This window comes from Zingiber officinale, chromosome 10B (assembly GCF_018446385.1).
Source record: "Zingiber officinale cultivar Zhangliang chromosome 10B, Zo_v1.1, whole genome shotgun sequence".
Taxonomy (NCBI): domain Eukaryota; kingdom Viridiplantae; phylum Streptophyta; class Magnoliopsida; order Zingiberales; family Zingiberaceae; genus Zingiber; species Zingiber officinale.
The window spans coordinates 45,580,388-45,652,476 of NC_056005.1; the positions used below are offsets into that span (position 1 = coordinate 45,580,388).

The 72,089-nt window shown below is 38.4% G+C and overlaps 4 long non-coding RNA genes across 5 annotated transcripts; all 4 read right to left on the bottom strand.

The window, feature by feature from the left end:
- Nucleotides 1–21,777: 21,777 nt before the first annotated feature.
- Nucleotides 21,778–23,389, bottom strand: LOC122030569. The gene is made up of 3 exons (XR_006125474.1): nt 23,041–23,389; nt 22,883–22,943; nt 21,778–21,800 (listed from the first exon to the last, which is right to left on the bottom strand). It is a non-coding gene; the product is annotated as an uncharacterized LOC122030569 (long non-coding RNA).
- A 2,283-nt stretch (nt 23,390–25,672) lies between these two features.
- Nucleotides 25,673–28,168, bottom strand: LOC122030567. Its single transcript, XR_006125471.1, has 3 exons — nt 27,695–28,168; nt 26,948–27,008; nt 25,673–25,873 (listed from the first exon to the last, which is right to left on the bottom strand). It is a non-coding gene; the product is annotated as an uncharacterized LOC122030567 (long non-coding RNA).
- Nucleotides 28,169–29,988: 1,820 nt separating this feature from the next.
- Nucleotides 29,989–32,219, bottom strand: LOC122030568. Of its 2 annotated transcripts, none has more exons than XR_006125473.1 (3): nt 31,769–32,219; nt 31,259–31,344; nt 29,989–31,083 (listed from the first exon to the last, which is right to left on the bottom strand). It is a non-coding gene; the product is annotated as an uncharacterized LOC122030568 (long non-coding RNA). The 2 variants fall into 2 exon arrangements; XR_006125472.1 differs by having other exon boundaries at nt 31,181–31,344.
- A 36,464-nt stretch (nt 32,220–68,683) lies between these two features.
- Nucleotides 68,684–70,346, bottom strand: LOC122030241. Its single transcript, XR_006125361.1, has 3 exons — nt 70,293–70,346; nt 70,039–70,151; nt 68,684–68,808 (listed from the first exon to the last, which is right to left on the bottom strand). It is a non-coding gene; the product is annotated as an uncharacterized LOC122030241 (long non-coding RNA).
- Between the last annotated feature and the right edge of the window lie 1,743 nt (nt 70,347–72,089).

The window sequence follows — 72,089 nt, forward strand, 5'->3', positions numbered from 1 at the left end:
CCTTATATTGTATGTGGATGACATACTACTCATTGGGAAAGACATCCCTTTGCTGCAGTCTGTCAAGACTTGGCTAGGGACTTGTTTCTCAATGAAGGACTTAGGTGAAGCATCCCGTATTCTAGGCATACAGATCTATAGAGATAGATCTAAGAGGTTGCTTGGCCTAAGTCAGAGTACATATATTGACAAGGTACTCTTTCAGTTTGCCATGCAGAACTCCAAGAAGGGATTTCTACCGATGTCACATGGTGTGAGTCTTTCGAAGACTCAAGGTCCCTCTTCTAGAGAGGAGAGAGACCGCATGGATCAGATCCCTTATGCCTCAGCCATAGGATCTATTATGTATGTCATGCTATATACTCGTCCTGATATCTCATATGCTTTGAGCATGATGAGAAGATACCAGTTAGATCCAGGTGAAAGTCACTAGATAGCGATCAAGAATATTCTTAAGTACTTAAGAAGGACTAAAGAATATTTCTTGATATATGGAGGCAATGACGAGCTAGCTGTAAAGGGTTACAGTGATGCCAGCTTCCAGACCGACCAGGACGATTTTCGATCACAGTCAGGGTTCGTGTTTTGCATAAATGGTGGTGCTGTGAGCTGGAAGAGTTTGAAGCAGGACACAATAGCTGATTCTACGACATACGCCGAGTATATCGCTGCATCAGAGGCAACAAAGGAGGCAGTTTGGATCCGCAAGTTCATCACTGAACTTGGGGTGGTTCCTAGCATTGCTGACCCTATTGAGATCTATTGTGACAATAATGGAGCTAAAGCACAGGCGAAGGAACCTCGCTCACACCAGCGGACCAAACACATACTACGGCGCTTTCATCTCATTCGAGAGATTATCAAGAGAGGAGATGTGAAGATTTGCAGAGTACCCACAGAGGCTAACATCGCAGATCCCTTGACCAAGGCTTTGGCACAGAGAAAGCATGATGGTCACACTAGGTCATTGGGGCTTAGAGCCCACACTGATTGACACTAGTGCTAGTGGGAGATTGTTAGTTAGAGCCCTAGAGCCAATCATTTGATGATTATTGTATGGACTCATTGTATTATATTCTTGTATATTAATAAAGACATTTGTTTTGGTTATTATACTTACTTGTATTTGTGCCAAATAAACTAAGTATAATAGCATCCTTGAGTAGAAGGTTCTTATCTATATCAATCGATTGGTTGAATCGATAGTGAGATGATATAGGGAACACTACTCTTAATCATTACTAGTCAAGTATTAACATTCAGGGACAATGTTAATGCAATGAGACTAGCATGTAGGTCAACTCGATGACTTGATCTCACAAATCATGGATATGGAGATATCAAGTTGACATATGAGTATGCATTGGAGAATGTATACTGAATGACCCGCCATGAGAAAGTATCATGGATCGTTATATGAGTGTCATATACTTTCTCATGTGGCTATTAGTATGACTACTAGTCCTTGGACCTGAAGTCACCATGGATCCCTACATAAGGAGTTATGTACTTTGGTTTCGTCAAACGTCACCCGTAACTGGGTGGACTATAAAGGCGATTACTGGGTATGTAACGAATTATGCAGAGGGATGTGAGTGATGTAGATGAGATCTATCCCTCCTATATAACGGGAGTGACATCGATATTTTTGATAGAGTGAGACCACTAAGTGCATGACCTTGCCCAAATGAGTCAATATGAGATATTGAGCTCATTTGATCGAGTGAGTCTACTTGGAGTTCAAGATTTAGATTGATTAGAGGATGACACGGTCTATGCCTCATATTGATCAATCTAGATGTCTAGGATAGAAGGACACTTGTCATATATTATGAGGAGTCACAATTAGTAGTCACAAGGTGATGTTGGATCTCAACATTCTTGTAACTTGGGTAGTAATGATGTGTTGCTAGATACCGCTCATTACTTATGCTTCTAAATGTGTTTAGGAGCATTGCCAACGTTACAAGAACCTATAGGGTCACACACAAAGGGTAATTAGATGAAGATTAGGTTCATTTGATGAACCTAAATGATTAGGTTCATATGATGAACCAAATTGGATTAAGAGTAATCCAAATTGGGCTAATTGAGTTAGACTCAAGTTGATTCATGTGTTTAATGAGTCTAATTTGGACTTAGACTCATTTAATTAATTTAATTCAATGAATAGAGATTCATTAAATTAAAATTGACTTGAACCAATGGTTAGATTAGATCAACCAAGGGAGAGAAGTGGTCAAGTTTGACTTGACTTAAGTAGGAAGATGAAGAGTCAAGTTTTGACTTGACTTTGACTTGACCAATGCCACATCATCAAGGCTTCTTCATTTGGTCAAGTTTGACTTGACCAAATGCCACCTCATGGAGGAGATCAAGAGACTTGACTCTTGATATTCCATGGGGGTTACAAACCATTATGTGGCCGGCCACCTTTAGTGTGGAAGAGATTGATTTTTTCATTCAAGGCATTCATTCCATCTTCTTCCTTTTGCTCTCAATTTTCTTCTCCCTCTCCTCTCTTGGATGAACACTTCATAGGTGCTAGCACACCTTTTGTTTGGCCTCTCCATCTCTTGCTTGTATGGATACACATAGAGAAGTGTCTACTTTGACACTTTCAAGATCCGGCGAACCGAGTACTAGCGGGATTGCGAAGGGCTTCACATCAAGGGTAAAATTCCTTCTCCTAGTGTAGATCTAGGCTTTAGTAAACTCGTACATGAAATTTTGTTTTATAAACTTCACACGGATCCGGTGGCATGAGAGATTCGGGGTTTCCGCAACGCGAAAAAACGGTTTTTGCTGCTCGAAAATCCTAACATTAGTGAGTAGAGCTAGGTGGTGAAAGTCTTGATGAGTGAAAACAGGTAGTGGAAAGTCCTAGTGATTAAAACTAGATAATGAAAAATCCTAGGGATGGTAACCGTAAGTAATGAGAAGTCATGGAGGAGTGAATTATAAGCATGTGTGACCGAATTGTTTTCGGTCAATCACCCGCGGTTGACCAAACCATTAGATCTTAGTAAACCTAAGTATAGTTTTACCAACACTATTTTGTACTAATTTAGTATTACAGGAAAAGTCTTAGTGGATCAAGTGATTAGAAACTGAGCAGAGAAAGTCAAAATAGGTCTTAAGGACCAGATGTTTGGTAGGTGAGTTGAGGTAAGCTCCTGAAGGAAATACAGTGAGATCATGTCTCGGTAGGGACAAACCTTAGGCTCTGATCCAACTAAAGAAACCAAGAGATTTTTAAGTTGAGATCAAGATAGTCCTAACTGTCATACTACTCATATATATTCATATCTCTCTAACTCTGTTTTGCAGGACTACTATTATTATTGTTATGCTAACTTTGTTTTATAGATAAATGAAATTCCATGTTGACTGAGGTTTCAGTTGACCTAACGTATGGTTTAGTCGACTGATCTGACCAGCATGACACATATCATAATGGAGTTCAACAAATATGGTTAACAGCTTATTCAGCCGATGGATAAGATTTATCGATCGACCGATCCATAAATGGAAATGATAGATGATTAGATCGGATATCATAGAAAAGGAAATCCAGAGGTTCATTCGAGGGATAAGGTTGGACAGTTAACCAAATAGTGTGATTTATGGGATTAGATAGATTAGATTAGAGAAAAGAAGGAAAGACTCAGGTTTCAATCGATGGATAGATGGATCAGTCTAGTGAAAGGATCAGTCGATGGAATGTGGATTAAGTCGATTGAATAGTACCTATAAAAAAAGACCTTGGGGTTCGAGTCAAATCATTTTTTCATTCATTGCTCCATCTTGTCTCTATTATTTCTACGCATGCAAGTTTTGCTACTACGACGTTGGGAGCCTTTCGATAACCTACTCTTTATTTCATACACATTGTTGTCAGTATCTTTATTATACTTGCATATTGTATTCATACTTGTATGAATCTACTTCTTCTCCAATAGTTTTTGAAGAAAATAAATATATTAGATTGTCCATCGAAAGCGATCAAGGATCACAGACCTTAGAGTAGTAGTCGTTAGACTATGAACCAAGTAAAATTAATCATGTCTTTGTCTTCTCTTTTATTCCATTTCTACTATTCTTTGATTTGACTTTATGAAGATGAAAATAAAAGATTTCAAACAAATGAGATTCATCCCCATCTCTTATCTCCTACAATCTTACAATTTGTATCAAAGCCAAAGTGCTTTGAAATAGGTTAACAGTTTTTCGAGCCCCTTTTAAAAATCTTTTCTCTATTCTTTAAAAAGTTCTTTATTCTTTTTTCTCTATATCCTCTACTTACCACAAGACCAAGTCTTGGAATATTTTTAGTCTATATTATTTTGCAAGAATGTCAATATCTCATCAAAAAGGGTGAAACATCTACGAGCCTCCACTTACTATCAAGGTGATTTCAATTACTATAGGTGAGCAATGGAATGGTTCGTAGGAAGTGAAAGTCTCAACAACTGGATAACATTGAAGAAATCTTCTCAAAACTCAGAGGCAAATACAAAAGTAATGAATATGTTAATTAATGTTTTGGCTAATGAAATCGTGTGTATATTAGGAAAGTATAAAAATGCCCACAAACTTTGGACTTAGCTGATCGAGCTTCACGAGGACCCATCAAAGGTAGAAGATCAAGTAGAATCCGTGCTAGATACGATAAATAAATAGTAATTAAATAATAGGTATTAATTAAGAAATTACCTTGTAGATTTTTAGGATTTTTTTTCAAAATTTAAACCAAATTCGTATGACATGTTTAAGGGATAAATTTATTAGGCTTGGAAGAAGTCTAATTGAAATATCACTTAAGTGGAACTTGAATATTTTCATTAACCTAGGTTATACTTAATTAAACTAAGTTATTTCACTCGATTCGCTCCCCTCTTCATCGTCGTCACCCTCATCTATCTCTCGATTGCCACAAACGATTGTTGCCCAATCATCGTGCCACCCCAATTGTAAGATTTCGACACCCTACACTGCCAACCGCCACCGTTCTCCACCATCGTAGCCCCTTTCTTCCCAATCCACTAGTGACATGAGCGACCATACATGGCCACCGCAACCAGCTGTGACCACCGTGTAGGATCGATGTGCTGGGGGGGGGAGGTGAATAACATTCGTGACTTTCACGTTCATTCTAAAATAACTTTGGAGAGACAAGCAGTAGTAGAATAAAGAAAAAAAAAATAAGACAATTGCAAACATGACCAAGATTTACTTGATTCAGAGCTTGTGGTGACTCCTACTCCAAGGCCTACACGTGAGAGTGATTTCGTTGGACAATCACTAATTAATCCAAAAAATTACAAATGTAATTACAAAGTGAATAAGTAACTTCAACAATAACAAAATGATACCGATGACTTGGAGAAATAGATATATAGTGTAGTCGTTGATGGAGCAGCTTTTGGGCTTTGTAGAGGTCTTTTTGAAGCAGCGCGCAGAAGCAGAAGTTATTTGTATTGATGAATTGAAGCTGTTCATTGAAGCCTCCTTTTATAGCCACGTCCGGGCACCTGGATCCCCTCCCAGGTACCTGGACTGTGTTGACATAGTGAACTCTTGTCAAAACTTCATCTCTGAAGTTTATCCACGTCTGGGCGTTTGGATCCTTTTCGAGTGCTTAGACCATTGACGTGGGTTGGACACTCATTGCGCTCCAGCTCAGCAAGAAGATGAAATTTTGACCATCCGAGACTTGGAGCACCTCTAGGCGCTCGGATGGCCCAGGTGCCTGGCTAGTCACCTGCTTGGGGCTTCCTCTGTGATATGCATGTCTGAGGGCTTGGAGTAACTCTGGGCGCTCAGAACAACTTTTTTGCCAGCCTCTTCTATCTGTAAAATAAAATTAGTCCAAGCAAATAATATGTAAAGCATAAGTTTTGACAACCTCTGGACTATCCGATCCTGACTTTGAGTTTCATTGAAACTCTAGGTTGGACCGATGCCTATAGTTTCCTTTTCGGGGAATGCGCCCTCATCTACTCCTTTCAGGAGAGATTACCTTTTGCTAGACCATTCCTCCAAACCTTCTGGACTTTTGCTAGCATACAATTCATCAAGACTTCATGCTGGATGTCCGATTCCCGACCCGTCTAGTCTTCCACCTGGTGTCCACGACCCCTAGGATTTTCACCTAGCGTCCTCAACTCTAGGATTTCACCCAACATCATTGACCTGACAATACTTTACCCAATCCCCTAAACTAGGACTTTGTTGCCTAACTGTAGTTAGGACTTTCCACCTGCTTAGTCTCAACTAGGACTTTCCTTTGCCTAAGATCATTTGGGACTTTTCTGCATACTCAGTTCAACTTGTTAGATAACAAGAAACCTTAACTTTGAACTCTTTGTCATAATCAAAACTAAGGTTCGATCATCTGGTACTTTCTACACCAACAATCTTCCTCTTTTCATTATGATAATAAAATTCAAAGTTTAGTAAGGTATAACAAAAAAAATGTTGCATAAGTATGGAAATTAAGCATAAATAAACCAATTTGGTGATTTAGTAAATTAAAGATGCTCCCCCTTAATTTAGTCCTCAATTATAAAAGATTATTAAGTTATGTTTGACTTAACTTTTAACCTTTCTCTCTCCCTTTGACATAAATAAAAAGAATACTATGTAGAGAGAAAATTAACTTGTAAAGATAGTAATTAAAAAAAACTAAGTTTTAATCTCTTTCAAAAAATTTAACTTTAAGCTCCCCCTAAACTCATCACTTTAACTTTCTTTTTAAAAAATTTAGCTTTAAAAAGAGTTTCAAACAAAAAACTTATCTTTAAAAGGAGTTTCTTTGCTAAATACTTAGCTTTGAAAATGATTTATTACTTAGCTTTGAAAAGAAATTCCTTATAAAAATACTTAGCTAAATTCATAGCTTTAAAAGATTTTTCTTAAAAACTTAACTTTAAAGAAGTACTTTATTTAAAAAGTTTAACTTACTTTTTGAAAAGTACTGACTATCCTTTTAAAAAATATGTAACTTTTTTTTTAAAAAAAAATTAACTTTGAAGAGTATTTTAAAAAAAAAAATTAACTTACTTCTGAAAAGTACTTACTCACTTTTTGAAAAATACTTTAACTTTACAAAACCTTAACTTTGAAGAAATACTTAAAAAAATAATTTACTTTATGAAAAGTACTTACTCTCTTTTTAAAAAATATTTAACTTTAAAAAAAGACTTAACTTTGAGGAAGTACTTTTAAAAAAATTTAAATTTAAAATTAAAAAAACTACTTTAACTTAAAAATATATTTAACTTTGAAAATTTAAAAAAATACTTTAAATTCAAAAATTTGAATTTGAGATTTTGAAAAAAATACTTTAACTTTGAGAAAATATTTAGCTTAAAAAATATTTAACTTAACTTAACTCCTTTCACTCCCTCTTAATTAATGCCTTAAAAATTATTTTAAGTAAATTATTTAAGTTTGAGGGTCCTAGAGTGCAAGCATGAGAAACATATTGGAACAATCCCAATGGTCAGTGTGATCATGTGTTTTGGTGTTTGGAAAAGGGTTTAAGTTAGGTTTACCCTTATATTTGATATATGTATTTGAATTGTATAGGTTTGCAGGATACACATATGACTCAGCTTGATGGCTTCGGGTCCGGTGAAGGATGGAGCATCTGAGGGATCGAGGACAAGACATCAAGGACAAGAGCCGAGGGAAGCACACTTTGAGGTATATGCCAAGGATGACATTGGGACGAGCCACGGGCTTGAATGCATCCGAGGGACGAGAGCTAAAGGAAGAAGACTTGAAGGCAAGAGCCGAGGGAATCGACTTTGAGGCATACTCGAAGGATGACATTAGGACGAGCCGTGGGCTTGGGTGCATCCGAGGGATGAGAGCCAAAGGAAGTAGGCTTGAAGGTAAGAGATCAAAGCTGCAAGGAAGAGTCAAGTGAGTCGTAAGGGTGAGGGTCCGAGTGCCGAGGGACTATACTTGGGGTACTAGTCGACTGATGGAAATGACAGTTGACTGGTACAGTCGATTAGGAGCGAACAGAATGCTTCTATTCACTCGGCCAGTGTGGAGCAGTCGATTAGTACTTTCACCAGTCAAATGATATCGAGCCATTGGGTTGTAACAGTCGAATCTCCACAGAGGGCAGTCGACTGGTGGTTTCATTAGTTGATTGGTAGGTAGGATTTTCCAACCCATGGCATATATAACCAAGGCTTGGAAGCTTAGTTAAGGTTGATGAAATAGAGGTGGTTAACCCTTATTAGTAGTCTACTAGCGCCCTACCTTCTCAAGAGTTCTTGTGAGAGTTGTGGTGAGGTTTCTCAACCCACAAGGAGCTACGTAAGCTAGCCGGAGGTCTTCCGGGGAGTAATCCACCGACAGATAAGGATCGTCCACCTTACGGGCAGCTGTGGAGTAGGAGCCTTATCTCCGAACCACATAAATCGACAAGTAGCGGTTTGCTTTTTTTTGTCTTTATTATCTTTAGCTTTTATATTCATATTTGTATTGTTTTTGTATTATTCCGCTGTGCAACTAACAAATATGTAGAAAGCGATCATTTGTGGGGCGTCGTCTATCCAACCCCCCTTCAAGCTGGCCATACAAGATCTCTAACAAGTGGTATCAAAGTGCAGGACACTCTCCATTGGACTAATTGCCAAGGAAGTAAAAGATGGTCGACTTGATAGCACCTCCAAAGTTTGAAGGAGGAAGCTTATGTGACATCATGTATTGGATAATGAAGATGGAAGTCTTCTTCAACACGGATTGAGACACTGTGATGGTGATCAAGGATCCATTCAAAGTCCCAAGAGACAAGAAAGGAAAAAGACTCCGACCAAGATATTTGACTGAGGAGCAACAATCATGATCAAAGGTAAATGATAAGGTAATATCTATTTTGATTGATATATTGCCTAGTGATATGATGAGCCGTGTAGGTGAATAAAAAAATGCCCATGAATTATGGAGCAAGATAAAGAAGGCTCCATGGGAAGAACCTCTGCCTACACAAGAAGAAGAAGAAGAAGAAAAATCTGAAGAAGAGCATGAAGTGGCTCAAATAGAGGAGGAGCAACCAGAAGATGTCGTATGTTCAACTTGTTGGTGCAATCATGCCCTAGAAGTTTCAATTTGTTGACAATTATTTAAGTTTAGGTTAATACGTTGGATCTAACATGTATTGTGAGTTTGCAAAAGAAGTTCTTGTAGGTCAGAAAACTGGATGTATAGCAAGAGAAGTCCAAGAAGGTCGAGGACCAGATTCTTGGCAAAAGAAGTTCTTGTAGGTCAGAAGACTGGATGTAAGGCAAGAGAAGTCCAAGAAGGGTGAGGACCAAATTCTTGGAAAGAGAAGCCCTTGCAGGTCAAAAGGCTAGATGCAAGGCAGGAAAGTCCAGGGGTATTTATTAAAAGAAATATATATTAATCCACTTGCTATTAATCGAGAAACCAACAATCGATTGGTAAATTGATTGAGACGCATGGATATGAAACAGAGTATTCCTGGATCGATCAGCCGATCGATTGGAGTAAGCCAATCGATTGGTCGATCGATTGGAGAAACTTTACGCGAAACACAGAATGCTCCTGGATCGATCAACCGATCGATTGGAGTAAACCAATCGATCGACCGATTGATTGGTGAAACTTCTGCGCGAGGCACAGAACGCTCCTGGATTAATCAGCCGATCGATTGGAGTAAACCAATCAATCGACCGATCGATTGGTGAAGCTTCTGCGTGAAGCACAGAACACTCCTGGATTGATCAGCCAATCGATTGGAGGTATCCAATTGATCGACCAATCAATTCATAAAGGTTCTGCATTTTTATGCTGGAGCATAGCGCATCTGAATCGATTCGTTGATCAATTGATAAATTCAATCGATTGAGAATAATGTCCCAATCGATTGAGGTTCGAACCAAATAATCTACACTGTTGATCTTGACGTGATAGTGCTCAACGGATACTTTTGAATCAATTGAAAGACAAACACAATCGATTCACGACGATGATCATGTGAGAAACACCTATATTTGAAGACATTTAAAAAGCTGGAAAAGATGAAACGAAAGCTCTCACCAAAAAATACACTGTTCTATTGCTCTCAAGTGCTCAAGATCTCTCAAGTGCTCAAGTTCAAGCTCTCTTCTCCATATTTTCAAGTTGTACTCTGCAAAGAAGAAGGTATTCTAAGTTTGTAATCATCCTCTTCTTCTTCCTTGTAGTGGTTGTGATCTTTTTCTTTTGGAGAGAGAGAGTTGTAAATCTTGTAAGGTTTCTCCACCTTCGGTGTAATTCTGAGTAGGAGAAGTTTTATAGTAGAAGAGTGATAGTGGTGTGGATCCTTAGACTAGTCACCTCCTTGAGGAGGTGGATACCAAGTAAATATAAGAGTTTGAATTGCTTTCAAGTTTCCGCTGTGCACAATCAAGTCAACAAAGAAAATGAAGTGACCCCAACCCCAGGGCCCCTTTAGCTCAACCGGTGCTAACAAGTGGTACAGAGCAACGGTTTGCTTTTGAGGATTCATCGCCAAGAAATCACAAGTTAAGAGCTACAAGATGTCATTGAAAGAGGGACATAGTACTTCATGGCCACCATTCTATGAAGGCAACAACTTTACTTACTGGAAGAGCCGTATGGAGCACTACTCATGACCGAAATTGATATATAGTTTTCAATCACAGAGGGATTCACAGAGCCAACCGAGAATGGAAAAATGCTTGAATCATCAAGGTGGACCGTTAAACACAAGATGAAGGCTCAAACAAATGCTAAGGCGATTGTGACTCTTCAATGTGGGTTGAGCTCGGAGCAACTCAACAAGGTTGGATCTTTCAAGAGTGCCAAGGATTTATGGGATAAGCTCATTGAGCTAAATGAAGGCACCCAACATTCAAGAATTGCAAAGAGAGATCTCTTAATAAATCAACTTCAGAATTTTACAATGAAGGATGGAGAAACGGTAAGTTCACTACATGAGAGATTCAAGGAACTCTTAAATGATCTCCATTCAGTTGGAGAGAGTGTGGAAAATCGAGATCTCATAAGGTATGCTCTAAAATCCTTCCCAAGAAATTCATTATTGTCATCCATGGTGGATGCCTATAAGGTTTCAAGGGATCTGTCAATAGTAGAATCAGATGAATTATTTTGTGAACTTGAATTGTATGAGCAAGCTAACACAATACACAAAGAGAAAGGTATAGCCTTGGTTGTAGATGAAAAGAGTAAAAAGAAGCACAAGGAAAAGAAGGAGTCATCTTCAGAATCTGAGCAAGACAATGATAGTGATAGTGATGAAGAGCTATCATCAAGTGAAATGACAAATTTTGTTCGAAGAATGATTAGACATTCAAAGAAGTTTGACAAGAAGGATGTTAAAAAAATCTTCAATGATGACAAGAGAAAGGTAAATCTCTTATGGATTCAAAGACTAAGACTGATATAATTTGCTATGAATGCAAGAAAAAGGGGTACTACAAAATGTGTCCAAAATTAAAGAAGCAAGAAGAAAAGAATAAGAAAAAGAAGAAGGCTTTAAAAGCCACATGAGATGATTCATCCTTAAGCTCATCGGAAGAAGATGAAAGGAAGAGCTCAAGGCACATGACACTCATGGCCTTAAGCCATGTAGAAGATAGTGAAGATGAAGATAGTCATGGGGAGGATGTGGAATCTTCAAGTGAGTCATCATCTAGTGATGATGAGGTAATTTCTCCCAAGCTTGATAAGATGTATACCACCATTGCATGCTTAACTAATGCACTATCTAAATCAAAAGGCAAGGTTAAAAAGTTGCAAAATGAATTGAAATTACTTAAGAATGAAATTGTGTCATGTGAAACTTGCATGCCTCATGAAAATGACATGCATGAATTTGATGATCTTAAAAAGGAAAATGCATCTTTGAAATTACAAGTTGATGATCTTAGAGGTGTTTTAGAAAAGTTTACTTCAAGCTCTAAATATTTGGGCATGATTCTAGGAGCTCAAAGGGGTGTGTACAATAAAGAGGGATTAGGGTTTAAATCACAACATAAGGAAATCAAATTCATGTCTCTAATTAGTAGAAATCATGCTTCAGGGGTTAAGGTTGTTCAAGCTTGGGTACCCAAGCAATTTGTTGTTAACGCTATCAGACCCAAAGTTTGGGTACTAAAACATTTGGTTTATCGTGTTTAAACAGGCATGCGCCGAGGGGGAGCATCCAACCACATGGTTCGTAGATAGTGGATTCTCTAGGCACATGACGGGAGACTTTTCAAAATTCTCATCATTAAGACACAGAAGTAAATGTACCGTTTCTTTTGGTAATAGTGGTGAATTAAAAGTTATGGTAATAGGAGATATTAGAATTTTTGAAAAATTTGTGATAAAAAATGTGTTATTAGTGAAAGGCATGGTCTTTAATCTTCTAAGTGTTAGTCAACTATGTCATTCAGGTTATGGAGTTGAGTTTAACTCATCTCAATGCTTAATCAAGCGTAGTGAACTAAACACCATTATCCTCATAGACCATAGAAAAGAAAATATTTATCAAGTTGAGTTATTTAGTGCTACTAATGTATTTGCTAAGTGCCTCATGTCTAAAGAAGAGGAGACTTGGCTTTGGCACCGGATACTTGCTCACACCAACATGAGGAATATCAAAAGACTCTCGAAGAAAGAGCTGGTGCAAGGATTTCCAAAGTTAAAGTTTCAAAAAGATAAAATGTGTGATGCATGTCAACTGGGTAAGCAAACCAAAGCTACCTATAAAGGTAAAAATGTTGTAAGTACCTCAAATGCTTTGGAGCTCATTCACATGGATTTGTTTGATAGTAGTAGATATATTTCTTTAAATGGTAGTAGGTATTGCTTTGTGATTATGGATGATTATACTAGATATACATGGGTGTTCTTCTTGAAACATAAGGATCAAACTCTAGATACCTTGATTGCTTTTTGTAAAAGGGTAGAAAATGAAAAGAATCATAAGATAAATAAAATAAGAAGTGATCATGGAGGTGAATTTGAAAATGATAGATTCACAAGTTTTTGTATGGAAAAAGGTTATAAACATGATTTTTCCACCCCTAGGACTCCTCAACAAAATGGAGTTGTTGAGAAAAAAAATAGGGTTTTGCAAGAGGCTGCTAGGAGCATGTTAAATGAATATTCACTTCATAGTTTCCTATGGGCCGAAGCAATTAATACGACTTGTTATGTACAAAATCGAACTTTATTACATAGGTTTCTAGGAAAAACACCTCATGAGTTGTGGTTTGGTAAACCACCTACAATTAAGCATCTTAGAGTATTTGGATGTAAGGTTTATATTCTAAACACCAAAGATTATTTGGGAAAATTCTCCACTAAGGCGGATGAGGGCATTCTTGTAGGTTACTCATAGCAAGGCGTATCGAATTTACAACAAAAGATCTAAAGTAGTAGAAGAATCATTAAATGTTGTATTTGAAGAAAATCCTTCTTTGAACCCTATAAGAACAAACGATGAAGAATTACAATTTGAGTTAGAGAAATTAACACTAAACGAAGGAAATAATCAAGGGGGAAAAATCCAAGAGAGTGATGGTGAGAAAATTGAAACTTTACCACTTGAACTCGAAATTGTAACAAATCAAGAATCAAGACCTACTAGGATTCATGTAAATCATCCCTTAGATCAAGTAGTAGGAGACATCACTCAAGGAGTGAGAACTCGATCTTACTTTAGAAATGAAAGAAGTCAAGTAGCCCTAATCTCTCAAACAGAGCCAAAAACCATTGATGATGCCTTGTTTGATCCGGATTGGATTTTAGCAATGCAAGATGAACTATCTCAATTTGAGAGAAGTCAAGTTTGGGATTTAGTTCTTAGGCCTACCAACAAATCAATTATTGATATAAAATGAGTCTTTAGAAACAAACTTGATGATAAGGGGATGGTTGTGAGAAATAAAGCTAGATTAGTTGCTAGGGGTTTCAATCAAATAGAAGGGTTAGATTATGATGAAACTTATGCACCCGTAGTAAGATTGGAGTCTATTAGAATGATGTTGGCCTTTGCCACTCACAAGAGGTTCAAGTTGTACCAGATGGATGTAAAATCAGCATTTTTAAATGGTGTTCTAAAAGAAGAGGTGTATGTTTAGTAACCATTGGGGTTTGAAAATTTAGAGTATCCAAATCATGTATATAAACTTAAAAATGCCTTATATGGGCTAAAACAAGCTCTCCGAGCTTGATATGAACGATTATCAACATTTCTAGTATCAAAAGAATTTCATAGAGGAAAAATTGATCCCACATTATTCTTGAAAAATAGTGGTAATAATATATTTGTGGCCCAAGTATATGTAGATGACATTATTTGTGGTTCCACAAATAAAGATTTTTTAAATGACTTCATTAATCACATGGAGAGTGAGTTTGAAATGAGTTTGTTTGGCGAGTTGGCATTTTTCCTAGGTTTACAAATTAAGCAAACCAAAGAAGGAATTTACATTCATCAATCTAAATATGCCAAATAGCTATTTAAGAAATTTGGAATGGAAAATGCAAAAGATGTTGGGTTTTTCGGGCCACAAAAACCGTTTTTCCGCGTCGCGGAAACCCCGAAAGCCCCATGCCACTGGATCCGTGCGAAGAGTATAGAACAAAAATTTACATGTACGAGTTTATTAACTAGATCTACACTTAGATCTACATGTTTAGAAAGTTACCCTTGTTGCGTGCCCTTTGCAAATCCCGCTCGTCCAAGGTATGCCGGATCTCGAGTGTGTTCAAATGTACACACCTCTAGTAGTATCCACACGAACAAGAAGTGTTCTCTAACACTCAAGGATGGAGAAGAGAACACCACAAGTGTGCTAGCACTTCTTGATGCTCTCGGATAGAATTGGAAGATGAAGAAAGGAAAAGAAGAGAACACACTCCTCTACAAACTCTATGTGACTTTCACTAACCTTTCTTCTTGGATTAGATTCACTCTCCTTTCTTCTCCCTTGATTGAAACTCATGACCAAGAGAAGATAAAGAGCAACAAGAGAGCTTGAGAAAGAAGATGATGTCAATGTGAGTGAATGAAAAATTCATTCTCATTCAAAACCAAAAAGGTAACCCCCATTCTCATTAAATGTGACCATTAAAGAGAATAGATTTGTAACCCCCATGAGGTGGCACACTTTGATGATGTGGCACATCATCATTAGTCCTCCTAATGCCAAATCACTAATGATGTGGCAAATAGTCAAGTTAAACTTGACTCTTCCTCTTCCTCTCAAGTCAAGTCAAACTTGACTTAATCTCTCTCATGGTTGATCTAATCCAATCATTTAATCCAAGCCAATTTAATATAATGAATCTAATTCATTTAATTAAATTGATTCAATGAGTCATAATCTAAATTAGACTCATTGAACACATGAATTAACTTGAGTCCAACTCAATTAGCCCAATTAGGATTACTCTTAATCCAATTTGATTCATCACATGAATCTAATCCTCTTGGTTCATCATATGAACCTAATCTCCATCCATTTGTTCTTTGTGTGTGACCCAATAGGTTCTTGTAACGTTGGCAATACTCCTAAACCCATTTAGGACCATAAGTAATGAGCGGTATCTAGCAATACATCATTACTACCCAAGTTACAAGAATGTTGAGATCCAACATCACCTTGTGACTACTAATTGTGACTTCTCACAATATATGACAAGTGTTCTTCTATCCAAGACATCTAGATTGATCAATGTGAGGCATAGACCGTGTCATCCTCTAATCAATCTAAATCTTGAACTCCAAGTAGACTCACTCAATCAAATGAGCTCAATATCTCATATTGACTCATTTGGGCATGGCCATGCACTTCGTGGTCTCACTCTATCAAGAATATCGATGTCACTCCCGTCATATAGGAGGGATAGATATCATCTACATCACTCACATCCCTTCGCATAATTTGTTACATACCCAGTAATCGCCTTTATAGTCCACCCAGTTACGGGTGACGTTTGACGAAACTAAAGTACATAACTCCTTATGTAGGGAATCATGGTGACTTCAGATCTAAGGACTAGTAGTCATACTAATAGCCACATGAGAAAGTATATGACACTCATATAACGATCCATGATACTTTCTCATGGCGGATCATTCAGTATACATTCTCTAATGCATACCCATGTGTCAACTTGATATCTCTATATCCATGACTTGTGAGATCAAGTCATCGAGTTAACCTACATGCTAGTCTTATTGCATTAACATTGTCCCTGAATGTTAATACTCGACTAGGAATGATTAAGAGTAGTGTTCCCTATATCATCTCACTATCGATTCAACCAATCGATTGATATAGGTAAGAACTTTTCTACTCAAGGACGTTATTATACTTAGTTTATTTGGCACCAATACAAGTAAGTATAATAACCAAAAATCAAATGTCTTTATTTATATATAGAATATGATACAACAAGTCCATAATACAATCATCAAATGATTGGCTCTAGGGCTCTAGCTAACAAAAGATATATCTACTCCCATGGCCACTAATACTAAATTAGATAAAGATCTTGAGGGGAAAGAGGTTAACTCTAAGGTGTATCGTAGTGCTATAGGAAGTCTTCTTTATCTCATGGCTAGTAGACCCGATATACTTTTTGCTGTGGGTATATGTGCAAGGTATCAATCTTGTACCAAGGAGTCCCATTTGAGTGTCGTTAAGCGAATTCTCTGATATCTCAAGGGAACTCAAAATGTTGGCCTTTGGTATCCTCGAACTGAAACTTTTGACCTAGTGGGATATATCGATTCTGATTATGCCAGATACAAATTGAATCACAAAAGCACTAGTGGTGGTTGTCAATTTCTAGGATCCTCTCTAGTAATTTGGTCAAGTAGAAAATAACATTGTATAAGTCTCTCCACAAACCGAAGCGGAATATATTACCATGGGAGAGTGTGCATCATAATTATTGTGGATGACCCATACTCTAGAGGACTATAAACTTACCTACAATAATGTTCAAGTTCTTTGTGATAATATGAGTACAATCAACTTGACCAAAAATCCTGTCCATCATTCAAGAACAAAACACATAGAGGTTAAACATCATTTTATCCGTGATCATGTTACTCAAGGTGACATTGTTCTAAATTATATTGAGTCAAAATCAAACTTAGCTGATATCTTCACTAAACTTCTTCCCGAAGTTGAATTTAGTTCTCTTAGAAGGAAATTGGGAATGTGTTGTATTGATTAAATCACATCCTCCATGATCACTTCATAGGTAAAGTTCTTGAAGTTCTCTTAACCTTAATTTTGCCTCTCACTAAAACATAGGATTGTTGTCTTGATAATGTTTAGATGGGGGTGAGAGGTTAGGGGCATTTCTCTTGGTCATAATACTTGTTATGATGCATTATTTTGGTCAAGAAAGGTGGATTTCATATGAAACTTTCATTTGTCCAATCATAGGGAAAGTAAATGTACAAATCATGTGCATTTAGCCCAAATATTATGATTGGAAATTTCTATTTTGAAATACATATCAAACTCATTTTTGAAAAATCCTGTTGAAGGTTGTGTTTGGATAAGAGTTACTATTGCATCATTAGATACGAACTTACAAAAAAAAACTGAAGTTTTAGATGATTTCCAATTATGTGTCAATCTTCGGACACAAGGATCATTTTCGTCAACACTTATTTTTCCCTGATCATAGAAGACATATGTAGTGTCTACCCAATATTTCATGATTTTTTGATTAGTATATAATTATTGGTGCATTTATGACACTCGACTATGAAAATAATCAGAACTACAACATTATCAGAAATCTCAATCGATTGGTCAATTGATTGGGAAGCTCGCGCCTCACCCACAAAGCGTCGCTGAATTGATCACTGGATCGATTCAGCAAGTATCAATAGATCGGGCGATCGATTGAGCTGCATGTCTGAATCGCACAGAAGCTTTGTGAATTGATCGGTCAATTGATTCACTTGCTCTCAATCGATCGGGTGATTGATTGGGGAATTTGAAATTCAACCTAAAGCGCTGTTGACCTAAGTCTCTTCTCACTTCAAACCTTTCTCTCTCTCGACTCGTCCTGTTCCCTAATTTGGGTGATTTCTCCGGTGATTCTCCCAACCTTGTCGGCTGTCTTCTCCAACACCGAGTGCTCTTTTTTCTTTCCTCTCCCACTTCCGCTCTCCTCCTCTCGGTGAACAGGGCTTGAAGTCACTGTCTTCATCGTCTCCTCGTCGCAGAACTCACGTTGCAGAATCCAAACCCTAAGTAACTTGTACACTTTTTCCTTTACTTTCTCTCTAAACTTTGCTTCTATAATCTGAATGTTGCTAATCTTATTGTGTTTTTTGCTGCATTTCATTCATGCATCATATGCATTGATGTGCATAGATTATAAACACCTTTTATGCATATTTGGACACACGTTCACATACTTTGCACATGCTTTGTCTACGTATTTTCGTACTTCTAGCTTTCCTTTTAGCATATTTACTCTTTTTGTTCGGATATCTGCTTTTGTGCATTTTCTGTACACAGGAGTTGAATTTAGTGAAGGATTCATGTTCGAGGTCAAATCTGCAAGCGAAGCTAGAGAGGAAGGCGTCATCCCTTAACCTCACATGACCCTGCCATGGGGGGTTGCCCAGGCCGTGTGGTGATCCTTGGACGTGTGGCTGCAGCAGAGGAGGAAATTGCCACGGCCGTGTGAACCTCACACGGCCGTGCCAATATTTGAAGCCAAATGGAGCCAGGCCGTGTACACCACACGACGATGTAAGATTTCCAGAGAACAGGGAAGCCCTGGCCGTGTACACCACACGGGCTGTGCAAGGTTTCCAGTGAGCAAGAGGGCTCTGGCCGTGTACACCGCACGGCCGTGCCAGGTTACCAGAACTGGAGGCAATGTAGGCCGTGTAGATCTACATGGTTGTGCAAGGATAGCAGAGGCAGAGCATGTCATGGCCATGTGCACCACACGGTCGTGTGAGACAGGCAGAGAAGGGAGTGAACCAGGCCGTGTCTCACACACGACCAAGTCCTGGGGTCGTGTGGCGCCCGAATTTCCCCCTCTATATAAGGTTTTCTACCTTATTTGAAAGGGGATCTTCTCCCTTTTGGGGGGAAAGAAGATTTGGGGCGTTCCTTACCATTCTTGGAGGGATTTCCGACGATCTAAGGGTGGATCTTCACCGAATCGACTCCGGGAAAGCAAGGATTAGATCCAAAGATGTTCTTCTTTGTAGATTAGTTTTCTTTCTCTCTTTTCTTGGATTTGAGGGGATCAAGAATTCTTGTAATCTTCTTTCTTCGGGTTCTTTTCTTGTTTTATGGAGTAGATTTCTTGTTCTAGGATGGAGGGAGTAATTGTAAGGATGTTTTGATGTAAAACTCTTGTGGATGTGTCAATTTCTTATTTCTATGATTTTGCCCTATTTGTATTCATTCTATCTTGTATGGATTGTTGTGATTAGGGCTTAATTACCATACTTGATTGGATTATTGGATATCTTGTGGATCTTGTAGAGATTATATCTCATTCGATTTTTTGAGGGACGTTCGTGACAGGAACATGCCCGTGTAAGGACATTTGAGGAACGATCTTGAGGGTGAAATAGGATAATTCAAGGAGGTAGGATAGATTGTGAGCATTAATCTTTATATCTTGATGCGGTTTATGAGTGATGAATTCATATGTTGATTATTCGAGGGACGCACGTGATAGGCAAGCCCGTGTAAGGACAACATAGGTTCATTCCTAATTGATCACATTTAGGTATATATTTCAATCCTAGGCCGGTTGTCTATTGTAAGAGAGAATTGACAACCTTCTACAAATGATGGACAAATGAGGAATAAGATTTGGTAGATCATTTACATGGAACAATCCTTACAAAGAAACCAAACTCCTAGAATATTCCCTTTATCGTCGCCCTTACTCTTGTTTCTTATTCTTTCATTTCTTGTTTACATTTCATAATCATACTTAGCTTTTGAAAACCAATTGAATAGTTGTTTGGCTAATTCATATTGAGACATCTTTAGTGCTTATTCTAGTCCCTGTGGATATGATATCTTTTATTATTACTTACGACGTTTCTGTATACTTGCAGAATGTCAACAAGTTTTTGGCGCCGTTGCTGGGGACTGCGCTATAACATTAGGGGTTATCAATTGAGTTAGACTAAACATAACTTTTCTTTTCATTTGCATAGTTAAATCTAATTTTTAGAATTCTGATTTCATAACTTTTTCTTGTATTCCTTTCTACATCTTACTTGTAGCAAATCTAATTCTGCACTTTTGATTTTCTAGCATTCTAATCTAATTCTATCTCTATTTTTCTTGTCTTTGATTCAGCTTCTTTCTTTTTCTTTTATACATATCTTGCAATCTTATTCTTGTGTATGTGAAGATCTAACTTTGCAGGAGAACTTCTTCCTCTAGATCCCGAGATAGACAGAACATTTCATAGAAGAAAATTCTGCAAAGACAACAAGAAAAACAAGAACATTCTATCATGGCTAATAGATAACTAAAGGATTATGCAGCACCTTACGCTAGGGGTTTTCGATCTAGTATTTCAAGGCCTTCAGTTGAAGCAAACAATTTTGAGATCAAACATGCAATTATATCTATGGTGCAGCAAAATCAGTTTGGTGGAGGACCGCATGAAGACCTAAATCAACACTTGGAGGTCTTCTACGAGATATGCGACACAATGAAGATGAATGATGTTCCTTCTGAGGCAGTGCGCTTATTACTATTTGGGTTTTCTTTGAGAGATAGAGCTAAACAATGGTTAAACTCTTTGGCTCCAAATAGCATCACCACATGGGACCAATGTGAGCAACAATTTCTTGACAAATTCTACCCTCCAAGTAAAATGACTCATATGAGGAATCTTATTACAAGTTTCAAACAAGCCAACTCAGAATCTTTATTTGAAGCTTGGGATAGACACAATAGTATGCTCAGACAATGCCCACACCATAGTTTGGAAAGGTGGTTAGTGCTACATACATTTTATAATGGTATCAATTATCATACAAAGGTGTCCCTTGATTCAGCTGCTGGAGGGGCACTTATGAACAAGAGTTTGGATGAAGCTGAAAAATAATTGAAAGCGTAGCACAAAATTACCATCAATGGGCTAATGAAAGAAGTGGTGGCTATTCTTGTGTGAACCCAACAATAAAAGCATCAGGGAAGTTTGATGTCGATGCAGTTACTTTATTGGCTGCAAAATTAGATGCTCTGTCACACCCCAGAGGAGTCCCTGTCCGAAGAAATTTCAGTAGCATCTCCCCTGTACGGGAGACAATCTGAAGCATTACTACATACAAAATATACCTCAGCCACACTCGGCTGGAATATATATACAAACTAGAAATAATATAACCACGCAGTTAATACAGCCTACCCAGTTGGACATAAATGAATAAAACATATAATATAATACAACAGTGCACACGGCTGGATATAAGCTAAATACAACCACTCAGTTTAATAAGCCTACACGACTGAACGTAAACACACAACAGCGGAAGACATAAAATGATACGAACGTAAAACCAACAAGGACACTAACAAAAATACCTGTCATCACAGACTTGACCCAAAATTCACATCGACTTATTGAAAAGCAAAATACACAAAATCAATATATCACCCCAAACGATAACAAAACTAAAACGAAAACTATCCACGAGTGTGACGTAGGACCTAGGACTGGCAGCCGACATCTCTCCAAGCATCCATGACTCATTTATCTGTAACCTGGCGAAAGAAAACCATTTTGTGGGGTGGTGAGTATTGGAACTCAGCGGGTAAGGAAAGAGATAGTGCATGAACATAACGTGTAAGTAGAGAGTGTCAACAGTATACAGCCTCATAAGAAGAATAGCAGATACTACAATAGAACCAAAATAAATGCTAATACCTGAAACCATATCCTAGGTTAGGTTTAGTAGGTCAGAACTGGAACTAATCTACTACAGTACTGCTCATAACTACAGAGGAAATATGTAAGGTATATACAAACTTCCAATAGGTAAGTCAATCTAAACACCCACAACAAACATATATATATCTCAACATATATAAACATATCAGCATAAGTCAGCAACAGTAACATAAGCTAGCAACAACAACATGAGTAATCGACAACAGCATTTGCAAACAGCAGTAGCCAAAGCAAGTGTAATAACAGCGTATGCACGGATGGTCATCCCGCCCACCTCTCTACACCACGACCCCTGTATAGTCGAGAGACCGGATCAATGACAACTGTACCACCCAAAGGCTGCCACTCTCTCGAGTGACCGGATGGACATGTGCTGAGTAGCTAACTAGCTACACAGCGAAGGGGGTCCCTGCTGTTCGCAACTCTAGCTACCACCAATTGCAAGTGGCCGAGTGCGGCACGACAGGACAAGCGGCATCAACTCCAGCTACCACTCTGTCGAGTGGCCGAGGATGCGGCCCTAGTCAACAACTCTCTCGACCGCAAGGGAGAATTGGTCGTTGACATGTCTGCCATGATATAATGCACCAAATGCAACAGTCATCATATATATAAATATAAACAAGCATCAGGTATGCTATATGAAGCCAGCATGCTCAACACAGAACAGAACTAAACAACCATCAAAACATGCAAACATAGTATCCAGTATCTGTTAAATATAAGTAGATGACAACAAAAGATTGTATGGATATAGAAACGAATAACTCAAAGGTTTGAGTGGAAGTATCAAGCGCAAGAAAATAAGAGTAGAGTCAAGGTAAAACGGTCCGTATCCAAAAATAGCTCATGCACCAAGTTCAAAAACTAAAGAGACAAAGTAAGAAGTACCCACCTTTACTTGTCGATCGTGCTAGGCTGTCTCCACTTCGGAACACTTGGCTCGTAGCAGTGTCCTGCAACAAATCATATGATTACAACCAAAACCCCTCATACCTCTACTTGTTACCTAAACTTAATTCAAACAGAATACCCTAATTGAACCAAAGCAACCTAGAAAACCAATACTGAATCCATCCATCTGAATCTAAATCATCATGGAAAAACTTGACTTCTAGTAAGAGGACTCACTACTAATCAATTCAATTCAACCATTCCATAACGACAGGAGAATAAAGTATCTTGGTCACATCTTAACACCCATCGCTCTGTTCAACCTTCAAAACCAGGAGGAAGAAGAAAAACATCACCCAAACTAGCCGTATCTACTAAGAACTTGGACCAAAATTCTGAAATTCAATAAGCAGAAAAGAACAGTACTGTCAAGAGATTCTGTCCAGAAAACTTGATTCCTAAAGACGAACAGAGCAACATTTCGATCAAACCTCATTCTATCCACATCTAAGAACCCGATCCAAAACTCTCAGGAAAAATCAAATCGAAGCAAGAACATGAAGGAAAGAAATCGAATCACCTCACATTCAACTAATCAACATCACAATGAAACCATGCAATCCACAAAGAAAACCCGAATAAACTTCTCGTGATAAACCAGAAAATCAAGCACACTCTCGGGTAAAACTAGGAACAACATCTGAATCCCTAGAAACGCTCATCCATACCTACAAAAGGGGAAACTACCTGTGAGACCAGCTAAGGCATGACACAGAGAGAAGAGGATCGGTGGTGGCATAGAGAGGATCGACCAATTCGGGGCAGCATCTCGCTGGATCGAGAGAAAGTCTCGACCAACGGTCGGACCATAGCGTAGGCAGACGTGGCCGGAGCTGTAGCGCACGAATGCAGCGATGAGGGAAGAAGCTAGGGCTCGGATTTCCCACTCTTTCACTGAAGGTCGGGCTGTGCAGAGCAGAGGCCTGAGGAGAGGTGTACCTGGCGGAGCTGTGTGGTGCTCGTGCGAGGAGAGCCGACGGTCGTGGCTCGAGGGAGAAGAAGTTGCCGGTGGTGGGGTGCTCGGGCGAGGGGGACAAGGAGGCGCCGTCGCGTGAGGGCTTGGGGGAGAAGAGAAACGGCGAAGGAGGAGGAGAAAGGGGAATCGGGTAAGGGAGGTGTCGACGTTGGTTTTAGGGCATGCGGGTGAGGAAATAAAAGAGAGGATTTATAAACCTAGGTATATTTGATTAAGCCCTAGATTAGTTTCTCAATCAACTCCCATCTTCGGGTATTCCAAACAGACTTTTTCTCGAGCCCATAAATGCATCCCCTTAAAATACGTCATATGAGCTCCGATTAAATCGCAGAAAATTTCTAAAAATTCCTAAAAAATCCAATAAGATTATTTGTCTAATAACTTTATTATTTAATTATTATTTAGGCACCATATTTTACATTCTCCCCCACTAATAAAAATTTGGTCCCCAAATTTACTAATAACTCAGGAATCCTTATCTAAGGATAAGAACCAAATAACACACCCATATACTAGTCCATCATAGTGTCATGAACAAATCCTTAACTGAAAAGGATGCTTCTGTGGGTTATGGACTCATCTTGCTTCCACTGCGCCACTCTGATATTCTGCCTTCACTTGTTGACACATAGAGAATCAGACTTCAAAGTTCACAATATCATCCTCTGTATGTTCCCTTTCCGTAATTGCTATATATATACAGGGTGACTTAGTTCTATGAAAGAGTAAGTCGGTCTTCTACCGATCAAGCTAATACGAGAAAATTAGTCCTCCACTAACCAAACCAACACGAGTACATCGACACTCTATACATCGGGTCCATAAAACTATCTAGGGCACTGTAAACCTAAATAGCAATATCAAGGGCTCCTCATGTCCGTACAACAAACATACCCAAACATAAGAACACTGGCACAAAGTCTGTAATCTAACCTTCAACTAAAATCACCAACTCCATAAATATCAAGGCATTATACTCTTTAAGTTACTATCAACATCAAAGACTAAATAATAGACCATCAAGTCTAATATCCACCAATAGATCATCAAAAGACAACATATCACCATATCTGATCTAACCAATGACTGGCACCACAAATCATACATGGTATAAACACATGGTACAAACAACTACCCATGTACTAATAAATATGTATGATAACAATTTACAAACATACCTCCTATAACTTGAAGATTCCTGCCGCAGCCTGGTCCCACAACTCGAGAGTCACATCGAGGGATCAACTTACAAAGGGAAAACAAAACAATCGGAACATCGAAAATCATAAATCAAAATAAGATCGAAATTTCAAAACACAAAACACAGCATTTGACTCGAACCATGCCCTGATACCACTAAATTGGCATCAGATTAACTCGAAAATAATCATAAACCGAAACAAGATCGAAACTGCTCTAATACCACTAAATTGTCACGCCTCAGAGGAGTCTCTGTCCGAAGAAATTTCGACAGCATCTCCCCCGTATGGGTGACAATCTGAAACATTACTACATACAAAATATACCTCAGCCACACTCGGCTGGAATATATATACAAACTAAAAATAATATAACCACATAGTTAATATACACAGCCTACCCGGCTGGATATAAAAGAATAAAACATATAACATAATACAACAGCGCACACGGCTGGATATAAGCTAAATACAACCACGCAGTTTAATAAGCCTACACGACTGAACGTAAACACACAGCAGCGGAAGACATAAAATAATACGAACGTAAAACCAACAATGGCACTAACAAAAATACCTGTCATCACAGACTTGACTCAAACTTCACATCGACTTATTGAAAAGCAGAATACACAAAATCAATATACCACCCCAAACGATAACAAAACTAAAACGAAAATTATCCACGAGTGTGACGTAGTACCTAGGACTGGCAGCCGACATCTCTCCAAGCATCCATGACTCATCTATCTGTTACCTGGCGAAAGAAAACCATTTTGTGGGGTGGTAAGTATTGGAACTCAGCGGGTAAGGAAAGAGATAGTGCATGAACATAACATGTAAGTAGAGAGTGTCAACAATATACAACCTCATAAGAAGAATAGCAAATACTACAATAGAACCAAAATAAATTCTAATACCTGAAACCATATCCTAGGCTAGGTATAGTAGGTCAGAACTGGTACTAATCTGCTACAGTACTGCTCATAACTACAGAGGAAATATGTAAGGTATATACAAACTTCCAATAGGTAAGTCAATCTAAACACCCACAACAGACATATATATATCTCAACATATATAAGCATATCAGCATAAGTCAGCAACAGTAACATAAGCTAGCAACAACAGCATGAGTAATCAACAACAGCATATGCTAACAGCAGCAGCCAAAGCAAGTATAATAACAGCGTATGCACGGATGGTCACCCCGACCACCTCTCTGCACCACGACCCCTGTATGGTCGAGAGACCGGATCAATGACAACTGTACCACCCAAAGGCTGCCACTCTCTCGAGTGACCTAATGGACAGGTGCTGAGTAGCTAACTAGCTACATAGCGAAGGGGGTCCCTGCTGCTCGCAACTCCAGCTACCACCAACTGCAAGTGGCCGAGTGCGGCATGACAGGACAAGCGGCATCAACTCCAGCTACCACTCTGTCGAGGATGCGACCCTAGTCAACAACTCTCTCGACCGCAAGGGAGAATTGGTCGTTGACATGTCTGCCATGATATGATACACCAAATGCAACAGTCATCATATATATAAATATAAACAAGCATCAGGTATGCTACATGAAGCCAGCATGCTCAACACAGAACAGAACTAAACAACCATCAAAACATTCAAACGTAGTATCCAGTATCTGCTAAATATAAGTAGATGAAACAAAAGACTGTATGGATATAGAAATGAATAACTCAAAAGTTTGAGTGGAAGTATCAAGCGCAAGAAAATAAGAGTAGAGTCAAGGTAAAACGGTCCTTATCCAAAAATGGCTCATGCACAAAGTTCAAAGAACTAAAGAGACAAATTAAGAAGTACCCACTTTTACTTGTCGATCGTGCTAGGCTGTCTCCACTTCAGAACACTTGGCTCGTAGCAGTGTCCTGCAACAAATCATATGATTACAACCAAAACCCCTCATGCCTCAACTTGTTACCTAAACCTAATTCAAATAGAAAACCCTAATTGAACCAAACCAACCTAGAAAACCAATACTGAATCCATCCATCTGAATCTAAATCATCATGGAAAAACTTGACTTCTAGTAAGAGGACTCACTACTAATCAATTCAATTCAACCATTCCATAACGACAGGAGAGTAAAGTATCTTGGTCACAGCTTAACACCCATCGCTCTGTTCAACCTTCAAAACCAGGAGGAAGAAGAAAAACATCACCCAAACTAGCCGTATCTACTAAAAACTTGGACCAAAATTCTGAAATTCAATAAGCAGAAAAGAACAGTACTGTCAAGAGATTCCGTCCAGAAAACTTGATTCCTAAAGACGAACAGAGCAACATTTCGATCAAACCTCATTCTATCCACATCTAAGAACCTGATCCAAAACTCTCAGGAAAAAATCAAATCGAAGCAAGAACATGAAGGAAAGAAATCGAATCACCTCACGTTTAACCAATCAACATCACAATGAAACCATGCAATCCACAAAGAAAACCCGATTAAACTTCTCGTGATAAACCAGAAAATCAAGCACACTCTCGGGTAAAACTAGGAACAACATCTGAATCCCTAGAAATGCTCATCCATACCTACAAAAGGGGAAACTACCTGCGAGACCAGCTAAGGCACGACACGGAGAGAAGAGGATCGGTGGTGGCATAGAGAGGATCGGCCAATTCAGGGTAGCATCTCGCATGATCGAGAGAAAGTCTCGGCCAACGGTCGAACCACAACGCAGGCAGTCGTGGCCGGAGCTGTAGCGCACGAATGCAGCGACGAGGGAAGAAGCTAGGGCTCGGATTTCCCACTCTTTAGCTAAAGGTCGGGCTGTGCAGAGCAGAGGCCAGAGGAGAGGTGTACCTGGCAGAGCTGTGTGGTGCTCGTGCGAGGAGAGCCGACGGTCGTGGCTCGAGGGAGAAGAAGTTGCCGGTGGTGGGGTGCTCGGGCGAGGGGGACAAGGAGGCGCCGTCGCGTGAGGGCTTGGGGGAGAAGAGAAATGGCGAAGGAGGAGGAGAAAGGGGAATCGGGTAAGGGAGGTGTCGACGTTGGTTTTAGGGCATGCGGGTGAGGAAATAAAAGAGAGGATTTATAAACCTAGGTATATTTGATTAAGCCTTAGATTAGTTTCTCAATCAACTCCCATCTTCGGGTATTCCAAATAAATTTTTTCTCGAGCCTATAAATGCATCCCCTCAAAATACGTCATATGAGCTCCGATTAAATCGCAAAAAATTTCTAAAAATTCCTAAAAAAAACCCATAAGATTATTTGCCTAATAACCTTATTATTTAATTATTATTTAAGCATCATATTATATATTTCCCCCACTAATAAAAATTTGGTCCCCAATTTTACTACTAACTCAGGAATCCTCATCTAAGGATAACTACCAAAGAACACACCCATATACTAGTTCATCATAGTGTCATGACCAAATCCTTTACCGAAAAGGATGCTTTTGTGGGTTATGGACTCATCTTGCTTCCACTGCGCCACTCTGATATTCTGCCTTCACTTGTTGACACACAGAGAATTAGACTTCAAAGTTCACAATATCATCCTCTGTATGTTCCCTTTCCGTAATTGCTATATATACAGGGTGACTTAGTTCTATGAAAGAGTAAGTCGGTCTCCTACTGATCAAGCTAATAAGAGTAAATTAGTCCTCCACTAACCAAACCAACGCGAGTACATCGACACTCAATACATCGGGTCCATAAAAATATCTAGGGCACTGTAAACCTAAATAGCAATATCAAGGGCTCCTCATGTCCGTACAATAAACATACCCAAACATAAGAACACTGGCACAAAGTCTGTAATCTAACCTTCAGCTAAAATCACCAACTCCATAAATATCAAGGCATTATACTCTTTAAGTTACTATCAACATCAAAGACTAAATAATAGACCATCAAGTCTAATATCCACCAATAGATCATCAAAAGATAACATATCACCATATCTGATCTAACCAATGACTGGCACCACAAATCATACATGGCATAAACACATGGTACAAACAACTACCCAAGTACTAATAAATATGTATGATAACAATTTACAAACATACCTCCTATAGATTGGAGATTCCTGCCGCTGCTTGGTCCCACAACTCGAGAGTCACATCGAGGGATCAACTTACAAAGGGAAAACAAAACAATCGAAACACCGAAAATCATAAATCAAAACAAGATCGAAATTTCAAAACACAAAACACAGCATTTGACTCAAACCATACTCTGATACCACTAAATTGGCATCAGATTAACTCGAAAATAATCATAAATCGAAACAAGATCGAAACTGCTCTGATACCACTAAATTGTCATGCCCGAGAGGAGTCCCTGTCCGAAGAAATTTCGACAACATCTCCCCTGTACGGGTGACAATCTGAAGCATGACTACATATAAAATATACCTTAGCCACACTCGGCTGGAATATATATACAAACTAGAAATAATATAACCACGCAGTTAATATACACAGCATACCCGGCTGGACATAAATGAATAAAACATATAACATAATACAACAGCGCACAAGGCTGGATATAAGCTACATACATCCATGCAGTTTAATAAGCCTACACGACTGAACGTAAACACACAGCAACGGAAGACATAAAATGATACGAACGTAAAACCACCAATGACACTAACAAAAATACATGTCATCACAGACTTGACACAAAATTCACATCGACTTATTGAAAAGTAGAATACACAAAATCAATATACCACCCCAAACGATAACAAAACTAAAACGAAAACTATCCTCGAGTGTGACGTAGGACCCAGGACTGGCAGCCTACATCTCTCCAAGCATCCATGACTCATCTATCTGTTACCTGGCGAAAGAAAACCATTTTGTGGGGTGGTGAGTATTGGAACTCAGCGGGTAAGGAAAGAGATAGTGCATGAACATAACATGTAAGTAGAGAGTGTCAACAGTATACAACCTCATTAGAAGAATAGCAGATACTACTATAGAACCAAAATAAATTCTAGTACATGAAACTATATCCTAGGCTAGTTATAGTAGGTCAGAACCGGTACTAATCTGCTACAGTACTGCTCATAACTATAGAGGAAATATGTAAGGTACATACAAACTTCCAATAGGTAAGTCAATCTAAACACCCACAACAGACATATATATATATCTCAGCATATATAAGCATATCAACATAAGTCAGTAACAGTAACATAAGCTAGCAACAATAGCATTAGTAATCAACAACAGCATATGCAAACAACAGCAGTCAAAGCAAGTATAATAACAGTGTATGCACGGATGGTCACCCCGTCCACCTCCCTGCACCACGACCCCTGTATGATCGAGAGACCGGATCAATGACAACTATACCACCCAAAAGCCGCCACTCTCTCGAGTGACCGGATGAACAGGTGCTGAGTAGCTAACTAGCTACACAGCGAAGGGGGTCCCTGCTGCTCGCAACTCCAGCTACCACCAACTACAAGTGGCCGAGTGCGGCACGACAGGACAAGCGGCATCAACTCCAGCTACCACTCTGTCGAGTGGCCGAGGATGCGGCCCTAGTCAACAATTCTCTCGACCGCAAAGGAGAATTGGTCGTTGACATGTCTGCCATGATATGATGCACCAAATGCAATAGTCATCATATATATAAATATAAACAAGCATCAGGTATGCTACATAAAGCCAGCATGCTCAACACAGAACAGAACTACACAACCATCAAAACATGCAAACATAGTATCCAGTATCTGTTAAATATAAGTAGATGACAACAAAAGATTGTATGGATATAGAAACGAATAATTCAAAGGTTTGAGTGGAAGTATCAAGCACAAGAAAATAAGAGTAGAGTCAAGGTAAAACCGTCCTTATCCAAAAATAGCTCATGCACCAAGTTCAAAGAACTAATGAGACAAAGTAAGAAGTACCCGCCTTTACTTGTCGATCGTGCTAGGCTGTCTCCACTTCGGAACACTTGGCTCGTAGCAGTGTCCTGCAACAAATCATATGATTACAACCAAAACCCCTCATACCTCAATTTGTTACCTAAACCTAATTCAAACAGAAAACCCTAATTGAACCAAACCAACCTAGAAAACCAATACTGAATCCATCCATCTGAATCTAAATCATCATGGAAAAACTAGACTTCTAGTAAGCGGACTCACAACTAATCAATTCAATTCAGCCATTCCATAACGACAGGAGAGTCAAGTATCTTGGTCACAGCTTAACACCCATCGCTCTGTTCAACCTTCAAAACCAGGAGGAAGAAGAAAAACATCATCCAAACTTGCCATATCTACTAAGAACTTGGACCAAAATTCTGAAATTCAATAAGCAGAAAAGAACAGTACTGTCAAGAGATTCCGTCCAGAAAACTTGATTCCTAAAGATGAACAGAGCAACATTTCGATCAAACCTCATTCTATCCACATCTAAGAACCCGATCCAAAACTCTCAGGAAAAATCAAATCGAAGCAAGAACATCAAGGAAAGAAATTGAATCACCTCACGTTCAACCAATCAACATCACAATGAAACCATGCAATCCACAAAGAAAACCCGATTAAACTTCTCGTGATAAACCAGAAAATCAATCACACTCTCGGGTAAAACTAGGAACAACATCTGAATCCCTAGAAACGCTCATCCATACCTACAAAAGGGGAAACTACCTGCGAGACCAGCTAAGGCACAGCACGGAGAGAAGATGATCGGTGGTGCTATAGAGAGGATCAGCCAATTCGGGGCAGCATCTCGCTGGATCGAGAGAAAGTCTCGGCCAACGATCGGTCCACAGTGCAGGCAGTCGTGGCCGGAGCTGTAGCGCACGAATGCAGTGACGAGAGAAGAAGCTAGGGCTCAGATTTCCCACTCTTTCGCCGAAGGTCGGGCTGTGCAGAGCAGAGGCCTGAGGAGAGGTGTACCTGGCGGAGCTGTGTGGTGCTCGTGCGAGGAGAGCCGACGGTCGTGGCTCGAGGGAGAATAAGTTGCCTGTTGTGGGGTGCTGGGGCGAGGGGGACAAAGAGGCGTCGTCGCGTGAGGGCTTGGGGGAGAAGAGAAACGACGAAGGAGGAGGAGAAAGGGGAATCGGGTAAGGGAGGTGTCGACGTTGGTTTTAGGGCATGCGGGTGAGGAAATAAAAGAGAGGATTTATAAACCTAGGTATATTTGATTAAGCCCTAGATTAGTTTCTCAATCAACTCCCATCTTCGGATATTCTAAATAGACTTTTTCTCGAACCCATAAATGTATCCTCTCAAAATACGTCATATGAGCTCCGATTAAATCACAGAAAATTTCTAAAAATTCCTAAAAAATCCCATAAGATTATTTGTCTAATAACCTTGTTATTTAATTATTATTTGGGCACCGTATTTTACATGCTCTCACAAAAAGGTTTGAGAATATGGGAGCTAGCTCAAGTATGGTCAATGCTATTGTTTCTTCTTGTGAAATATGTGGAAGTTCTGAACATACAAATGACTCATGTCTATTGGGAGCTATAACTGCACAAATTAATCAATTGGAAGAGTGTGATGCAATCATGGGGTTCAATCAAAAGCACAACAACCCATACTCGAGTACCTATAACCCTGGATGGAAGAGTCATCCTAATTTCTCTTACAAAAATAACCAAGATTAAGGACCATCTATGGGGGCAAGACCTAATTTTCAATTTGGGCAACAGAATTTTCAACAACAATAATCTTCTCAGGGCTTTTCTATGTCTAAAATTGAAAAGATGTTTGAAGAAATTATCTCCAATTAGAATGAAATGAAACAAGATATTTTAAGCTTACTCAGAGAATGGATAGTTCTAATAAGCATCAAAAGATTCTGGATAGTTAGATTGCCCAACTAGCTTCCTCATCTTCTAGAGCACCAAGACAACTACCTGGCAAGCCTGATGTCAATTCTGTGGAGCACTGCAATAGAATTGAGCTTAGGAGCGGACAGACCTTGGGAGATTCCCAAGTGACTGCTCTAAAAGGGATGCACACTGAAGAAGAGCTCTCTTCTCCAACACAAAATCAGATTCAAGATAATGAGAAGAGTACCACTAAGGTTGAAGAGACTCTTCCACTTAACCATCAAGGTATAACAATCCCTTTTCCTCAAAGACTTATTATGTTAAAGAAGGATGAAGAGTTTGACAAATTCTTGGAGAAGGTGAAAGAAATATGTGTTGAAGTACCACTTATTGATGCAATTCTTCAAATGACCAAGTTTTCCAAATTCTTGAAGGACATCATGTCGAACAAAAGAAGGATAGGAGACATAGAGATCATTGCACTTACAGAGGAATGCAGTGCTCTTTTGGAAAAGAACACTTCTCCAAAGTTGAAAGATCCTGGAAGCTTCTATATTCCTTGCAATATAGGAACTGAATTTATTGAGAAAGCTTTTTGTAATTTGGGGGCAAGTGTTAGCCTCATTCCTTACTCTATTTGTAATAAATTAGGTCTCAAAGACTTTAAACTTACTACTATGGTACTGCAACTTGCTGATCACTCCTGCAGGTACCCTATGAGTATTGTTGAAGATATACCGGTAGAGGTAGGTGGGAGTATAATTCCCACAGATTTTGTTGTGTTATACATGGAGGATTACCCAAAAACCCCTATCATATTGGGAAGATCATTCCTTGCTACAGCTGGAGCTATCATAGATGTTAAAAATCATAAACTTTCTTTGGTAATTGGTAAGGAACAGTTGTAATATGATTTATTTAATGCCTCTAACCATGTCTCTTCTCTTTTGAATGCTTGTAGCAAGGCAAGCATTTACAAACTTGAGGAATGGAATTTCCATCCTCATGGGAGGCCACCAAATGAAGAAAATATTGTGGTGGAAGATGTTGGGAGAAGACCTCCCAACAAAAATGACAAATATGTCTGCCCTTTGAGGGCAAGGAAAAGAGAAGAGTGATTAAGATTGGTCGAGCTAAAGACCCTAAACAAGCACTTCTTGGGAGGCAACCCAAGGGTGTTAGTGCATTTTATGTTTCTATTTTTCATTATAGTGTCTTTACTTTGTTTTTTTGCTTTTGGTTTTCAGGTTGAAATTTTGCTTCCATGAGCTGGCCATGATCGTTTCATGGGCATGAAGGTATTGGAAAAAAAAAATAGAGAAAAACCATCTTTTGGAGCAAAACAGAGCATGGCGGTGTGCTGTACACGACCAGGCATATGCTGCAGAAAAGGGAGATGCTTGGGTCGTGTCTACATAACACGACCTTGTAGAGTCTCCAGAGAAGAAAAGGTGCTCGGTCGTGTCTCACACACGACCGTGTGAAGAATCCAGAGAAGAAAAGGTGTTCGGCCGTGTCTCACACACGGTTGTGTGAAGAAACAAGTATAGAAGCATGCGCTGGCCGTGTCACAGACACGACCATGTGCTGATTCCAGTAAAGGAGAATGGTGGGGTCGTGTCCTATACACGACCGTGCAAGGATAGCTGAGGAGAAGAAGGTTATGGTCGTGCCAATTGGCACGACCGTGTGAGCTAACCTGAGAGGGAGAAGGGAGGGGTCGTGTAGATCTAGACGACCCATGTGGAGAAAACTATTCAGGTCGTGTCTCCTATACATGACCAGATTCAAGCCGTGCCCACCACACACCCCCTCATCTCAACACCCTCTTCTCTCCAAAACTCCTTTCTTCTTCAACCTTTTCTCCAAATATTCTCATATCTAGGTCTAAAACTCTTTCTTTTCCACAAACTTCATCTAGATCTAGATTCCTAGACTCAAGATCTCCACTTTTATAACCCTAAGATCTATTTCTTCAAGATCTAGCTTCGTCAATCACAAACAGTACCCTTCCCCACTCAAACTTAACAATATGTCCAACCTTCTAAAGAGACTTCGCAAGGGGGGTGGTGGATCTAGTGGGGACAAAGGGAAGGAGCCAGCCAAAGACAAAGGGAAACAACCGGTGAAAGACAAAGGAAAGAGGACCTCACGCGACGAAGGTAATGACAATGAATTCAATATCGTGTTTAGAAATGATGATCAAATAACTAGATTTGCAATTCTTATCAATAGAAGGATCGTGTGTACTAGGTATATGGACTCAACGATTTTAGATATGATGGGAATTAGAGATGATATCGATTTGGATGATTAGGTTCTTGGATTGGAGTGATATTTTGTACACAAATCTACCTACTTATCCTCGCCTTGTTTTGGAGTTTCTAAGTTCACTAGATGCCCATTTTGCCAATGAATATGATTATGTTGGCAAGATAACTTTTAGATTAATGAGTCAAGAATTTCAATGGACATTTAGTGACTTTAACACTTATTTTGGATTGTCTTTTGGTAGCTCTCGAAGGTTTGACTCTAGGTTTAATTGGAATAATTTTTGGAGTTCGATCACCGGATTAGATCAACGCTATGGGCCCTCTAGAGCCAAGGCTTCTCACATGCAAAACCCTGTTTTTAGATACCTACATCGAGTCATGAGCAAAACTATTTTTGGTAGAGGGGAAAGTGATGGAGTCATCAAGAAAGTAGAACTTTATTCTCTATGGGCTATGTTACATAAGGTTGATTTTGATTCTGGTTTTCATTCTTTACAAACCTTAGTGAGAACTGCGAGGGCATCCTCGGGATCAATAGTACTTGGTGGTTTGATTACTCAAATAGCCATTAACTTGGAACTTGATTTAGATGGGTTGGAAGTTATTCATGGCAATGATATGATCGACATGGATACATGTCTTGCTATGAAAATAATTTGTTGGGATGAAAATAGTTTTGCATTCCAAGGTCGAATGGTTTTCCTTTACCTCTTCCTTGTCCTGATCGAACTTCAGTTCACAACTCAGCTAATTGGATAATCACTGATTTAGACCCCGAGAATGTTCCTTCCATATCTGGAGATATAGAGCCACACATTGAACTCTCGACATCTGGACACCCGCATCCCTCCGAACATCTGGATCCTGCTAGGCATTCTTTTGCCTATAGTACGGGTCCCTCCAGATTTGACTTCTTAGATTTTTGTGCATCTCTAGAATCACTTCATGAGAAGAAAAATTCCCAACGAGAAATGTTGGAAGGCCACTTCTCTTTATCAAATAACCAGTTTATAGAGGTACAAAATCACTTTCAGTTCATGAGGAATTTTCAAGGTCAAGTGGCTGAATTTGTCCAGGATTATGATACGGATCAAGTTAGAATGAGAGATTTCATGCAGAGCATGAGTGTCACTAGCCAACAAGTTGATGCCTTGTTTGAGTATCATATAATCTTGAGCGAAACTCCAGGTTTTCCTAGTTTTCCCATTGGCCAACCACGTCATAGGCCTCCTTTCCCTCGTCCTACTCCACCTCCTCCACCATATTGATTTCACCGGGACGATGAAAAGTTTAAGTCCGGGGGGGTGGTGTCGAACTTGTGATTTTTCTTTTTGCATTCTAGTTTTCAATTTTTGCTTGTTTTCTGCATGCTTAGTTTTTGTTTTGCATTTGTTCTTGCTTTGATTGCTTGATTTTTTTTTATAGTCACTTGACTATCTTTTGAAAATCTTGTGGCATATATCTTGAGAACATCAAAACTTCACTTATATGCTTTCTTGTCTTCAAGTTTAAATGTTAGCACGTTCATTATCTAGATTCATGATGTTTTAAATGATGCTAGTAGTATGCTTAATGAACCACTTTTCTCTATCTTGGGTAGAATGACATAAGCTAAGTATCTTATGGAGATGAGTTTTAGTTTTGGCTTGACCTTAAGGATCTTACCTTCACTTCACTATACTTGAGCTTGAATGGTTGACATCATTGAAATAGTCATGATTCATCTTGTTTATTTAGTACTTGGTTTCCATGGTGATTTCTCAAACTTTATTTTGGTTACTGGATGAGGTTCAGGTCATGTAAGCTCATTTGGAAAAATCAAGATATCCCAACATTTGTGCTAAAAGTACATTTGTAAATAAGTTTTGCACAATGCAAATACTTATGAAAAAAAAGTGAAAAAAATAGAAAAAAAAAGTGAATAAGGGATATAAAAAATAGTTGTTGTGAGTGGAATCTAGCAAGTCACCCCTTTGAGACCGAGTTAGGTTACTGAGGAAATGACTGCTTAGCTTCTCTTGAGATTGAGCACGCCTTTGAGACCTTGGGTTGATTGAGAAATATGAACCAAGTGTTTGGCAAGTAAGTGTCTATCACTGGTTACTTGTTTATCACCGGAAATATTAGGAATTCAAATTTGATGACGACTTGACTAGGACATAGATTGAAACTTGAAGAGTTTTGAGTTACCTTGCACTGTGCACAAGAGACTTATGCTTGAGCCATACTTATCTTGTTTCCATGATCATGCTTGTTAATGAAACTTTTTGATAGAGTTAGGAGAATGCATTAGGGATATGAGAGCATTGTAAAACATGTAAGCTTAGATTGCAGCATTTTGCTTGAGGACATGCAAAGGTTTAAGTCTGGGGGTGTAATGTACATAGATTATATACACCTTTTATGCATGTTTGGACGCACATTCACATACTTTGCACATGCTTTGTCTACGTATTTTCGTACTTTCATCTTTCCTTTTAGCATATTTACTCTTTTGGTTCGGAGATATGCTTTTCTGCATTTTCTGTACATAGGAGTCAAATTTGATGAAGGATTCATGTTCGAGGTCAAATCTGTAAGCGAAGCTAGAGAGGAAGGCGTCATTCCTTAACCTCACACGGCCCTACCATGGGGGGTTGCCTAGGCCATGTGATGATCCTTGGCCGTGTGGTTGTAGCAGATGAGGAAATTGCCACGGCCTTGTGAACCTCACACGACCATGCCAAGATTTGAAGCCAAATGGAGCCAGGCCGTGTACATCACACGACCATATAAGATTTCCAGAGACCAGGGAAGCCCTGGCCGTGTACACCACACAGACCGTGTAGGGTTTCCAATGAGCAAGAGGGCTCTGGTCGTGTACACCACACGGCCGTGCTAGGTTACCAGAACTGGAGGCAGTGCAGGCCGTGTAGATCTACACGGTCGTGCAAGGATGGCAGAGGTAGAGCATGTCATGGCCATGTGCACCACACGGTCGTGTGAGATAGGCAGAGAAGGGAGTGAACCAGACCGTGTCCCACACACGGCCAGGTCTTGGGGCTGTGTGGGGCCCGAATTTCCCCCTCTATATAATGGGTTCTTCCTCATTTGAAAGGGGATCTTCTCCCTTTTGGGGGAAAGAAGATTTAGGGCGTTCCTTACCATTCTTGGAGGTATTTCCGGCGATCTAAGGGCGGATCTTCACCGAATCGACTCCGGGAAAGCAAGAATTGGATCCGAAGACGTTCTTCTTTGTAGATAAGTTTTATTTCTCTCTTTTCTTGGATTTGAGGGGATCATGAATGCTTGTAATCTTCTTTTATTCGGGTTTCTTTCCTTGTTTTATGGAGTAAATTTCTTGTTCTAGGATGGAGGGAGTAATTGTAAGGATGATTTGATGTAAAACTCTTGTGGATGTGCCAATTTCCTATTTCTATGATTTTGCCCTGTTTGTATTTATTCTATCTTGTATGGATTGTTGTGATTAGGGCTTAATTACCATGCTTGATTGGATGTTTCGATATCTTGTGGATCTTGTAGAGATTATATTTCATTCAATTTTCTGAGGGACGTTCGTGACAGGAACATGCCCGTGTAAGGACGTTTGAGGAATAATCTTGAGGGTGAAATAGGATAATTCGAGGAGGTTGGATAGATTGTGAGCATTAATCTTTATATCTTGATGTGATTGATGAGTGATGAATTCGTATGTTGATTATCCGAGGGACGCACGTGACAGGCAAGCCCGTGCAAGGACAACATAGGTTCATTCCTAATTGATCACATTTAGGTATAGATTTCAATCCTAGGCCGGTTGTCTATTGCAAGAGAGAACCGGTAACCTTCTACAAATGATGGAAAATTGAGGAATAAGATTTGGTAGATCATTTACATGAAACAATCCTTACAAAGAAACCAAAACTCCTAGAGCATTCCTTTTATCGTCGCCCTTACTCTTGTTTCTTATTCTTTCATTTCTTGTTTACATTTCATAGTCATATTTAGCTTTTGAAAACCAATTGAATAGTTGTTTGGCTAATTCACATTGAGACATCTTTAGTGCTTATTCCAGTCCTTGTGAATACGATATCTTTTATTATTACTTACGACATTTCCGTACACTTGCGAAACTTCAACATGCACGACATTGCATTCTTTGCATTGTGTTATCTGTGGCCTTATGCATTTTTTTTCCCTCCTCAGGAAGAAACAAAGGTTGGTGAGTCGGGTGAGGGTTCGTCTCGGTTATAGTCCCACCCTCAACCTCCCACTAATCAGCATTTTCCGAATGCTGCCTTGTAGCAAGCTTTTAACTGAAACACCTTCAATCTGATCCCTCCTCGGTCCTTCGATCGTAAATTTTATCATGATTCCTACTTTGAAGTGTTTTCCCTAATCAAATATTACCAACTTTCTTCCATTGTCTACTGTGAAAGAAATGTCAATCCCGGGCTTGTATCCGAGTTCTATAATAACTTGCATACATCGGATGGAGTTCTTTATCATACTCGTGTCGCCAAGCGTAGCTTGGATTTTTCTTATCAAATTCTTCAACAGTTTTTGGGGTGTCGACCGTCGACGAATGAGTTCATGTTTTACCCTACCCTACCTGATCTCTTGCCTCCGCCATTCGAGCATATCACCATTGATTCCATGCATCAGAGTCTTTTTGGCCGTCCCCGTCTAGATGATCCAAATGTGCATATCACCACTTTCTCCTCCCTTGAATTATTTGCCAGGGACAATGCCTTATTCAAAATAGTTATTAACTATCTTTTGCCTATTGTCTCCCGTGCCTTAGCCCTCCTCAGTCCCTCTCACATGTTTTTATTGTATGCCATGCGACACCGCCTTAATGTCAACATTGCTTTGAACATCTTTCATTGCTTCATCCATTTCACTCAGCCTGTGTAGCAAATAGTTCATATGCCTTTTGGCAACATCATTACTGACTGGTTAGAGTCCATGCATATAGATGTATCCTGAGGGAAGCTAGAGCATATGACAGTTTCATATTCCCGAATCTCTACACGACCCTTCACTATGACTGGCATTGAGGCTGGGTCGGATGACATATGATGGATTGACCGGCGTGCCCTTGGTAAGGGATTGTGAGATCGACATCGGGGCAGGACAGGCGGCAACTCCGGAGGTTGCTGATCCTAAGGCAGATGTTGGGGCACCTGCTTCTCCAGGTCCTATTGTGGTTGCTCAGATTTAGATACTTGAGGAGACCATAGACACTCGCTTTGAGGAGCTATCCATGGCTATTGCTGAGATGCATGCCGAGGTTGCCACTTTGCGGATGAGCGTTGAGTCTCTGACCGAGCTAGTGCGATCTTGGATATCAGGTCACTCTCCTTCACCTCCCCCTCCAGCAAGTGATGTGCCACCTGTTTTTGATGCTTCTAAAAGTCCTGCTGATCCTCTTGAGGGCGATAGGATTGAGTTTACTATTTCGTGTTATGACTTATAGTTTCCCTTCTTGTATGGATAGTTTTTTTTTTGACTTTTAGTCTATAGTGTGCCTCTTAGACACTATTTCGTGTGTTGTATCTATGATATGGCTTCTTATTGGACATATGTTTTATGGCACTAGTGTTTTTAGTTCTATTATCATAGTGTTTGGTTTGCATAATACGTGGGGGGCATACCCTATTGTCTTTTAGTTTAGGGGGAGTACCCCTCAAGTATACTGTGTTTGCTTAATGCACCCATTGAGGGGGAGTGTTTCTAGTTTCTTTTTAATATTTGGCAAAGGGGGAGATATAAGTTGAAGTTTATACTTAATTAAAATGAAACTCATGCTTAGTTATATATGTGTTGTTATTACTGCTTATGCTTAATTTAGATGAATTTCATGCATAGTTCATGACAATATGTGGTTTTCTATTACTATTTACCATTTCATTATTATTATGGTGTGTTAGAAATTAAACTAAACTTAAATAGATTGTCAAATATCAAAAAGGGGGAAATTGTTGGTGCAATCATACCTTTGAAGTTTCAATGTATTGACAATTATTTAAGTTTAGGTTAATACGTTGGATCTAACATGTATTGTGAGTTTGCAGAAGAAGTCCTTACAAGTCGGAAGACCGGATGTAAGGCAAAAGAAGTCTAAGAAGGTCGAGAACCAAATTCTTGGTAAAAGAAGTCCTTACAGGTCAGAAGACCAGATGTAAGGCAAGAGAAGTCCAAGAAGGTTGAGGACCGAATTCTTGGCAAGAGAAGCCATTGCAGGTCAGAAGGCTAGATGCAAGGCAAGAAAGTCCAGGGTAATAGACCCTCATCTGACACAAGGTATTTATTAAAAGAAATATGTATTAATCCACTTGCTATTAATCGGGAAACCAGCAATCGATTGGTATCGATTGAGACACACAGTTGTGAAACAGAGCGTTCCTGGATCGATTAACCGATCAATTGGAGAATCTTCTGCGGGAAGCACAGAACACTCCTGGATCGATCAGCTGATCGATTGGAGTAAACCAATCGATCGACCGATTGATTGGTGAAGCATTTGTGCAAAGCACAGAACACTCCTGGATCGATCAGCCGATCGATTGGAGGTATCCAATCGATCGACCGATTGATTCACAGAGGTTCTATATTTCTACACTGGGGCATAGTGCGTCTGAATCAATTTGTTGATTGATTGATAAATTCAATCGATCGAGAATAATGTCTCAATCGATTGAGGTTCGAACCAAATGATCTACACCATTGATCTTGACGTGATGGTGCTCAACGGATACTTTTTAATTGATTGAAAGATAAACCCAATCGATTAACAGTGACGATCATGTGAGAAATGACTATATTTGAAGACATTTTAAAAAAATGGAAAAGATGAAACGAAATCTCTCATTGAAAAATACACTATTCTATTGCTCTCAAGTGCTCAAGATATCTCACGTGCTCAAGATCTCTCAAGTTCTCAAGTTCAAGCTCTCTTCTCCATATTTTCAAGTTGTACTCTGCAAAGAAGAAGGTATTCTAAGTTTGTAATCATCCTCTTCTTCTTCCTTGTAGTGGTTGTGATCTTTTTCTTTTGGAAAGAGAGAGAGTTGTAAATCTTGTACGGTTTCTCCACCTCCGGTGTAATTCCAAGAAGGAGAAGTTTTATAGTGGAAGAGTGACGGTGGTGTGGATCCTTGGACTAGTCACCTCCTTGAGGAGGTGGATACCAAGTAAATACAAGAGTTAGAATTGCTTTCAAGTTTCTACTATGCACAATCAAGTCAACAAAGAAAATGAAGTGAGCCATGTTGGATCGAGACACACTGGAAGGGGGAGGGGTGAATAGCGCTCGTGGCTTTTACTTATCATTTTCGAAAACGTTCGAGTAAAGCAGTAGAAAATAAAGCACACACAAGAAGACCCAAGTATTTTTACTTGGTTCAGAGCCTTGGCCGACTCTTACTCCAAGGCCCACAATTGTTGATCGCTTTCGATGGGCAATCAAAATCAATCCGTAAATCTTTTACAATTTTAAAGTACAAGTACTGAATAAAGAATTATACCGACAGTACAAACAGATGAAGAAAGTCGCCGTCAGTTGTCGGAGTTGTGGAGCGTAGTTGAAGCGTTTAGAGCAGCGTACAAGAGCACAGGTTGTTCAATTTTTGTTCGTGTTGAAGTTTCTCCCCGAGGCTCCTTTTATAGCCTCTGTAGGACTGATCCATATCCTCAAAGCTCGGGATCAGGTTTGACCCGAAGCGGATCAGTCGACCGATACCACGTTCGGTCGATCGATCAGATGGTCTCCTCCTCATCCGATTTGCTCACTCCGCTTCAATCTGGTCAAGTCCTATTCTTGGTTCGGTCGACTGATCCCAAGGTTCAGTCGATTGATCCCTCGACTGAACCTGGTCTACAATATGGAAATCTGGTCCTTTTGTGTCGCGGTTCAGTTGATCAATTAGGTCGTTCGGTCGACCGATCATGGCTAAGTCCGACCCTGTAGAAATGTTAGTTTCCTGCAAAATAGATTTAGATAAATAGCAAATAAAACAAATAAGTTGACAGCTTTTGGATTGTCCGGTTGTGACTTTAAATTTCCGACCGGAACCCCTAGGTTGAACCGACGCCTACTGATCCCTCCGTGGGGAACACATCCTCACCTACTCCACTCAGGAGAGCATACCTGTTGCCAGTCCGGTCCTCCAGACCGACTGGACTTTCTACCTAGGGTTACTACCCCCTAGGACCTAGGGTTATCGCCCCTAGAGTTACCTCCCCCTAGGACCTAAGGTTACCCCCCCCTTAGGATTTCCACCACCTAGGGTTACCACCCCCTAGGACCTAAGGTTGTCACCGCTTAGGGTTTACTTCCACCTAAGGTTACCACCCACTAGGACCTAAGGTTACCGCCCCTTAGGGTTTTCCACCACTTAGGCTTGGCACCCCCTAGGACCTAGGGTTGTCACCCCCTAGGGCCTAGGGTTACCACTTCCTAGGGTTTTCCACCTGCCTAACCGCAGTTAGGACTTTCCTGCAACCTCATTCACACATTAGATAAAAAACTAACTTAACTTGAACCCTTTGACATAATCAAAACGCCGGGTTGATCGTCGGATGCTTCCCGCACCAACAATCTCCCCCTTTTTTATTATGGCAACACGATTCAAAGTTAAGTAAAAATATGACAAATTTTAAATATGAAATTAAGAAATTTAAACATGAGCATGAATGTAAAAATATCTTTGTAAAACTTATGCTCCTCCTTATATTTAAATTCTTAATTCTTAAGTTTCTTTAACTTTGACTTTTCTCTCCCCCTTTGACATAAATCAAAAAGAATAAGTAGAGAAAAAAATATTTTATATAATTTTAAGCTCCCCTGAATAGTAGCACTTAAAAAAATTTAGCTTTGAAAATACTTAGCTAATTTAGAAATATTTTGAAAAATATCTAACTTTTTCAACAAAAATTTAGAAGATTTTTATATCTTTTTCCAAAAACAAACTTAGCTAAATTTTCAGCTTTAAAATTGATTGCGTTGGGAAAACTCTTTGCCAAATAGCTAAGTTTTAAAACATAATCTAACTAAGTTTATTTTTTTTTTTAAAAAAAAACTTGATTAAGTATTTAGCTTAAAGGGGTTTTTTTGCAAAAGCATAGTTAAGCTTGAAAAATACTTAGCTTTTTCAACAAAAAACTTGGCAAAACTTAGTATTTGAAAATAATTATTTTGGAAAACATTTAGCTAAATTTGAAAAGCCTTTGAAAGATTTTTACAAACCCTTAAAAATATTTTTAAATACTTAATTTTTAAAAGGATTTTCTTGATAGAAGTTTAGTTTAAGTACTTAACTTTAAGAGGATTTTCATAAAAGCTTAGCTTAAGTACTTAGTTTTGAAAACTTTTATATTTTCAACATAGACTTAGCTAAATTTTGAAAGTAAATGTTTTGTCAAGTACTTAGCTTTCAAAACTTAACTTAAAACACTTTGATAAATTTAGTACTTAGCTTTAAAATATGTGAAAACAATTTTTGATAAACTTTATTTTTCACAACTTAGCTAAATTTTTTTCTTTGAAAATACTTTTATCAAAGACTTAGCTAACCTTTTAACTTTGAAAATAATTATTTTGTCAAGTACTTAGCTTTCAAAAGAAGTTGATTTAAAACTTAGCTTTAAAAGACTTTGAGAATTTTAACACTTAGTTTCAAACATAAAACACTTAGCTTCAAGTAAAAGTTTTGAAAAAGTGCTCAACTTAAAACATATTTTGATAAAACTACTTGATTAAGTAAGTGATTTGAAAAATACTTTAGCAAATACTTAGTTTTTGTAGATAATTTACTTTTCATTTTAAAAATAAATTGAATTTTTGGAAAAAAGTTAAGAAAAACTTAGCTCGACTTCCTTCACTCCCCCTTAATTAATGCCTTAATAAATTCTTAGGGTCCTAGAGTCCAAGCATGTAAATTAACAAAAACTTAACAATTGTTACATATGATTTTCCTAAATTTCCATCTCACCCATTCTAGGTGATCAAGCATGTTCAGCTTATAAGTGAGTGTGAGACGGAGTTGTCTTTATTTAAAAATATTGATATTTATATTTAAAATATAAATTTGAATTTTCCATGAGTTTGAATTAAAAAAAAAAGTAAACATTTTAAAATCTTGATGATTTTGAATTAACTGTAATTTGAAAATTAATTATTATATGACTTGAAAATTGGAAATTTTGTAGATAATTATTTTGAATTTAGAAATTATTATGATTTGAAAATTATAATTTTGTAGATAATGATTTTGAATTTTGAAATTAATATGATTTGAAAATTGAAATTTTGTAGATAATTATTTTGAATTTTGAAATTAATATGATTTGAAAATTATAATTTTGTAGATGATTATTTTGAATTTTGAAATAAATATTAAAATTAATTAAGTTAAATTTATTAAATTGATTAAATTGAATTAAGGTTGATTAATTAGATTAAATTAAATTAGGTTGATTTAAATTCAACTAAGTTCAATCTAGATCCATCTCACCCGATTCTAAGTTGTCAATCAGGGAACCTTATGTATTTTTGTGAAATGATTAGTTTTAATTTAAATTATATCTAAGGATTAATTTACATTTGAGTTAAACTTAGGTTTTCCAATTAGTTAATTAAATACACATTTCTAAGATTAGCTCCCAGGCTGTGGCGAGACACTAGACCTTCTTGGGTATAAGATCATCCACCATTTCTAGACAGAGTCTTTTAAAGAAATCATATATTTAATTCCCTTTTTGAAACCCCTAGGTTTAACTAAACAAGTATAAATTACGTCTAGGTCCTTAAACTATCCTAATTTAAACATGCATATTATAAAGAAAAGAAAATAAGCAATCATCAAGAGATTTTATCTATTTATCCAGATAATTTTTCTATTGGCTCCCCCTAGATCATAGCCTCGATATGGTCTATCAAGGTAATAGACTTGATCCTTGGGGACCCAATAGTGTCCAAGTCTCACTTGATTAGTCAGATTTGACTTGGGGACCCATGCTTGGACTACTTTTCTATTTGATCGATTTACAAGTGATAAATACGACTTGTATTTTGTGTTTGGCCTTGAATCCAAGTCCGGATTTGTTGTAAACGGCTCACTATTTTCCAAGAATTAGATCATGATTCTTGGAACCCAATGTGAACCATTCCAGCGTATCCTTGATCTCTTTAACTTGAGTATTCAAATTGGAGTTTTCTTCCTCAAGTTGTTGGACTTGAGTTGAACTTCCAATTTGAACTGGCTCAGTCAAAGGACTCGAGTTAGTCACTTCCTTAAGGGTTGTTACATCCTTTTAGAGTGACTTAACCCGGACGTTGGATTTAGCTAATTTCCTTAACAAATAAGAAACTAACTTTTGTAAATCATTTACTTGAGTACCGGTGAATAGAGAACTTATAGTGGAGTTAGGCCCTTCGGAAACAGATACAGATCCGTGGCTTCACTCAGACTCGGTTTCTGATTCGCTCTCAGTTTCGGACTCGAACTCAGACTCGATTTCCACAATATTTGCTTGTACTGGTAGAGCGAGTAAGCTCATTTGTTCTTCTTCATCAGATTCGGATTCGTCTAATGACTCAGACCATGTTGCCTTCAATACTTTCTTCTTTCTAACCTCCTTTGTCTTGCTTGTACCTGCAACCAACTCAACACCCTCCTCGGTCGAAGTAGTATTAGTCTGCTCAAATAATTCGTCTATTAAATCATGCTTACTTACTTTCGTATTGGAAGTACCTTCGTGTAGCTCAATTAGCTTCTGCCATAATTCTTTTGCACTTGAGAAAGGGATGACACGGTTGATCTCCTCATCGGTTAAGCCGCACTGAAGTGTATACGTTGCTTTGGCGTTTGCTTCTACCTTCCTTATTAGAGTTGGATCCAAATTCTCGCACGATATTGGTTTACCGGCGTCATCAGTTGGAAGATCCAGACCAGTTTTGACGATCATCCAGACTTCAAAGTGAGTATGAAGGTATGCCTCCATCTGACCCTTCCAGTAACCGAAGTCATCTCCGGTGAAGAGCGGTGGGCGGGTGGTGCTAAAGCCTTCTTGGAGAGCCATCTAGCATGAAAAACGAGAAAGAAGCGTGTCCCAGGACTTGATTCTGGATTAGTAGTGCGGTTTAAAAAGAAAATACTACGTGATCTCAAGTGGTGTTGCACCAACTTTGAGACAAATTTGATTACGAACAAAAACTGGATTGGAAGACTGGATACCGGTTCCAATCGACTTCGAAAAATTGAAAAGCACAACGAAGATGTGCTTGACTGGTGGTTACACCAAATCGAAGTGATCTCTCTCTGATACCAATTGTTGGATCGAGACGTACTAGAGGGGGGGTGAATAGCGCTCGTGGCTTTCACTTATCATTTTAAAAAACGTTCGAGTAAAGCAGCGGAAAATAAAACACACACAAGAAGACCCAAGTATTTTTACTTGGTTCGGAGCCTTGGGCGACTCCTACTCCAAGGCTCGCGATCGTTGATCGGTTTCAGTGTGTAATCACTATCAATCTGTAAATCTTTTACAATTTTAAAGTACAAGTACTGAATAAAGAATTATACCGACAGTACAAATAGATGAAGAAAGTCGTCGTCAGTTGTTAGAGTCATGGAGCGTAGTTGAAGCGTTTAGAGCAGCGTACAAGAGCACAGGTTGTTCAGTTTTCGTTCGTGTTGAAGCTGCTCCCCGAGGCTCCTTTTATAGCCTCTATAGGACTAATCCATATCCTCAAAGCTCAAGATCAAGTTTGACCCGAAGCAGATCGGTCGACCGATACCCACGTTCGGTCGACTAATCAGATGATCTCCTCCTCATCCGATTTGCTCGCTCCACTTCGATCTGGTCAAGTCCTATCCTTGGTTCGGTTGATCGATCCCAAGGTTCGGTTGACCGATCCCTCGATTGAACCCGATTTGTAATCTGGAAATCTGATCCTTTTGTGCTGCGGTTCGGTTATCCAATCAGGCTGTTCGGTCGACCGATCATGGCTAAGTCTGACCCTGCAGAAATGTTAGTTTCTTGTAAGACAGAGTTAGACAAATAGCAAATAAAACAAATAAGTTGATAGCTTTCGGGCTGTCTGGTTCTGATTTCGAATTTTCGATCGGAAATGTTAGTTTCCTGTAAGACAGAGTTAGACAAATAGCAAATAAAACAAATAAGTTGATAGCTTTCGGGCTGTCTGGTTCTGATTTCGAATTTCCGACCGGAAACCCTAGGACGAACCGACGCCTACTATTCCCTCCATGGAAAACACATCCTCACCTAATCCACTCAGGAGTGCATACCTGTTGCCAGTCCGGCTCTCCAGACCGACTGAACTTTCTGCCTAGGGTTACCACCCCTTAGGACCTACGGTTACCACCCCCTAGGGTTACCTCCCCCTAGGACATAAGGTTACCCCCCCTTAGGATTTTTACCACCTACAGTTACCACCCCCTAGGACCTAAGGTTGCCACCCCTTAGGGTTTTCCTCCACCTAGGGTTACCACCCCCTAGGACCTAGGGTTACCACCCCCTAGGACCTAGGATTACCACCTCCTAGGATTTTCCATCTGGCTAACCGTAGTTAGGACTTTCCTGCAATCTCATTCACACACATTAGATAACAAACCAACTTAACTTGAACCCTTTGACATAATTAAAACACCGATTCGATCATCGGATGCTTTCCGCACCAACAAGCCATTCACCCCCCCCCCTCCCCCTCCCCACCTCCTCTAGCTCAACCGGTCCTAACACAACTTCTGAGGAGGAGAAGGATGAAGAAATGCCATCCACAAGTGTAGATGAGGAAACAACCTCAAAGGTTGAAGGAGAATCCAAGACAAGTGAAGAAGAAGAAGTCTTGGAAGTCAATCTAGTGAGCATCTCAACTGAAGTGAAGTCAAAGGACCATGTCATTTGCTTCGGGTGCAATGAGAAGGGACACTAATAGGGTAGGTGTCCGTTGGGTAAGAAGAAGGTAACTTCTAAACTCATTTAAGTTAATTTAAATACTAACAAGGGTTGTAGGAATGAAGAAACCTAAGGAAGGAGATTGCGCATCATATGCGTCACATGTGGGGAGAAGGGTCACTACCACACTAAATGCCCCAAGAAGCAGGAGATCAAGAAGCTTGCACATTTGAAGCAGTGGGAAGAGAAGAAGAGAAGCAAAAGTCAAGGGGGAGCTTCAAGGGTAAGGGAGGTATACCCTAACTTGAATTGCAATTATAATTCTTATACTCCCATGCATGCTAGAAATAATTATCATTATTTACCCATGAAAAATTTTAGATTTAGATATCATGATAGGAATAGGGTAAATGTTAGAGATACCCCCCTAGGCGACCTATGCATGATAAATCTAGAAATGGTAGACCTAAGGAGAATCTAGGTAAAAATCCCAAGAAGGGAAGACATATGTCTAGAAAAATGGGTAGGTCTAGGAATGCCCAATGTGGACATGTCTATTTTAGGTTTAGGAACCTAGAAAGGGAAAATCAAGCTTTGAAGGAAAAGCTTGATAGTTTGGAGAAAACCCTAGCTAGATTCACGATTGGATCTAGAGGGTTAAGTATGGTGTTGGATAGCCAAAGACCCAACAATGATAGATCGGGTTTGAGATACTGATCTAGTGTCTCCAAGGCTAAGGGAAAGTCTTATGCTAGGGTTGCATATGACTATAGCAAGGAGAAATCAATAAATGGTAAGGGAAAGTCATTTAATGGCAAGAAGAAATTAACCAAGGACAAAGTGTCCAAGGTTAAAAAGGTTAGGTTTGTAGGCCAAGTGTCACCAAAGGTGCACCGATGTGACCTAGAAATTGTGGATGAGTCACCTAGGGATGTGGCTAAAGTTAAGAGCTCTAGAGGGAGATCTAAGAGTCAATTTGGGACCCATGACAAATGGATCTCAAGTGGGTTTTACTTGAGAGTCTAGATTGGGTCATAAAATGTGCTAAAATATTTAGAGACATATTTGAGTCTCAACCTTAGGGAATTGACACAATTGGGTTGTGTTTCATGCAAGGAAATATGACATTGGGGGTCATATCACATGATAATTGATTTTGGATGTATAGATGCCATATAAACCAATGCTAGGGATGCATTGTTGTTTAGTATAAACAAATACATCAAGAGGAAGCCAAAACTAGGACTTTAGGTCAAGGTTCAATTGAATCATTTAGCTAGTTTTGGATTTTGTGTCAATCTTAGGATTGATGATAGATACATTTTGAATGTATTTTTCCCAAGTAGACATGGGTAAAACATACCTCTCCATAAAATTTGGAGATTTTTAGATTTTTGTGAAATTTCTAATGTATTTCTAAAATTGGGTTAGAAATGTTGAAATGGGCTGGAAGAGAGTACTAGTAGACTGGTGCAGTAACCAGTCGACTGGTAACAGTGTATTTCAAATACAGAATGGTTTTGTGTGTTGAAATCAATAGGAGCAGTCAACTGGTGATTTTGACAGTTGATTGATACCAGTCTAAAATTATTTTCAGCACTAGATTTTGACCGGGTCAGCTCGTATAGGTGTATGAGATCGTAGGGGGATAAATACACAAGTTTAGGGTTAATTTAGATGATAAGTTTCAACAATTGAGATATTGTTGGAGCTTTTTGATATTAAAAAAAGGGGGAGAAGTAAGGTTTAAGTGGGAAAACCTTAAATGCCTTTGTATTTGGTAAAATTCCTTGCTCATGGGGAGTATAGGTGTAGGGGAAGCCTGGAGATAGGTTCTAATGCATGTTTGCATACCCATTCGGTGGTGTAAGTCCAAGTGTGTAGCCTTGGCAACGTAAGTCCATTCGAGGGTGTATGTCTAAGTGTATAGCCTTGGCAACATAAGTCCATTCGACGATGTAAGTCCAAGTGTGTAGCTTTAGCAACGTAAGTCCATTCGGCGGTATAAGTCCTAGTGCATAGCCTTGGCAACGTAAGTCCATTCAGTGGTATATGTCCAAGTGTGTATCGTTAGCAACGTAAGTCCATTGTTTTTAGCATGTTTATTTGCTATTATAGTTTCCTTAACTTAAATGTATTATCAAACATCATAAAGGGGGAGGTTGTTGAAGCAATCCCAATGGTCCATGCGACCATGTGTTTTGGTGTTTGGGTAAAGGGTTTAAGTTAGGTTCACCCTTATATATGTGTATTTGAGTTGTGCAAGTTTGCAGGATACACATATGACTCAACTTGATGGCTTTCGGTCTAGTGAAGGATGGAGCATCTGAGGGACCATGGACAAAGCAGTAAGGACAAGAGCCGAGGGAAGCGCACTTCGAGGCATACACGAAGGATGACATTGGGACGAGTTGCGGGCTTGAATGCATCCGAGGGACAAGAGCCAAAGGAAGAAGGCTTGAAGGCAAGAGTTGAGGGAAATGACTTTGAGGCATACGCGAAGGATGACATTGGGATGAGCCGCGGTCTTGGGTGCATCTGAGGGACAAGAGCCAAAGGAAATAGGCTTGAAGGCAAGAGGTCAAAGCTGTAAGGAAGAGTCAAGTGAGTCGTAAGGGTGAGGGTCTAAGTGTTGAGAGACTATACTTGGGTACCAGTCGACTGATGGAAATGACAGTCAACTGGGAGCGAACAGAATGCTTCTATTTGCTCGGCTATTGTGGAGTAATCGACTAGTACTTTCACCAGTCTATTGGTATCGAGTCATTGGGTTGTAACGGTCGAATCTCCACAGAGGGAAGTTGACTGGTGGTTTCATCAGTCGACTAGTAGGCGGGGCTTTCCAACCCGTGGTGTATATAACCAAGGCTTGAAAGCTTGGTTAAGGTTGACGAAATAGAGGTGGTTAACCCCTATTAGTAGTCTACCAGTGCTCTAGCTTCTCAAGAGTTCTTGTGAGAGTTGTGATGTAGTTTCTCCACCCACAAGGAGCTATGTAAGCCATGGATAGCCATTGACGGATAGGGATTGTCCACCTTACGGATAACCATGGAGTAGGAGCCTTATTTCCGAACCACGTAAATCAGCGTGTAGTGGTTTGCTTATTCTTGTCTTTATTGTCTTTAGCTTTTATATTCATATTCATATTTGTTTTTGTATTATTTCGTTGTGCAACTAACGAATACGTAGGAAGCGATCATTTTGGAGCGTCGTCTATCCAACCCCCCTTCTAGCCGGCCATAAAAGATCTCCAACAAAACATAGGTTAAAAAAAACATAAAAGTTATTATATATTTTTCTGATTTTCCATCACCCTTTCTAAATTATCAAATATGTTAAGCTTATGAGTTTGTGTGAGATGAAATTAATCTTAATTTTGAGAATATTATCTCTAAATTTTGAAAAATATTTATGTTTAAATTTGTAAATATTTAAATTTTAAAAAATTTAATTTTAAATTATATTAATATTTAAAAATTAATTATGATTTAAAAATTAATTAACATTTAAAAATAAGTAAGATTTTGAAATTAATTAAAATTTAAAAATTAATTATGATTTGAATATTAATTAACATTTGAAAATAAGTAAGATTTTAAAATTAATTATGATTTGAAAGTTAATTTTTGAAGATTAAATTAAGTTTAATTTGATTTAGTTTAAGTTTGGTTAAGTTTGATTAATTTGAATTATATTTGTTTTGATTTAAAGATTAAGTTAGTTTTAAGCTTTAATTAACTAATTTAAACTTAAATCCATCTCACCCTTTTTCTAGATTGTTAATTAGGGAACCTTATCTATTTTGTGAGATGGTTAATTTTATCTCTAATTTAGATTAAAATCTAAGGATTGATTTATATTTGAGTTAGACTAAAGTTTAACAGTTAGTCAATTAAACATCAATTTCAATAATTGACTTCCAAACTGTGGCGAGACACTAGGCTTTCTTAGATATTGGAGCAACAACTACTTCTAAACAAAACCTTTTAAAGAAATTAAATATTTAATTTTTTTTCTAAAAATCCTAGGTCTAACTAGTCAAGTGTCGATCAAGCCTAAATCCTTATCTACCCTAATCTAAGCATTTATAAGGAAAGCGGTAAGCAAACATCAAACAAGTCTATTTAATAGTGAAAATAGTCTTTTTATTGGCTCCCCCTGGATCATAGCCTCGATAAGGTCTATCAAATTAATGAATTTGATCCTTAGAAATCCAATATTGATTAAGTCCAACTTGATTAATCAAGTTGGATTTAGGAACTCATGCTTGGACTAGTTTTCTATTTGGTCGATTCACTAAGGATAAGTATGATTGAATTTGTGTTTTGCCTTATATCCGAGTCCGGCTTGATTGTATATGACTCTTTGTTTTCCAAGGATCAAATCAAGATTCTTGGAACCCAAAGTGAACTATTCCAACGAGTCCCTAAGTTCCTTAACTTGGCTTTTCAAGTTGAAATTTTTTTCCTCAAGTTATTGGATTTGAGTTGAAGTTTCAACTTGAATAGATTCGGTCAAGGAGCTTGGGTTAGTCACTTCCTTAAGGGATATTACCTCCTTTTGGAGTGACTTGATCTAGATGTTGGATTTTTCCAGTTTTCTAGACAAGTAAGAAACTAAATTCTATAATCTAATTATTGATGTACTTACAGTGGAATCATCTTCTGAGCCGGATTCCGATTATATTCAGCTTCGGTTCAAGACTTGGACTCAGTTTCAAAAACATCAACTTGTACTGGTAGAGCATGGAAGCTCGCTTGCTCATGTTCTTCATCGGAGTCTTTCGAGGATTCAGACCATGTTGCTTTCAAAGCCTTCCGTCTTCTTTGCTTCTAATTTGGACATTTCGGCTTGTAGTGTCCCTTCTTGTTGCAGCTATAGCAGGTAACTTCAGACTTGTCCTTCGTGTTCGATTGAGCCATCTTCTTGATTCTCATTTGGTGAAGCCCTTCTTCTTCTTGTATAGTTTTCGTACCAGTTTCATGAGCTTGGCGGTGATTTCATTATCAGGCTTGGTTTTTGGTTCCCTCATTTTGGTTGTACCTGCAACCAAAGAAATACCTTTCTCAATTGGCAGTGCATTAGTCTATTTGTGAAGTTCAAATTCAGAAAACAACTCATCTAATTTAATTAGGGAAAGGTTCTTAGATACCTTGTAGGCATCTACCATTGATTCCCACAATGTATCCACAGAAAAGTATTTAGCGCGTACCTAAGGACATCACGGTTCTTTACTTTTTGTCTGATCGCGTGGATGCCATTCAGTAAACTTGGATGCAAACGTGTAACTAGCTTGCCAACTTACCTTCCTTGATTTTAATGTTATACAATTTATTAAGAATTAAATCTCCCATAATTCTTTTACGCTTGAAAAAGGGCTAACTCAGTTCAATTCTTTTTTGATTAGGTCGCATTAGAGAGTACATATTGTTGGTTGCTACTCGGAAAACCTAGAGGTTCCACTGTACAAAAATTTTGTACAAAGGTCTGAACCTTTTCCTAGCTACCATGTGTTCTTTTAAATTAAATTTTGGATCGCCTGCGGAACTTAACACGTTTGATCCAAAACTTAATCTATTTGTTCTTTTAGGTTTTGACTTGGATCTCCTGTGGAACTTAACACGTTTGATCCAAATCACCTAAGTTATTAATTCCATTAAATATTAATTTCCAAAATTGGTTCCCAGTACTGACGTGGCGAGGTACATGACCTTCTTGGATATGGGAGCAACCACCACCGACTAGACAAAACCTTTTAAGGAAAGCTAATATTTAATTTCCTAAAATAACTTTAGGTCAACCAAAAAGAACAATCAAATCACAAGGAAAAGAAAAACAAAAGAACACTATATCGAAAACAAATTCGAAACACTAGAATCATATGCCTCTTGAATTTAGTATTATTTCTAAAAATAACTAGTATGATGCGGAAAGAAAAATTACTAGTTATACCTTTTAGAAAGACCTCTTGATCTTCTACCGTATTCCTCTTCTAACCTCGGACGTTGTGTGGGCAACGATCTTCCGAGATGAGAACCACCTAGGCACCTTATTCCTTCTTCCTTCAAGTTTCGGCCAAGCACAAGAACTTTCAAAGGATGAAGAATTTTCCACCAACCAAGCTCCAAGGGATGCATGCTTTCTCTCCTTCTTCTCCTTCCTTGATCCGGCCACATCCTCCAAGCTCCAAGAGATGATAGATTTCGGCCACAACAAGAGGAGAGAAGAGAAAGGGAAGGGCCGGCCACCACACCAAGGAAAAGAGGGAGAAAAATAGAATAGAGTCCTTAGCCTTGAAGCCTCCTCTACCCCCTCTTTTATAATCCTTGGTCTTGGCAAATAAGGAAAATTTAATAAAAACTTCCTTAATTCTTTTTCCATTGAAAAGGAAAATTTATTTAATTAAAATAATTTTCTCTTTTCAAATTACAATGGCCGGCCATAACAAATAAAATCTCCAAGCAAATAAAATTTTAAACACCAATTAAAACTTCCTTATTTGCTTCCGGAAATTTATAAAAATTTCTCCAATAATTTTTATCCCTTCATGATTGGTTTATAAAAAGGAAATTTAATAAATTAAAATCTTTCTTTTAAACTTGTGGATAAAAAAAAAGTTATCTCATCTTTTGTAGAAGAGAATATTTAATTTTAAACTCTCTTTTAAATCATGAACATGATTAAAAAGGAAATTTTTCTTAAAATTTAAAATCCTCCTTTAATCAACAAATAAGGAAAGATTTCAAATTTTAAACTCTCTTTTAAACATGTAGATGATTTACAAATAAGAAAAGTTTTTACCAAAAATTAAAAAACATCCTTTTAAACTACAAATAAGGAAAGAGATTAATCTCTTCTCTTAATCTTTTGTAGAAAGCTATAAAAGGAAATTTTTAATTTTTAAACTATCTTTTTAAAATCATGATATCCACATAAGAAATAATTTTAATAAAAATCCTTTTAAATATTCTAGTGGGCGGCCACCCAAGCTTGGGACCCAAGCTTTGGCCGGCCACCTACATGGCTCATCCACTTGGTCTTGGCCGACCCTAGCTTGGGTTCCAAGCTAGCTTGGCCGGCCCCATTGGATGGGTAAGAAGGTGGGTATGCGATGGGTATAAATCTCTATATACTAGAGGCTACGATAGGGACCGAGAGGAGGAATTGGTTTTGGTCTCCTGATAAAATTAAGCATCCCGTGTTCTCCCCGAACACACAACTTAATTTTATCAATAATAATTCATTCCACTAAAGAACTATTATTGAACTACCGCACCAATCCCAAATTACATTTTGGACTCCTTCTTATTATGAGTGTGTTAGTCTCCCTGTGTTTAAGATAACAAATATCCACTAATTAAGTAAGTTACTGACAACTCACTTAATTAATATTTAGCTCCAAGAGTAGTACCACTCAACTTCATCGTCATGTCGGACTAAGTCCACCTGCAGGGTTTAACATGACAATCCTTATGAGCTCCTCTTGGGGGCATTCTCAACCTAGATCACTAGGACACAGTTTCCTTCTATAATTAACAACACACACTATAAGTGATATCATTTCCCAACTTATCGGGCTTATTGATTTATCGAACTAAATCTCACCCATTGATAAATTAAAGAAATAAATATCAAATATATGTGATTGTTATTATATTAGGATTAAGAGCACACACTTCCATAATAACTGAGATCTTTGTTCCTTCATTAAGTCAGTATAAAAGGAACGACCTCAAATGGTCCTACTCAATACACTCTTAGTGTACTAGTGTAATTATATAGTTAAGATAAACTAACACCTAATTACACTACGACCTTCCAATGGTTTGTTCCTTTCCATCATGGTCGTGAGCTACTGTTTATAATTTATAAGCTACTGATAACATGATCTTCTATGTGTGACACCACACACCATGTTATCTACAATATAAATTAACTGAACAACTACATTTATCATAAATGTAGACATTTGACCAATGTGATTCTTATTTCTAGATAAATGTTTTATACCAAAAGCTAGGCTTTTAGTATACATCCTAACACATATCGCTTTAGCATCTGCCTCGATCTTCCTTTTTGTTGGTGTGTCCCACTTGTCGTAGGGGATGAGTACTCCATTTTCGGTGGGAAATGTGAATTCGGTTTGGATTATGATCCATATTTTCACTTGTGTCTTCAAGTGGTACTCTATCCATCGTTTTTAGTATCTGAAGTTATTGCTAGAGAAAAGGGACTAGCATGTGGTATTGTAACATTCTTGATGGGTCATTTTATTGTAGATCTTACAATGATAAAAACAATGAAACTTGTTCCAATACTTATTCTTGGATTAGTAGTGTGATATAAATGAGAAAAGGCAACAAAGTGATTTGACTGGTGTTGCACCAATTTTGAGAAAAACTTTGAAGAATCGACAAATTTGTCAAGAGAGGTTATTAGACCAATTTTGTCTTATGGTAAAAATTTAAAAATGGAAAAAAATGGATGAAAAGCAATGATAAAGAATGCTCGAATAGTAGTTGTACCGATTCAAATTGGCCTCACTCTGATATCAATTGTAGGATAGTTGCGCTAGAGAGGGGGTAAATAACTCTCGTGACTTTCACATTAATTTTTAAAAAACTTTGGAGAGACAAGTGGCAGCGAAATAACGAAAAGAAAAAAAAAAGAAAATGCTAGCATGACCAAGATTTACTTGGTTTAGAGCCTGTGGTAACTCCTACATCAAGACCCGCATATGAGAGTGCTTTCGTTAGGCAATCACTAATCAATCTAGAAAGTTACAAATATAATTATAAAGTGAATAAGTAACTTCAACAATAACAAAATGATACCAACAACTTAAAGAATCAGATTTGTAGTGTAGTTTTCGTTGGAGCAGCTTTTGGGTATCATAGAGGTCTTTTCGAAGTAGTGCGCAAAAGCGGAAGTTGTTTGGTTGATGTATTGAAGTTGCTGGTTGAAGCCTCCTTTTATAGCCTCGTTCGAATACCTGGATTGTGCTGACGTGGCAAACTCTCGTCGAAGCTTTATCCCTGAAGTCTATCCATGCCCGGGCGCCTTGACCCTCTTTGGGCCTCTGGACAACTGACGTGGGTCAGCCACTCGTCATGCTCCAGCTCAGCCAAAAGATGAAGTTTTGGTCGTCCGGGCGCCTAGAGCACATCTGGGTGCCCGGACTGCCCGGGTGCATAGCTATGCACACACCTAGGGCTTCCTTTACGATGAGGCCTATCCGGGGGCCCAAAGCAACTCCAGGCGGCCAAAGTTTGGGCGCCTAGACTAACCGTTTTGCCAGCCTCTTTTTCCTACAAAATAAAGTTAGTTTAGGCAAATAATATGTAAAGCATAAGTTTTGACAGCCTCCAGACTATTCCGTCCTGACTTTAAGTTTCATTGAAACTCTAGGTTAGACCGACACCTATAATTTCCTTTTTGGGGAATGTGTCCTCACCTACTCCTCTCAGGAGAAATTATCTTTTGCCAGACCGGTCCCCCAGACTATCTGAGTCATCAGGACTTCATGTTGGACGTTCAACCCTCGACTAGTCTAGTCTTCCATTAGTGTCCGCGACCCCTAGGATTTTCACATAGCGTCATCAACTCTATGATTTCACCCAACGTCCTTGACCCGCTAAGACTTTGCCCAGTCCCCTGAACCAGGACTTTGTTGTCTAATCACAGCTAGGACTTTCCACCTGCTTATTCTTAAGTAGGACTTTCCTTTTCCTAAGATCACTTATGATTTCCTACACACTAAATTCAACTTATTAGATAATAAGAAAACTTAATTTTGAATACTTTACCATAATTAAAATTTTTCTTTTTATTTTTGATTTAATAAAATCAAAAATTTCTCAAAACACAGTATTGTGTTTTTGACGAATGAACAATAATTAATAATGTTCATCATCATTAATTAGTTATTTAAATCAATTACAAATCTATTTAATCAATTACAGCTGTGCTTGAATCGATTGCACTAATCAACTGCACAAATTTATTGTGCTTCGTCAGTTTAATGGATTACATAGATTTTAAATCGATTAAGATCTATTTTAATCGATTAGTTTAATTGATTAAACTTCTTCTTCTCTTCTCTATCACAACCACGACACTTTCTTATTCTACCATGATGAACGCGGTTGTCATGGCTGTTGATTGTCAGCCTCCTAACGCGGTCGCTGACACTCTCATGCCACGGAAACCGATAGCCAGCAACCTCTCGGGGCTCGACAACTACTGCAGATCATGACCTAGTTGTGATCTTGCATGGCGATGGCAGTAGAGAGATTTTCAATTCGACGAAGAGACAAGTTTCATGCTTAGACATCGCTCTAATACCATTGTTGCCTATAATATGCATGAATCACAAGATTAAAACATGTAACAACTCACAATGATCTCCCGAGATGAACTTGGTCACTGCTTGATGTTGGAAGAGCAATCACGAATGAAACCGGAAAGACCTTCGAGTTTCATGAGCCTCCACTGTGCACACACTGATCACCCTCTCCCTTTTTGATTGCTCTTAGACGCATCATTATATAAGCTGAGTGAGGAAGACGAAGGGGAAGGGATGCCCCTTCGTCTCCTTCACGTTTGCAACAATGAGGGAGATGAAAGGGAAGTGTTCATCTTCTCAACCTCCAACATTATCTACACACTTGGCCACTCAGGGGTAGTATTAGCTGGAGTTGCATATAACTTATCATATCGTGCCTACTAGGCCACTCAAGGATTGTTGTAGCTGGAGTTATGTGCAGGCAATGAGCCTTCTTGTTATGTAGCTAGATAGCTACATTGTATACTGTCCAATCGACCACTTAGATGTAGTGGTAGTTGGAGTTACGTTAGTTATCACAATCTTGCCTACTCGACCACACAGATGTCATGTTAGCTGAAGTGGTGTGTAGGAGTGACTATGCATATCCATGATGTGTGTTTCATATGCATGTGATATGTGTTGCATTTGCTATTATATTTATTGCATATGCTTGTAATATGTTGCATATGTTGGTTCCATGTAGGCCTGTAGGAGGGGGGGGGGGCTGAATTGTCCTGATAATAAATTGCACCTTTCTCAATCTTTGAATTTTAGTTAGCAGACACTTGTAAATTAATATAAAACAAAAGCATAAAAAGAAATACGAGACTATCGATTTACTTGGTTTACAACTTGAGAGATTGCTAATGTAAGGTAGAAGTAAGCACTAGTAAGAATCTCCCTCTTTGACAAGGTCAGAGGTAGAGAACCCTCATATAGTGGTTTACAACTCAGAAAGTAGAAAAACAGACTTGAAAATCGAATACAAGTGTTGTGTTTGAGCTAGAGAACATCCCTTCTTTTTATAGTGCTTAGAACACTTTTTATTATTGGCTGACATGGCACTAGAGCTCGAGGCACCTCTAGATTAGCAAAACTTATCTGATCAAATCTAATTTGTCCAATGGCTTTGGACTCATGGAGGCACCTTTGTTCTATCTGAGGTACCTCCAGTGAGTAGCCATTACTATAGCTGAGTTTTGTGCTAAGGCGCCTTAGTTCAACTGAGGTGCCTCCCCTCCTTTTCAATTGAGGCACCTCCAGTCCATTGAGGAGCCTCCGTGCCTTTTACAGTAGAGGCAAACTAGATCACTCGAGGCACCTCCAGTCCACCGAGGTGCCTAGGGTCTTCAAGGCAGAACCCTTCATTCTAAGGTCAACCTTTGAGTTAACCTCTTTTAGACTTTTGCTCCTGTGGGTGATGCTTCCAACTGTCTGGAGTTGAGCTTGTTGGGGTTGCAAGGTTGCAAACATAGTCCCACATTGAAACACACATGGGAAAGATCATGGGTTTATAAGAGAAAAAGATATCTCCATTGGAATGAGACCTTTTGGGGAGAGCCCAAGAGCAAAGTCATGAGGGTCTAGGCCCAAAGTAGACAATATCATACCATTATAGAGATATCTAAGTTCTTTTTGATCCTACAATTGGTATCAGAGCATGCACTGCCAGAAGGTTTAACCGCCGACTGTGCACAAGAGCTATGGTCTGATTGAGCCATGTGAGTACAATATTGACCTCAAACAAAGAAGTGGGGACTCTTATGTTTGGATCAAGAGGACCAGACACTAGGCAGAAAGTCCTAGTTGCGGCTAGGCAAGGAAGTCCTAGTAGGTCGGGTGGACCGAGGGGCATAAAGACCTGGTGGGTCGAGGATCGGACATAGGAAGCCTGTGGTCCTTTGTTTGAGAGGGGGGGGGGGGGCAGTGCTCACCCGAACCCAACATCGATCTTCTCCTCGAGCAGGCTTCCTCCCTAGCTTCTCATCCCTTGGACCACCATGTGTGTCCTTCTCGCTCCACTAGTGTACTCTTTCATAGTTTCTTATCTCTTGAATTCACTGTGCCCGTCGACTCACTTCCTGTACCATTCTTCTAGTCCATTGTTTCTTTTGTACTCCTCGTGTTCTTAAGCTCTTTCACACTTATACACAAAACATCAAAAATAGACAGGACCCAACTTAACTTGGTTGATCACATTAAATCAACCCGGAGTACTTAAAATCTCTCTCATTTTGGTATGCATCAACCCAAGTTAAAGTTAGGATTAAATAAATAAAATAATTTTTTTAAAAATTAAAAAATAGTTAAACATGAATATTACATTTAGGAACAAAAAATGCAAGTAATATTCATTATTAATTATTCCTCCTAAATTGAATATCTACCACTGCCCCCTTTGATTATATCAAAAAATTAGTGAGTGAAAAAAAAATCTAAAAAGTTATTTTAAGGATGAGAAACAAAATTATTAGTAGTCTATTTTTTTACCGAAATAATTTTTTAATCGATTAATTCAATGGTTTAGAAAAATAATTTTAAAATTATTTTAAGGTTTCAAAAAATCTTGAAAATTTTTGTCAAGAAAAATAATAATTAGTCAAAGTAGGATAAAAATGTCCATATACAAAATATTTTTATTTTAACCATAATCAATATTTTGAATAGTTGAGGTTATTTTTAAAAATAAAATATTTAAAAATAGTTTTTGAGTCCTAAAAATTTGACTAATTTTTTTACTAATTAAAAACCCAACGATAATCATCCAAAAAATAAAAAATTTATCTCCAAATATTTTTAATTTTAAAAATTTAATTTTTATATAAAAAAATTATTATTGGTAAAAAATTTTTGAAAATATTTATACTAATTTTTAATCCATTTTTGCATGAAAGAAATGTTTTTTTAACAGTAAACATGAATAGTTGGTATAGAAACTAATTAATTTTGTAAGTAATTAAACCAAATTAAAGGAAATTAAAATTGAAACATGCATAAAAGCTAATTTTAATCAAATTAAGCATGGTTTAGGAAACTAAAATAAGTTCCGCTCTACTGAATTAATAGGATAATTTTTTTAGAATAAATTTTTTGGACACTTTTCTAATTTCACTCCTATAAAATCTAAAATACCAATTAAGCCCTTAAAAATTTCTAAACTTTTGAACATTTGAATATATATAATTCTTTTCTAATGTTTTTATTTGTTTCTTTAATTTGTCATTTGCCATTTTTAGTTTATCATAATCTTCTAATAAATATGCTTTTGTTAAGGTTACCTTTAATTTTTTAATAGTTCATGTTTTGTTCTTAATTTGTGCAAACTTCTAGAAAGTATTTTTATGAACTGATATAATTTTTTGAGAGGTAACAACGTACCTCACCATGCTGTTCTTGTAGACTGACACTTCTCTTTCATCGCTACTTTCTTTCAATGTATCTTCACCTTCATCGATGCTCATTTCGGATGAGCTTTCGATGTCTTCTTGGTGATTCATAATTAGTGCTAGCCCAGTGTATTCTTCTAGCTCAAACTCGGATGAGGACTCGTCCCATATGTTGCTTATAGGTTCTTGTGCTTAGATCTGCTTGGCCCTTTGCCCTTTCCTTTGTTTTTCAGCTTTGAACAATTATCTTTGATATGCCCTCCTTGGCAGTTGTAGAACTAAATCTTTCTTTTACTCCGAAAAGGTTTTGTTGCCTGTCTCTTGTAAAAATTGTTAGATTTTATAAATTTTGAAAGCTTTCTTACTAGAAAAGCTTCTTCATCTTCATCGAGTAATGATTCTAACTCTGACTCAATCTTTTTATCTTTGAGTTCCAGGTTCTGAGTTGGCCTTTCTCCTTTATTTTTTTAATCTACACATCTAGATTCATGAAGTTTTAAAGTAGAAAATAAGCTTTCTAACGTACTTATCTCTAGATCCTAAGAGATGTAGTAGGAGTCGATTATCGATGTCCAATTCGGGGTCCTCAGGAAAGCATTAAGAGCATACCTTAGAGAGTCTCTGTTCATTGCCATTTCTCTGAGATTTGTGAATCTGATGATTAACTCATTCAATTTGACACGTGATGTATGTATATTATATACACTTTTATGCATGTTTTGAAGTACATCTACTTGTATTTCATGAGCAAATCTATGTTTATTCACTACAACAAAATTGTTAAAAGATAACACCATAAAGATAATGGTTTTAGAAGGAACTGTTATTAATTTAGTAAAAGACAATGGTTTTTGACAAAACCATTGTCTTCGAGCTCCCCCAAAAAAAAATAAAAGACAACAATTTTGTAAAAAACGTTGTCGTTGAGCAAATTTTTTTAAAATCAACAACTCATTTTACAATGATTTTCTAAAACCATTGTTTTTAAACACTTTTTTAGGGATACTACAACAGTTTTGTAAACCATTGTATTTTTTTTATATTGTTTTATATAGTCAAAGACAATGGATTATTAAAATCATTGTCTTCGACATAATTCTTTCACTTCTTTTACCTTCGAATGTCGTGTTTTGCTTTTCCTCTCTAAAAAAATTTGGGCGTGTGTTTTTCCCCCTTAGTCTTCTTGAACCCTAGCCTTTTGTGACTTTCTCCTTTCCTCACACGATTTCTTCATGTTCCCTCTCCTCACACAATCTCCTCTTCACGATCTCCTCACACGCACTACAACAAAAACCTTCATAGACATCGGTTTTCCACCGGTGTCTATTTCATTTTCGACCGATGTCTATGAAGCCGATGTTAAAAGTCTGCCATTTTAGACATCAGGTTAAAATCGGTGTAGTATCACTTAACGACACCGATCTTCGAATCGGTTATTTACCGGTGTAGTATCACTTAACGACACCGTTTCATCAACGGTGTAAAACCGATGTAATATTGTATGTTAATAACACCAGTTTTGACAGCGGTAAATGACTGATGTAATATTAGTTAATAACACTGGTTTTGCAGCGGTGGAAAACCGTTATAATATGTATATTTTTTAACAGCACAAATTTGATTTCCGAAACAATGAAAAACCGACAATAACAAAAAAAAATACACAAATATTCACAAATTATACAAATATTCTTCATTCAATAATATTCATAAAATACACAAATATTCACAAATTATATAAATAATCTTCTTACAACAATATCCATAAAATACCCAAACATTCTTTTTACATCAAAAGTTAGCTAATAGATATCAAAATCAAGGTAGAACATTCTTTTAACACATCAAGGTAGAACCGCACTTCAAATGTAATCTAGCATGCATTCAGCCCACTCGAACCGCACTTCATCAATTTCAACTCTGGAGTACTTGAGATTTGTAAACTGTAAAAACACATAAATCCACCATATGTCAAATAACTAAAACAAATGTGTACATGTATCAAATAAAATAGAATACTGAGTTTTTAAAGACTGCTGTGGAAGATAACGAATATAACATAGAACCTAAAACTTTCATATATGACACTTAGTATATGCTGCTTAGAATATAACATAGATAATTTGCTCCTTCTAATTCAAGTGTACAGATTGATAAGAACCGATAGCATCATACAACAACTTACTAGGCATGATAATGGTTGAACAAAGAAATATGACTACACAACAAATCCAGTGAAGGAAGCATAGAAGAACAAAGCTACCTCTAATGAAGAGATATACTATTTATTGTACTACCTCTGATGCCATCTTGGTATCCTGAATATCCTGCACTAAGCCCCCTATTTTCTGTGATTTCTGCTACCAACCACAGCAGCAAGGAATGCGGCAAGAAGGCAGCTGCCTCCTTAGTTCAGCACCCAAAACAGCAAGTTAAAGCTTCCTTTTGGGTCCATTCAATCCTCTAGTAAGTAAAAACAGGAGTTTCAGGGAATAATGCAGTTAAGATGTAATGTACAAGATTAAACTGAAAAGAAATACTTCTTAACCATAACGCCAGATTAATGAAATAGGGAAATGGTTTTTCAACGTTAGGCAACCATATACATCACAGCAAGACCATAATAGATGATGCCATTAATTTGAATGTTTAAGACAAATCATTCTGATTTACCTTATTTCTTTGAGACATCCATTTTGACCAAAACACACAACATTCATCATTGTGATTTTTCAAAGATTATCCCAATAGCTATCCAAATTGGTGTCCAAGGGCACATCAAACAGTACCTTGTATTCTTAGACATAATATCAATTCATACTAGAACTATTCTGATATTTCTCCAAACGGGAAGAAAGAAATCAGGAAAAGAACTTCTCACTTAACTAGCAAACAAGACAGATTAGCTATTCAGTTGGGCATATTACATTGAGAAAATGTAAGGCCCAAGCACAAGTGTGTCTACATCCTCCTACTGAAAAAAATTCCACCACACAAGAAAAATCATTAATGGTGGAGGAGCACTCATTTTTCCAATTTGTTTTTAACATTGCTATTTAAGGATAGCAATAGCAATTTTTTACCCAGAAATTGAGAAATTGCTTGTCTTGTCATTAATATGTGATATACGATAAAGGATGTTAAATATCCTGCAACAAATAGACTTATCATTTACAAGGAAAAACATGAATGAGTTAACTATATAGATGTTTTTTTTAAAAAAAAAATGAATGGCCATAACAGATTAAATAAGGATTAACATACATCATCAGCTTGGAAGTGGAGACATCTGAATATTTTCTTGAAGTTCTCCCTCTAATCCTGGCTGAGAATCTTGAGGACCTCTTCTAAATCTCCCAAGTGAAGTTGCTTCAAAAATACCTAATCATAATTTAACATGATCATGATCAAAGAAACAAGAGAGACAGAGCAGGATTGGTTGTTTAACTTCATACATGTCAACTATGTGTACTGAGCATGCCAGCATGACACCAGAATGATAAGTAACCTTCAATGTTATCATCATCATCAAGCCTTATTTGTCCTAATTATTGGGGTCGGCTTAGCTGATCTTTCATTGAGCTACGTAAAAGGTTATATCACTAGTAAATTCAAATCAATTAAATCATTGTTACATTCATAATGTTTTCTTTAATCTCGTTCCAGTCCTTGCAACTTACTCTCTAATCAAGAAGAAGAGTAAGGTGCCCCCACGGGTTGACGCAATTGGTTCATGCAAGGGTGTTGTTGCCAACAGGCTTGAGGTCAATTCCTAATGGGTGTGAAATGCCCCACTGATTACCTCAACCCCTCCTTGCATGTGCCGTGATTTACCTCTTTTCCAAATAGTGGAGGGTCACCCTGTTGGGGTTGCCAAGGTGACGGTTTCACCTTTTGCTGCCAAATAAGAAGTGTAAGGTGCTTGTTACCACCAGTTGACATCAAGTGTCATCAAGTGATGGTTATAAGAAGAGAAAGAACACATCCTCTTAAGTTTCTCAAGGAGTGTAACCAGATCAAAGCAAAACTATACACACCAACCATATTAATCAGGACATCCTAGTGAAATATCCCAGAATGGTCTAGGTACAATGGAACATGTGAATGTTGAGTAAAGGATATGCAAACACGAGGATAAACACATCATTAGTAATTCATGACCCTCAAAGCTATGGCTATAAGTTGGTTACCCTCTTTCCTTTGTATGTCCAAATACCATCAAATATCAGACATGAAATGTGTTAAATTAAATTGTACTATTCTTGATCCTGAAAAAATATCATATTTTCATTTTTCATGATGACTATACACAAATGATATAAGAAACAATTATGTTGCTCTGGGTGCTAAATAATTTAACAAAGAAAAATATTTATCAAAATACACAGCTAAATTCATTGCCTAAGTACCTTGGAAAATACAAATGTTATATTGTGCCTATTGTAGGACCGTGATCGTTCGATAGAGGGGGGGTGAATATCGATTCGAAAACTCGAGTGTAAAAGTACGCAGCGGAAAAGTAAATGAACACAATTGATTTTACTTCGTTCGGAGCCTGTGACGACTCCTACTCGAAGGCCCGTGGTCCTTGACCACTTTCGTTGGGCAATCACTAGCAATTCGAATGTGATTACAAAAAGAGTACAAGAAATGCTAATGAAACAAAACACAAAGCTGTACCGACAAAAAAGAAAACTTAAAGAGCAAGGGCGCGTTGTCGGAGCTTTGTTAGTGTCGCTGGAGCACAGAGCAGCAAAGCAATCTGGGAATTCTGAGAGATGTTCTTGAGAAGCTCCACCCCTGGGGCTTCTTTTATATGCTGCTCCGGGCGCCTGGATCCCTTCCGGGCGCCCTGGTGCGACGTGGCAAGTCCAGTCAGGATGCTCCATGTGGCGAGGCGACGCAGAGGATAAAACTTGCCTCCGGGCGCCTGGATCCCCTCCGGGCGCCCGGGCCACCTTTTTCCAAAGATTCCTTCTCCTGCAAAACAAGGTTAGTCTGAGGCAAAATATACCCTGCAACACAGATTGTTAGCACAATTTATAAGGTATGAATTAACAGAAAAAGTATGACTTAGATTCCGTCTTTCCGAGACCGGAATCTAGTCACGATCTCGACTTAGATATCCGAAATGGATCTAAGCCGGATCGACGCCTAATGTTCCCTTCCCGGGAACGCGTCCTCGCAATCACTCCCCTCCAGTGACTTACCTTACTTACCTGCCAGACGTCCGGTCAGCCCTTCGACCCGTCTGGACTTCTCGCCAGCTATCCGGTCAGCCCGTTGACCTAGCTGGACTTCTTGCCAAGCGTCTGGTCAGCCCGTCGACCCGCTTGGACTTCTCGCCAGCTATCCGGTCAGCCCGTCGACCTAACTGGACTTCTTGCCAGACATCCGGTCAGCCCGTCGACCTGTCTGGACTTCTCCTGCACACTCGATCAAAGTGTCAGACAACAACAAAACTAACTTAACCCATTTGTCATTTATCAAAACCTAGGTTAGACCGTTAGTGCTACCCGCACCAACACCTATGACTATGGTGCTGGAACACAATCACGGCATTGCTAAGTAGCTTGATTCATTGTTCTTGATCATGTATATCTTTGAACATATATGATTCACATTACACAAGTCAGATCATTATAAATACAGCCCGAAACAAGTGTGCATTCTCTGCCAACCAACTTAAAGCACAAAAGAGAAAATCCATATGAATACTGTAAACAATACAAGGATAGCCTTGTATATAACCCACCAACCTATTGGACCATGGATCATCAAGACCTTGTCCAGTTTCTAATCACTACAGAAGCAGCAACTCATGACACTACATGCAATGTCAAAATGGAATATATTATAACAAGAGAGAAGAGGAAGCATACCGAATCCCAAAATTGAAGAACAAATCACAAAACCCAAAAGGGAAAAATCCATTAGATATAAGATTTCCATAATAATAATGCATACTCCAGAAATCATTAGATGCCTTGGAGAAGAAAAAACAAGATGCAGCCTACAAATGTTCAACCACACGTAAGTGTAAACAGGCATTAACATTAGTTAAGACAAAGCTCAGGAAGAGAGGGATCATTGATCAGTAACAAGAAAGACATCCAGCATAGAACCATTATATTGGCATTCATCGTTCAGCCACAGATCCTCCAAGTAACTTAGGATATCTTTACTATACTTGACTCTGCCATAATCAATAATGCATGTAGTATAAAAGCAATTAAACAGTATAAAGACACGGTAGTCATATCATTGATCTTAGCATGTCCGATTCAGAATAACATAGATCTATAATATCTACAATCCTTTTTTGTTAAATTATGATCGATTGTTCTTGTCCACTTAACCAGTTACAATACCCTGGTTAATCTTAATTTTAGTGCCACTTTGAAAATAAAAAGATAAGAATAATTATGTACAGTGATCCCCCTATAAGGCAGTGGTTAATAATCAAATATAATCAATTGAAGTTTCAAAAAATGGTTTAAACTTTTCAAGTATGGGTTGAATTGGTGAAACCAACCAGTAACAAAGTCTAACCTAATACAAGTTAGAGCATATAACTTGTAGGCACAATATACCAGTTAATTTAAACATTTAATTTGTTTTGTAGGGTCATTGTGTGGTCTAGAATGGTATACTACTTAAACTTGAGTGAAGTTTCTTAACAATCAGTTATTAAAAAGCCATGGTTGGATTAGTATTTGATTTTTTCTAGCATCAAAATGAGACTATGAAGCTTTTATTCTTACTTGCTTCATCTAAGATACATTAACAAAAGTAATAGCCTTATAAGTGTCAATGAACCATAGTTATCTATTAGCTAATTTTGTAAGTGCATTATAGATGCTAGTATAACTAAAACAAGATATTTTCTAATCTCAACTTCTAGACAATGAAGCTTTAATTGCAGTTAAAGCTTGTGGAGAACATTGTTTTGTCCAATTCTAATAACGATGATGCTAAAGTTCCTTTTTTATTTGCAGTACAGTAAGAAATACTTCATATTCTGGCCCTGCTTTGACCGCACAATGGCTTTCAGTTTTTTATACTTTAAAGTCAATGACAATGCAAAGAAGCTTCAAGGCATAAAGAATGAAAGATAAGACATGCAAAAATCTTGTGAATCCAGATCCCAGATCAGCATGAACATTCAATTGTTAGATAATCATTCAAACAGTTTCTCCTAAGGCAGTTGTATAGTTATGAAGAAGTTCCATTAGCAATTAACCTTTCTTCAGCAATGTTATCGGCATAGAATATGAAAATAATTCCAAAGAAGATTATACTCAAGTATGCCCAGCTTGGAAACTGAAACTTAACAATACTATCAGAAGCTGAACCCTGCAGCCAATCAATTAAAAATACACATTAACAGATCAAACCAAAACACAACTTTAGGTTTAATTTGGTGGAAATATCACACAAAAAGAACAAGATTGTTTTATCTAAAGGCATACATGTAATTTCTTCAATTACACTTACTAATATTGTGTCCCACATGGCAAGAGGAAAAAGAAAGCATGTTGCAAAAGCAACACTCATTGTGTGAAGTCTCCTTTTAAGCTGATTCTACAATAAAAATTAATAAGGGATTAGCTATAATGAAATTCTCCGACTTCTACTTCGTACTTAAAATCAATGAAGCATTTAAATTCTACTTGAGAGAATAGAAGAAAAGTTTTCTAATAAAAATGATAAATGGTTTTTCAATGAAGATTGCAAGAAAGTTTCCATTCAAACAGCATAGATTCAGTGTTTCATATCTGGCCCCTTTGGTGAAGGAATTCAAATGTACACATGGGGTACTGAACTAAAGATACTACGGAGTGGAAAAGGTTTATACAATCTAGTAAAAAAGTTGTCTACGAATTTGCAAATGGAAAACACCAAAAATATTGATCACTCGACAGAAAACTATGATAATCGTGATAACCAACATCAAAAAATCACATTTATTATATTCAACACCTTGTACTTGGCAACCTCCTCGCTAACTTCCTTAAGATCGCCCTTTGTGAATATCAATCCCACATTCCCCTGAATCAGTTAAGGATAATTACTAAATAGCTAAATGATCGATTCATGGAGGAACTAAAGATGAGGAAATGGGAAATGGCGAAGAGTGCGTACGACGAGAAGGGGGAGGAGGTTGAGGAAGTCCTTGTTGCCGGTCTTCTCGGTGTGGAAGCGGATGCAGCGGCGGATGAGGGTGTTCTTGCCCATGAGGATGACGGAGTCGCCGCGGAGGCCCCTGCGGATGCTTTGGAGCTGGTTGGACCCAACATTGTCGGCGGCGGTGATTAGGACCTTCCCGTACTCGTCCAGAAGCGAGCACAACCTCTTGTCGTAGCGGACCTTCTTCTCCGCTTTCGAGAGCTTCACCACCATCTCGATCTAGCTCCGGGCGACGTAATGGGAGATGGAGAAAGGACAGAGATGGAGGGACAAAGAGTCCGAGCCGCCCTTTGCGCTGCGATTCACCCCGGAGCGCGATTAGCAGCAAGGGAGATTAGCAGGACGCGATTAGCAGCAAGAGAAATGGGGCGGCCATCCTTTTGCCGGTCATAGTGAAGGGAAGGAGGAGCGAGCGACCTCGGATGGGGATTTGAGAGAGGAGATCCCCATCTCTCAGATCAGCGGTGAGCTCCTCGTGGATGCATGTGGCTTCCTGGTGGGAGCGGCCGGGAAGTGAGTGCGAGAAGTGGAAGGACTGCCCCCATCCCCACTAGTAGATGTCTGTGACGAGGTTGTAGAAGGTGTCGACGAAGGCAGGGACGTTATCTTCGTCGGGCGCGGCGACAATGCCCTCCTTGGAGCGGAGAAAGAAGGACAAGTACTGATGTACTTGTCCTGCACCTTATCCTGCATGATCAATCTCATCTTAAGGTTCACTGCCCGCTTGCCTTTCACTTCCGCCGAGCCCATCACCCACACGAACCAGTAGACCGCGATAGCGCCGACGACGGCCGTCGTCCACATCGCCGTCAAGAGATCCATTGCTCGTCTTTCAAATGGTATCTCCTAAAAGGAGGATGCAGAGGATTAGGGTTTCGATTTATTGTGGGTGAGGAGAAGCCCAAAAGAAAGGGCGCTACGAAAGTCCGCCAAAATTTTGGTTCATAGACACCGGTTTTAAAAATCACGGTTAAAATCGATGTCTATTAATGAAAAAAAGGCGCTCATAGACATCGGCTAAAAAAACCAATGTCTATGAGCGAAAATCTGCGCTTATAGACACCGGTTTTTGGAAAAACCGGTGTAAAATACTCAAAGACATCG